Raw genomic sequence first — 59,886 nt, 5'->3', positions numbered from 1 at the left:
GTTCTCCCCGTGTTCCTCTTGTAATGTCGTGTTGTTTGGGGGATCTTGAATTGCCCGTCTCTTTCTCTAAAACCCCGAGACGGACGGAGAACTTCCCCAGGATGAGCTTCAGCTTCACGTCACATCAGTCTGGATGAAGGCCGCAGAGGACGGACGCCAGAGTCTTTTTATTTGAAGGGGGCCGCGCACAAATCTGATTTTGAGTTGGAAAATGAGAGGAGAAACAACTTCGAAGAAGTCTGATGAAGACACTCACATATACTCACAAGTCTGACAGGCTGAAGGAAAAACACATCTTCCATTATAGCGACTATTTTGTCTTTCAGTTTTATTCTGTTATGCGTTTTAAAGTTTACATGACTTTGTGCCTCTTTTGGCAAATCTGATGAAGGATCTGATCTTTGATGCTGAGATCTTGACTTGGCTCTCACTGGTACGTCAACTACCTTTTCTTAAAACTGTGCAGTCCTCAAAGAATAAATTGGAATCAACAGTTTTTTAGTGCTTACAAAATAAATGAAAGGTATTATATTGATTAAATGTAATCTTTGCCCGACTGGACTCTCCAACAAGCCGATTATACAGCATCAGTCTTTCACTAGTTGATGTTTCTTCTGCTCTCGATGTGCTTCATTACAGCTCCGTGTTATTTCTTTAAAAACTAGTTGGATTTGCTCGTTTTCTTTATCTATCATAGTGTTTCTGGGTGGAAGCGAGCGATGTGTGTGGGTCTCTCCAAAGATTTGCTCATTGAGTTCAGCTAAAACGACATCACGCGGCTAAAGAAATATGCTTTATAACATTAGTGCCCGGTTAAAGTTACTAATCACTTCATTGGAAAGTGGTGGATTTATTTGTAGTTCTCGGAAAAAACATTTTTTGATAAAAGGAGTTAAACAGAAAAAGAGCTGAACTTTCACTGAGTCCAGGGGCGTCAATCGAAAGGCCAAAACTGGCCACTAAACCACAGAGCAAGTTGTAAACATTTCAAAGGAAGCTTTGATTATTTAACAAGTTTTATAAGAGGAGCAGAAACAACACAACACCGAGACGCTGGTGATGCTGCCATGAACTGGCATGAGCCTCAAAACCATGCTGTCAGGGTGAATCTGTAAATAAACATGCGTCATCCAACAGATTTCACTGTATTTTGCGCCGGAAGGTATTAAAATTGGCTTTTATGTCGAGATTGTAGAAGTTTTTTGTTGTAATTGTTTGGTTTTGTGAAAAAATAGACATTTTCATCATGTTTACGCTGCACCACAAGGAAAAACTCTTATTTAAAGGTTATTATGTGTGTGTGTGTGTGTGTGTGTGTGTGTGTGTGTGTGTGTGTCCCCTGAAGTAAAATGTTGTTGACACGCCTGACTTAGTTGGAGGGAGACGCTCTATGAATCTGCACGTTAGAGGTTCTCAAAAGGAACAAATGTACAAACAACTTACCACTGATTTATGCTTAGGTTAATTCACCCAGTCACACACACACACACACACACACACACACACACACACACACACACACACACACACACACACACACACACACACACACACACACACACACACACACACACACACACACACACACACACACACACACACACACACACACACACACACACACACAGATGGAGGAGCTCGAATCCCATCCACCGGGATGCAATCTGAGGTTCAGTGTCTTGCTCAAGGACACACACGGACAAAGAGGGACAGGAGTTTGAACCTGCCACCGAGAAGCTAAAATGAACATCACGTTGACGTTTACCCAAATGCACTCTGACATCATCTCCCGTCCGCCGTCAGTAGTTTGAGGCCGAAACATCAACTTTGTTCACTTTCACGTGAAACGAGGCGAAGACGTCTCAGACTCCCTCTTCTGCTCCGGACGACTCCACCGGACTGGATCGGGGACGACGGTATGTAAATTGCCCAAGGATGAAATTACACCCTTCAAAATGTTTTCGTAGCACATCTAAACACAAATCAATGTTGTCAATAATTATCACTGCACTTAAGTTTTTTTGTTTTTTTTCCTCTTTAGTTTAATTGCATCAACTGTTGTTTAGTGCGAAACAAAGAACCTCCCGTGTCAGGCAGGTATGAATCAGCACAGGACAAAATGACTTGTCAGCACAGAGGGAGAAGCCGGACCCAGCCCTGGGTCGGGCGCAAAGGGGGCGGGGCCACTACGTTCTCAGCTTAAAAAAAAAAAAAAAAAGAATTTCTCTCTTGGTAAATCTGTCTGACCAAACCCCTTTGAGAAAATGATATAGGCGAAACCATTTTCCAAGCCCTGGCATAATTATTTAGTGCTGGTTCAACACCCAGCCCCGTCTCCACTACGCAAATAAGTCCCTCCCAATTTTGCCAGTTCGATTATCTATTAACATGTGAAAGCATCTGGTTTCACCCGGGGACAAAAAAATGAACTCTTCCTCTGCCACGACATCAAGTCCATCACTTCAGATTAACTTTCATTTTTTTTTTTTTTATTCTACATGACTTAACGACTCCCATTAGAATTAGAATGAAGGAGTATTTTCATGCAAGACTCTCCCTGTTTGCATCTCCTCTTTCTCCCGCACTAAAAAAAAAAAAAATAAATAAAAATGAGAGGTAGAAGTCAAATTCTCCGAAGTAGTCTTGAGTATGGAGCGCCGCCTCCCTCACCGCCTGCTGCAGGTCCTCCCTGTTCTGCGCACAGACGCAGAAGCACACAGTAGGTCAGCGGGGTCTTTTTAAAGCTGAACGACAGACATTAATCTGCCGGGGATAACGCCGCCGAGCTTGTTTAAGCTCATCCAGGAAACGCTACCAGGAATCCAGCGTGCCGGGTGTTCCTATTCTGGTTACGAGTCCGATTATTCAGAGGAAGCTCTCGAAAGAGATCTCGCACACGGTGGGAGAAAGTAGGCAAATACAAAACTCTCGAGTAAATTATATCGAAGGTGAAGGATGTCGTTTATCTGGCACGTTTATAATCTGCCTTGTTTGCATCTGCAGCCCGCCTGAGCCACCGCGACGGTGTTACTACATTTATCAATCCATCAGCGGTCGGAGCAGGAGATGTGTTTTTGTTGTGTAGCAAACGCAAATGAAATGGAAAACTACTTGAGGTATACTTTGTTTCTATAGTGGCATTTGTACTTGATAGATAAATTAGTTTTGGCAGGGACAAATGTATCTAATAATAATAGATATAAGAAAATCAAGAAGGAGTATTCACCATCTAAAGACGATTTATAATGGAGTACTTCTATTTATATTGAGGTGAACTGGAAAGTGGAAGGTCGCTGGTTTTGAATCCCAGAGGTGACGTGAAAGCCACCGCCGCCCTTGAGCAAGACATTAACCAAAAACCCTGAATTCTCCCCTGGAAAACTGCAGTAAAAAAAATAAAAATAAAAATCACACACGATGCGTAGAGAAAGAATGTGCTCCCTTTTTTTAAAACATACATAACTGGAACTATTGGACTTTCTTGGCGTCTGTAAATGTAAATCTATTTACTGGATTCACTCGGGACACACTTCCACTGATCCACAGGCAGCAACATGGACTCAACCACCTTCAAAGTCTCGAGCAAATGATCGCTTTAAGTTTTCTATATCAGCTTTAAAATATGAAGTTTCCTCTAATTATCCACTAGGACTTTTAATCATTGACTCTCCTGTAACATCAGATACAACTAGTGGGGTTTTGTTTTTAGCATTTTCCCTTGTTACTGTTATTATAAATAAAATCATGAACTATATATATTTTTTAGTTTTTATCAGAAATCCAAATTCTAATAAAAAAAGGGAAAATTCTTTAATCTCAAGATTTCTTTGAATAAATCTAAATGACCTAAAATGTGCAAAATGATTTATTATTAAATACCAGACCGAGATCTTTATAGATGAATCTCAATGACGTATATAAATAGGACAGCAGAGAATATAGATTCAATTACAGGATTATTTCATCTGACAGACTGAAGCAGGCCACACTATGTTAAATTAACAGGTAATCACCAAGTAGGTGGCTGGTTTTTTTTTTGTTTTCCACGTTTATTTTGTCAACTGCAGCATTCAGACATGATGCTGAACTCGACATACACCCGGCGTAATTACTGCCTTTACTTTACATTGAAGAGTAATCACCATTCACTAAGAGAAGTAGGTGTGTTGTCAAGTTTTAAAAAAAAAAAAAAGAAAAGAAAAGAAAAAACCCGAAACAAACTGGATTCCACAATGTGAAACACCACGATGAAACTCAAAATCACACAGGCTTTGTTCACATATATCATGAGGAATTTATTATTTATAGAGATGCATTGGTTTACAATAATGTTAATCTATAGTTTTCTACTTTTACAAGCTCAGTTGGAGCAAATTTCAGCAATGTCCATGAAAGGGGTGAAAAAAGACCGACAAGTATAAAGAAGCTACAGATTCTCTTCCATCAGTTGATTATACCTTTAAATACAAATATATCCGATCATGTTGGCAGTGAACATCTTCATTTTTAAAGCAACTCACGTCATTTCCTCCTCTAAGATTTTTTTTTTTTTAATATATATTATGACTACTAAAATAAAATTAGGTAGTGTGAACCCCCCGTGTCGCGCGAAGCAGCTGAAGAGGGGAGAAACTTCCATTGTGAAGTGCGAGCTATCAGTGTTCCCTTTGCTTTGGCTTCTCATCGTGGTCCTTTTGTGTAAGTTTATAGAAAAAAAATGATTATTTTCTTTTTTTTTAAAAATCACAAGCAGACATTTTCACGTATGTGTTCTGACTTTTTTTTGTGTGTGTGTGTGTGTGTGTGATTTCACGCAACTGTACAAAAAAAAAAAAAAAAAAAAAAGAATGGAGCGCTGGATTAATAACAGAAAAATAAGAAAGATGTTGATAAATACAAAAACAAAAACAAATCCCCAAGAACAGAGTGTTTGGTTACGTTAGATGAAGCTGTCGTTTTGGAATACGGAGTCACACGAGCTGCGGAGTGAGGCGGCGCGGTGCGGCGCCGCGCGGCGCCCGGGCGGTCAGAGGGAAGGCACGCGGTCGAGGTGAAGGCTGGGCCTCTCCGGGCTGCCCTGCTCGTCGTCGGGGTTCATGTCTGGACTGTGGCCGTGCTCGTCTGTGCTCTCCGGGGACTCGTAGGGGTAGTTTTCGCATATCTCCTCGTCCTCCTGCTCTTCTTTGATGCTGGAGAAGGAGAACGGGATTAGAAATGGATCGAACCAGAAACCCAGCACTGAGGTCTGTGGGGGTGGGGGGTGGGGGGTGGCGACTCACAAGGCCTGCGGGGGGGACTGCGTCGCACTGCTGTCACTCTGGTATCCGGATCCGTTGGCCAGAACTCCGTTCATCTGTTCTTGGAGGATATGAGGCAGGGAGTTCAGCGAGAAGCTGCCCATGGAGGCCGGGCTGAAGAAGGCGCTGCTGCAGTCGATGCCGCCACTCTGAAGAAGAGGAAGAGGAAGAGGAAGAAAAAGATTCTCCATATTTATCTTCAAAAGACTGAATTCGCGCTGAACACACGGAGGATTTTTATACCGCTGAATAAATCGTACAGGAAAGAGGTTTGTAACCTTTATGACCACAGCAGCCATTTTTTTTTTTTTTTTTTAAATCACTTTCCTATCAAATTGATCTTTAACCTTTAAAATGAATATTAAACTTTTGTGTACGTACTTTTTGGACAAACTCCAAAACTGAAGGATACTGTGCATTGCCTAAATTCAAGAACTACAATCAATAAAGTCTCACATTTTATTCCAATTTGTAATTATTCACCTTCCGATTATCTTTTGTTCTTCACTCATTTCTATCATGAAACACACATAAGCAGCACTGTTGTCAGTAAAAATCAAATAAGTTGCTCCAAAGAATCAAACTTTCAATCTATTTTTTTTTTTTTTTTTTTTTTTTTTAAATGTATTAATTATAGGGTTAGAAATTTAAAAAAGGAAAAAATATTTTGATTTTATTTTAATTGTCTACGCCACAATCAGATCCGAGACCGTTTATCGTTCATGGACGTTTCGTTATTTTCTACCTCGAGCTGACGCTTACCAGCAGCAGTGAAAGGTGCGGCGCCGGTGACTCATTATGATGTCACAAACATTTTTTAGTTGCACCGTCAAACAGGATTGAAAGTCCTCTCAAATTATTTTCTGCAGTGCAATCAAATATAATATAAAAAGTTTATGAAAAAAAAACAAACTAAGTGACTTTACATGTGATTTTCAAGCTGCAGGTTGCAGAATCCTGCAACAGTTCAATAGTGTAACGCAACACCTTTTCACCTTCTGTACGATTCTTTTTTTTTCTTACCTGAAGACCGGACCCCATTAAGCCCTGGCGGTTCTGAGAGTTCTTCAGCAGAGATCTGATGGTACACAAATACAACAGACTGTTGGTATCAGCATCTGAGAGAGAGTACAGTTAGACGTCTACCTTCACAACAGCAATTTAGCGTCTTTTTTTTTTTTTTTTTTAACCAAAAACAAGAGAAAACGTTACGCAATTCCACCATCCTGACCTCTAATTCATCACACACACTGATCTATAAAGCCTTTTCTGTTTGGCTGACAGAGCAGCAGTAACTAACAAAACAACTAACAAACCGGAAATGAAGCCGACGTGTTGGCCGTCGGCATAAATAAGTACATCGTGCTTTGTGAAGGGGAGCGGCTCCACCTGTGTGGAAGTGGCTTCGGAAGACTTCGCTCCCGCATGCCTGATCTCTTTTTTTTCACTGGGAATCAAATGTAGTGTGAAAGGTGAACCCGTGGTCATGTTTCCATTAATGCCCTGAAGCTTGTTACTGTGTTTTATCCTCGCGGGCGTGTATAAGGTGGAGCTGAATGAATTCCCCTGTACAAACAGACCGACTTTTCATTAATACGGCAGAAGAGTCGCCTCAATCGAATCCAGACCCTGGGTTTTGTTTGCCGTACGGGTGGAGCCGCGCGCGGCGTTCCGGCCTCGCCGTGAAAGAGCGTACATACCCGTTGCCGGCGGTTTTCTGGGGCCGCCGTCTGTGAAACTCAATCTCGTCTACAGTCCACACGGCTCCCTTTACGTTCTCCAGACGTACGAAGCATTTATGGAGGCTGAGGTTGTGTCTGACGGCGTTCTGGAAGAGCGAATAAAAGAAAAGCGAAGGCGCCAAGTCTGGTTAGAACACAACACAAACCTAAACATCTTTCAAAAAGGAGCTATTCTCTTTATTCATTGAATTATCGGCGGGGAATTGTGGGCAGACGGCAGTCATACCTTCCAAGTAGCTGCATTGCGTCTGAAATAGGCAAAGTTTCTTGTGAACCAGTTGTAGATTTCATTTAACGTCAGCTGATTGCGAGGCGACTCAAAGATGGCCTGGAAGAGACACAAAAAAAAAAAAGTGTAAAAAAAAAAAAAAAACTCTTCATCTTCACTGATCTTTTTCATAATTCATGACAGGTTACCTGTCTTATGAGAGAGGCATATGTGAATGGGGGTCTGACTTCAGTGCTCAGGTAGAACTCCTTATTATCGACTATATCTGTGGAAAAACAGAAATAAAATGATCATTTTACAACAAACAAGAAGAAACAGGATGAAGAGTTCAGGACAATAAAATTAGAGCCAGGCTGATTTAAAAAAAACAAATAAAGAAAAACACGTGAAGACTTCAGTACAAACAAGAAGCGGGTCCCAATCTGACGGTTACCTTGGCTCACGGAGCGGCTGTATCGCCTCCGTACGGGGGTTCCAGTGAACAGGCTATTGGGAGTGAGGACAGAGGGGGATTCAGACAGCGGCGTCAGGGGTGTGGATGGTGTTGTGGCGCTCTGAGAGAGGCTCATAGGAGGAGGGCCTTTGGGCAATGTCGTCTGGGAGAAAGACACATTCGACACCAGATTCACCTGGAAAACAAACAAACAAAACAAAAAAAAGAAACACACAGCGATTAAGTCAGCAGAATGTCAGCGCAACTGAAAAGCAAAACAATACTTATTGTAACTGAAGGGAAATAACTGACGGGCTGTGTGGCGGGCTTGGGTTCGGAGGACTTCAGGTGAGCCATCATAGCTTGCAGCCGCTCTTTGTCCTTCTTCAGCTGCGTTAAGACGGGAGGACAGAAATAGAAGGTGAGGCTCGGTGAACTCGCAGCTTCAGTGTGGGAACGTCTTTGTTTCTGGCATCGCGAGGAGTGTAATTATCTAAAAGGATCACTTCTGTTTCCAGGGTGTAAAAACTGCAAACATTCGAGCATGCACTTCTCCGGGTATTTCATAGGAACTCAACAAAGCACCCCGTCATTATTAGTTACGACGAATTAGTAGAGGCAGGGAATTGTTAGGTACACGTCTTCCCGCCGTGGATACTTGACTAAAATAGAAGAAATGTAAAAAGGCTCAAACTCGTACCTGCAGCTCCAACTGCTGAACCACTTGCATCTGCACACGGCACTGTGCTGTGCTCTTGTCATCCAGTGTATGTTCACTATTCAAATGTCTGCACACAAACACATTCAAGATCACGACGTCATCATCTTTAACATCATGGAATTATGAGAATCTGAGTTTATTATCATGCTAGATCATCACAGATTTCATGTTCTGGGACAAATATTCTTTAAAAGAATAAATATCAGGACACTACGTTCACTCCATCTGTGCATATTCATACTGATGTGAATGAGCGTCACGTCGGCCGCAGGACGACGGCGGGTTCCTGCACTCACTTGAGAAATGCCTGAAAGTCTCCAAAGACAGTCTCACATCCCGGCCATTTACACATGCCGTTTCCATACAGAGGGTGGCTGTTCTGTGTGTTCTCCTCTGCTGGTCCGCTGCACAGAGAGTCAAGATTTCTACTTTTAGAACTCGTTCTTACAAACATAGCCAAAATCTGGATAAACACAAAAAAAAAGTGCAGCAGTTTGGACAAAAGAGTAGAATTTGGGAGCACCTGTCTTTCCTTTTCAAAAGGGTTTGGTGGCCATTAGCACAGGATTGTTGACTGGAAGACTCTCTGGTGTCTCCACCAGTGGACAGGATGCTACCATTCTCACTGCCTGGAAGTGCACAGTCATAAACTGTCGGATAAAATAGATAAAAACAAACAAACAAACATTATCCAGCATACGTTTACTGACATTTGACTGAATGTCAAATGTAAGGGAGTGTACCTGGGGCTGCAGGTGGGCTGGTGGGCAGCACAGACAGGAGGCCCTGCCTCTGCAGGTTGAGGAGATGCTGCTGCTGCACTTGAAGGAGCTGCTGCTGGATGGCAATCTGCTGGGCTGTCAGCTGTGACGGAGACCATAACAAGACATCGGTCGATAAATCCATCTACCCCTTAACCAGTACATACTCTACTGCTCAAACACTGCCTCAGAAATATTTAGGCATCCCAATATCTGACACCCGCCACCTCATTCGAGCAAGCTCATCTGAAGTAGTAAAGCCGCTAGTAGACAAACAACATGCTTCGAGAGTGCAAATGGACGACTTGAGGACAAGTTTATAACGGCAGGATGTCACATAAATCCGTGGACATGACCAGCCGGGTGAGTTTCCTTCATTATAAGCGGGAAACACAGATTAGCTGAATGTGCACTGAGATCTATCGAGCTGCAGGAGCGGGTGCTGTGGTGAACTCAATACACCGAGACTGCGAAGACCCCCCCCCCCCCCCCCCCTTCCCTCAGTGTTTTTGTATCGCTCGCACAGTACCGTCTGTGCCATGTGAATCTTATGAATCTCATTGACAAACCTCCTGGCTGACCATCCCGGCATTCTTCTGTTGCAGCAGCTGCAGGTTTAGCTGCTCTTGCTGATTCTTGAAGACCTCTTGGATTTGTTGCTGCAGACGTGTTGGAGAAATCGATGTCAGGTTCGAGAGTCAAAGAAGAAAAAAAAAAAAAGAAGGTGGATTGTGAAGAAACATGAAACGTGCATCACCTGGTGTAACATGAGTGCTTTCTGTTGCTGGAACAGGGCTTGGATCTGCTGAGGGGTGAGGACCTGCTGCTGTTGTGTCTGCTGCAGCTGCTGCGGAGCCTCTGCTGGTGGGGTCATCATGGACAATGACACTGGGACCTTTACCACAGAAGAGAAGAAGAAAAAATTAAAACAAACGGAAGAGGAGAGCGGTGAGTTTAAGTCTGCACCAAGTCAGACAAAAAAAAAAAGAAAAAAAAGAAAAAGAAAACGCAAGGAGAGTGGAGTCTGTGACTGAACACTACAACACAGGGGAAATTTAATGAGGACAAACACTGCAGTGACAAGCAACAAAAATATACAGTGCACCGCGAGCGCAACGTAAAGGCAAAACAAAGCTTTGCAGCATCGTAAATAATTTTAATAAGCCAGATACTTGCATTTAAAATATGGCAGCCTTGGAAACAACAACAGTGGAGAAAGGCTGAAACTAAGGTCACTTGCTCGGCGCCGCAATAACAGCAAACAAGAAAACAACAAGCAAGACATGTGGGAAAATTTGCTCAATTTACAATCGCTTGTCATCGACTTTGTGTCCGATTTCGCAGGAAGTCTGTGCTTTCATCGCTCAGATCTCTCTACGCTTACGGCAGGTACCAGTCGCCGCAGAGCCGAGTCAGTTTGTGATCTGTGTTTTTTGGCCCCATCAGCTTGCTGATTGTTTGTGGTTTGCCATTTGTTGTTCTCTGAGCCGGTCTTTTCTCTTTTCTTTGCCCCCCCCCCCCGCCCCTAACCCCGACCGGTGGAAACAGATGGCCGGCCACTGCCGGGTCGGGTGGTGTCAGAGGTTTCTTCCTTTTCAAAAGGGACTTTCTCAAGACCGGTGGTTGAGGGAGAATTGTCTGGGTTTTTTTTCTTTTTCTTTTTTCCATTCAAAGTAATTATTTAAAAAAAAAAAAAAAGTCTCATTGCAATGCTTTTGTAAGTTTCAAGTCAAGGGTGACATTTGACGGTTTTTTAGGTACACGGAAGACACACAGTGTTCCTCATCAATTCAAAAATAACTGCAGTTAAAAAAAACTTAAACTGGAAATAATTATATGTACCTCCTCAAACAAAAACAAAACAGTTTCCCTAACCATAATAAATACATATTTATTATTAAAACCAAACGCTCTGCCACAAACTCACTTAAATGTAATTACATATCCCTACAACTTTACTATAGGAAGGGCAAAGAAAGAACACAGATTAAATCAAGAGGAGAAAAAGGTGAAACCTACTCAGTTTGCTCACAGAAAACGGATAAATAAATGTCTATTTTTTTTTTTTAGATTTAAAATTTAAATATTTCATCTTCAACTAATTAATGCAGCTGTACTTTCTGCCTCTTGCTCAAATTTCTTTTTTTTTTTTAAAAAAAAGAATGATTTGGAGCTACTCACGGAACTGATTATTATTCCCACTTCACTGGTCAGTCTGGGAAGCTGAACTGACTCAACTGCCATTTCAGCTAAAAATGAACCAAACAAAAACACCACCACCACCACTGGATGGCTTAGGGGAATTAGAGCTCCATCAAAACAACAACAACAGCCCATACCACAAAAACAACAACAACCTCCTCGGCTAGGCACGCAGCAAATTACCACACCCTCCCCCTCACTGTCAAGCCTCACAGCTCAGGGGATGTTTACAGTAAACATAAACAGAGTAATCAAAATTGCACGGAGATATAAATAATGAATAAAAAAGCATACAGAGCCTGTTTACGAAAACAGAACTTGAGATTCGTATTTTAATTAAGGTCTGAACCACAAACAAACATTACTCTCCAAGGCAGAGTCTGTTTTGAATCGGGTAAACAAACTGACAGTGAATTTCACACAGGCTTTGGGCTAACAATAACAGATGACGGCCTCCTAGTTTGTCCTTTCTTATGAAATTCAATGCAGCAGAGGTGGCCACCAAAGCAATGAAAACAGGTCTATCCCACAGACAGAGCCAGTTGGCCCCTCTATTTTTTTTCTGTGGACACCATCAACACAACAACAGCCTTTGCCTAATCCCCGTTGCCATGGCAGCCAGCAAGTCCAAACATCTTCTGTTGTTGTTATTGTTGAAAGTCATACCAGCGAGCAACTGAGTGTAAACACAGATCTGTTCCCGCAAGACTGGTCTTGTGAACTTCGAGATGACTGACAGCAAACAGAGATGCAGAAAACTTGCCGAAAAACAAACACAATGTGTTTCCTCGTACGTGATTTAATTCTCACTAATGTGCCCTTTAATGGGTGTGGCGCAAGAAAATAGCACATTTAGGAAAACGCATGTCCCTGGCAATAAACCCAAATAAAGTTGAGTTTATTGGATGAAATCTGAAATCACACAAACCACAATGATGTGACATCATTTCCATGCACAGACACACAAACACAGTTTAGAAAAAATAAATAAAAAGCCAGCAATTGAGGGGAAAACAAAAACAAAAAATCCTGCTACTATAACAGAACAATAAAAAAAAAAAAAAAGGGAAAGAAAGATCAAGTTGGACAAACCTGATAGTCTCCATTGAAAAGTCTGTCTGGGCACTGGAAGAGACAAATAGTTCTCAGCAACAATGTTCTCTGCCACAGCCTCACTAACCTACATGATGTGAGCATAAACAAAACTAACAATATAACACTGATCCCTCCGCCCAGCAGGAGCTGTGCTCTTCCTCCCCCTTCTGAACCTCGGCACCACCTCCTCCCCCCCCCCCCGCGCCTCTTTTTAGCAGAAACACAAGACCTTGTCGTTTGGAGAAACTGTGACAAACCCGAGTCAGAGCTTCTGCAACGCATTTACACAACAAGGTAACTCAAACTCAGTCTGTGTTACGTCCCTTATCATCACCCAGCTGACGTGTGCATGAATACTGACAAGAAAATCTGTGGCGCTCGCGTACCAGACGAGCTGCAAACAATTTCAGACGCAGGAAAACACTATTCACACTTTGGTGAACGGAAAAGCAGCCAGATCAGTTGCAACACATTTTTGTAGCGATGAGGACAAACCTTTACAGACGCACTCATACCGCCGCAAAATAGTGCAACACAGTAACTAAAATGTACTCGGTCTCGATTAGATTTTTCTAGAAAAGAAATGTCTATAAAAACGACACAATACGAAGCACAACAGGATAATTTTGAAAGGAACTTTTAAAACGCAGGCTTAAAATTCTCCTATTTGACAAATCTGATCGTCAGGGTTGTCTCGGGCCACCCCGGATCATTTTCTAGTGAAGCTGCTTTAGGTGTAGATCGCTGGTTGAAGTTCTCTACTTTTTCCACGCAGCCATTACATGTCACTAGTAATCTGTCACCTGGTTTATTTTCCTGTAAGATCTCGGACAAAGGAACTAAAAGCTTGTGATCTCTGCCTCCTTTCTGGTGTAGAATTGTATATCCGTCTCTTTCTCGCCCTACTGGTGGAGCGGAGGAACTGCCACCCCCTGACTTACTCTTTTTCCCACGCTGCTGCCTTTACTTGCGCATCTTAAAACACGCATGTTCTCTTTGGCTTTTAACCAGTGTTGAAGTTGACTTTTACTGCTCAAAGTGTATTCTGTGCTGCCACTGTATTGTTGTATTTACAATTGTATTTTTATATTGTTGTACAGCACTTTGGTCAACTGAGTTGTTTTTAATAGTGCTTTATAAATACATTGGATTGGATTGGATTGGATATGGAATTGTTTCTTATTCCTCTGTAAAAGTGCCATGTGCTGGCTGTGTTGTAATTGGTACTATGTAAATAAAACTGAACGTGATTTGAAAAGTCACTTTTAGGAATATTTCACAAACTTGTCCAAAATTCTAAGTCTTTGCTTTGACTCCTGATTGGTTGAGACGAGCACTGTTTTCAGCAAATGCCTCTAATGACAATGTCTATCATATGCGAAATATTTAACCAAAATTAAAACACATTTAAAGCAAAAAAAACAAAAAAAAACACTCCAGACTGCCTCAATTTGCAAATGTATTTTTCTTCTACATATAACCTGTATCACTGACTTTATTAAAAGTAACCAACCCACTACCTACAGATTCACAATTATATATATTTTATGTCGAATATCAAAGGAACGATTCTGTCAAAGTTGTACGTTTACAAAATGTTTGAGTGAATGTGGCTGAGAAAGACTGACCCTTGGTGCCTCTGAAGGAGGAGTCTGGCTCAGTCGACAGTCATTCTCAGCAGGATTTCCGTTCTCTGACTGACTCGCTTGAACGTTGTAGCTTGTTGGTTCTGACCGAGACTCATGCATCTGGACTTCACTGACCTGCAAAAGGAAATCAGGGTGAATCGAAACACAGAGGAGACAAGTAGAAGACCACAGGCGGGACGCTCTTACCAAGGCTAAAACTTCTCAAGGTTATAATTTAATAATAGATTCATTATGAAAACTTTTATAGTCTGAAATGACAGCTTCATACGAATGAATCTTGTGCTGTATAATTATGTGAAAACTGAAGCATTAAAAATGAACAACTACCTTGTAGCAGCACTACCCACCAGTGCAAACATGCTCCTCTACAAGTGAGAGAGGAAGATGTAAGGTCTATTTGTTGAATAACTGAGTGCTGCCATGACTACTGTAAACACAGGGGCCCTGGGTCCGTGTTTATGTGCAAACATATCTTCCTTCTGGAACAATTTACCATTAACCAGGTGGTGCGATAAACGGCTGTGGCAGGTAGTACAATGCACAAGTAGGCCTTTATGTATACAGCTTGGGAGTGTTTGAGTCGAAAGCTAAGGCAGCATAAACAAAGATAAATAAAGTAGGCAAACAAATAATATAAGCAGATGGAAAGCTGCACAGACAGCCTGAAAAGAAACAGACCATGTAGAGTCAAGGATGTCACTACTTTCAGTATTACTAAAAGTTACTTCTAAAAATCAATAAAAAAAAGAAATCAATCTTTCAATCAAATTAATCGGTTTACCACAACTGAGAGTAAGTTACGGACCATCTGATCACAGCCTACGCAAATGACTGAAAAAGGAACAGTTCACCAGCAGAAAGTAGAAAAAACAAAAGTCTTAAAGAAACACAAATAAAGGAACCAACTTATAAAGCTAGCTCATCGTGGTGTCATTAATAAGCATGTTATAACTTGCATGGTTGCAAATGAAGTAATTCTTACCACCAAAAAGAAATGAAAAACCATCTGATGAAAACTGGCAGTTGTTTGTGAGGTTTCCACTGTTTACTCTTGCATTAGAGAGAAGATTAGCACTGAAGACAAAGGGCAGTGTCTCCTGAAGACATTTGTGAAAAGGTTGGTGGTGATTCTGCTTCAAAAAAAAAAAAAACCCAGACCGACTACTGCTTCTTCTACTCCTCATCAATTTCATTATGCATACAACAAAACAGATATTATCCAACTGTGCTGCCATGTGACTGTTCTGGGGATGGACTGAATAATAGGGCCGTGATCATTTCTTTACTGCGTTTCAAAAATGCAGCAACAACAGGCAATGTCAAAAGAATGTTAAGTAGATGCAGCAGATGTCTTTAAATAGAAAAACAAAAATATACATTGTGAAAGATGATTTAACAATCACTAAAGTGCCAGGGGATCTTTCAAGGAATAAAGATCTTATAAGATGAAGAGTACTGATTAAAGCAACTTTATGCACTCTTTGATCAACTGTGCCTAAAAGCAAGTGATGAGACCACAAAACCTCCACAAGCTCTTAAAGTTACCCCAGCTGACATACGTAAATCTACAATGATGAATAGTGCCTACATTACTGAGATAGAGGGGCGCTTACTGCAATGTATATACACAGATCATCACTGTTATGTAAGAAAAACATCAAGTAAAACTAACTACCATCTATCAGTCTGTAATATCCCTCATTGAGCTGATGGCTGTTTTTAGCGTGAGGTGTCGGTCTGCGTTCATTCTGCCGTCGCAGTCTGAGCACTGCTCACATTAAGATGACGAAAGCGATGGCTCTATGGACATGTCCGCGTGTGATTTCAAATAACACAAAGTTACACCACATCAATCCCACTGCCATTCATATATAAAGTAGCACGCTTGTTTAGCCCGGATTCACGTTGACCCAAGTTAACTGGGTGTTAGACCGCATTACCTTCTTAGAGCTGGACTGAACCAACACCTCAAACGACACAAACACACTAACGAACGATCGCGTTACCGTGTTGAGTTAATTCATGGGAGAATAAGGGTGTTGCTTGTCAATAAGTTACCTTAACGCGATATGAGTGGATTCGATATCCGTTCACGCCGACCGTTGCGGTGGAAGGTTTCCGCTGAGCACGAAGCTAATGCATGTTTTTTTTTTTTTTTTTTTTAATTACCCGGAGACGACACGAGGGTTTAACAAGTCTCCGGAGTCAGACAGCTCGGTCTCTTTTATGTGGGGCTGTGGTAGATGTGGCTATTTTATCGACACGGGGGTAGAGAGCAGCAGTGGACCGACATCGCAGGGGGGGGGGAAACGTTTACCAGCAGCTACAACAAAAGCTAGCAGCGGTGCTTGGCGCTAGCATGAAAGAAATAATTGTATCTTCCTCTCGCCCCCTCTTCGTTACAACACACGGTGAATATGTCCACGGAATTCAACCCACAAGACCCGGAGACACGTTTAACGAGAGTCGGCGAGCTGTCGAGGTGTTCGCGGTTACTTACAGAGTTGTGCCGAGGCGGACAGGCTGGTGCTCGGGTGGTGTCTGAAGAGGATCCTCGGCGCTTGTGTGCCTTTCCTCGGTAGCGAGCTAGCCACAAGTTGCTAACGGAGGGGGCGGGGCTTATGTAAAAGTAAACAATGGTGACGTCATGATCACACGCGGACCGCTTGAGAGGGACTTGAATTTTGACGCATATCACGCCCAGAAAAAACTATTTTTTTAACATTATCAATCTGATAAAGATATCATTCATAAGCACATTAACCAGCGCGTTAGACATACATATACATTACGGTTTTTTTTCCTCTTCTAACTAAATATCCTGTAAACCCGTCATCTTCTATGCGCCTAAAGTTTTACTTCCTCCAACCTTTTTTCAGACGTGTTATGTGAGTATTTCTATGTGTATGTAAGTCTACATTGGGTATAGATTTATTTATTTTGAGTATATGTATATTCATACAAATATATTAATTTAGTAGTTTTATTTTCAAGGGGTTTCATATGTTTGTAGGCATGTAGGTCGGGGGCTGGATGGATGGATGGATTAGTGACATTTCTTTTTCTTTTTTGTACATGTTTGTATTTGTTTCATACCTTGGTTTTGACATGTCTAGAACGAATTAATAAAAAAATAGTAGTAGCTGATCATGCTGGTAACTCTAAAACATTTAATAAAAATCGTATTTTTAAGACACTTGTGGGAGAAAAACAAAACAAATTCACGCTCTCTTTCTCTCCCCCCCCCCCCCCCCCCCCCCCCCCCACACACACACACACACACGCACGCACGGTCTCTGTATAAAAAATTGTAACACCATTTTGTATTGTGCAGAACTGATACAATCTAACCAAACAACCGCTTCTAATCTTATCACATCACGATTAAATGACGTGACTTATGAGGGTTACTATCTCATTCAGGTCTGCTATCTATAACACATGTGCAACAAAAAGCCTCTAGTGTAAATATGTTACCAAGAAAATCTCCTTTTCAAAGTAAAGATGACGGGCTTATTACTATTAACGTAATACATGTATTTATTTATTTTGTTACAAGTGGTTGTGGGGATCTGTAGCAATAACGTTCAATACAAGATGCATTTTTTTTCTAAATGCAAGCTGTAATACAAAAATAATGATCTAAAAAACTGACTTACATTCATAGAATAGAGGTAGTTTGTAGAGATATATGCTCTCATTAAGAGAAGGATGTTTTGCCTCCTTCAATCAATGATTTAGAGCCGATTGCACAGGGTGATACTGCAAATAGTGGCTGCCACTGCAGAAAATCCTATTTTTCCTTTAAATCAGCAAACTAGACTATATCATTCGGTTTTCATTTGAGATAAAGTCCTGTCACATTTTCTAATATTGTGTAACCACAAGAGGGAGTCATTTTACTACTGACTGTCATGAAATGGTGGCTACCATAAACAATTAAAAAATACTTGAAAAGAAAATAATCCAGTGTCCAGAAGTCTAAATTACAAAAAAACAAATGGCAAGGTGTATTCTTTACAATAATCCCCTCCATTAAGAGTCCAAACCACACAGATAGTCTTATATGCTGGACAGCAAACGTCAGGATTTGTCTTTAAATATTGATATAGAAGGTAGTGTGCACTGAATACACAGTAGAGCTCCTTTACAAGAGGTTATAAAATCGAGAGATTCAAGTGCACTATGTGCACACACCTATAAAATTAGGCCCTATGCATTTCTTAAAAAACATCACCCTTCAATGTGGCCCTACCATTGAACACTATACCATGTATATTTAGTATTTACTACATACTTTTGTATATTATATATATATAGAGAGAGATATAATTATTTAAGGTGAAAATGAAATCATAAAACATAAAGTCCAAATCATCTAATTGTTATAAACTAAACTAATGAACACACAGGCAAAACCTCATTGAGTATAACGTCTACAAAAACAGCACCAAACACAATATTGCTATTTAATTTGATATCAGGTGAATTATGACATTAGTCTCAGTATTTAAAAAAAAAAGGAAAAGAAACAAAAGCGGAAGTTTAACTGGATTTAATCTTTTTATTTGTAGCACGTGTAAAACAAATGGAGAACTTGACTAAAAACAGTTTCATCATGCTGAACACAGAGGACGTTAACATTGTAAACTGCTGATAAAACCCAAGGCACCGTCCAAGATAACAATCAGTTACATGAGCTGAGATCTGAAGTCAGCAGCGTATGTGCGAGGGAACAGTGTTGGTATTCCATTATCTAACAGTATGTGCTTTCAACATTATTAAATAAACGGCCTCACAATACGGGAAGAAATGAAGCAAGTTTGGCAAAGTGTGTGGTGTGAAAGCTAACTCAAATTGATCGAAGCAGAGAAACCGAGCTGAGCATTTAACATCACAAACACAAAACATTTGATTCGACTGGGGGAAGAAAAAATAATAATAAATCACAGCAGTTGTTCTGTGGGTTTTAATGCATTCCTGGCAGCGCCTCAGAAATGACCTCAAGTGTTACAGTACTCATAGAAAGAAAGAAAACGACTATTTTCAGCCACAAACACCGAAACACATAGGAAAGGCGCCTTTGGTGAGGTTTAAATTACTAGTAAATATGATCTTATGTAAAACAAAGACAGCTAATCACATCAGATGATAGATACATTTAGAAAGTATAGATTCAATATTGGTGTAGCCGTACATTTTCTTTTTTTTTCTGAGGCTACGTTTTACATACGAAAAGGCATCACATAAATGAAAGCCAAGACAAATAGAGCGAAAACAGACAAAACATTTAAAAAACAAAAAACAAACAGCCTTACGTTTCATCAGAAAAGGTGACACCAAACCAAAATGGTTTCGGTTTCATGGGTCACAACTGCATCCCAGCCGGACTATCTAATGCTTTAGGCAAACAGTCAGAAACAAAGTGCTTTATTCATGGCGGAGGCTCAGACTAAACGACGACAACGACACAGCAAATTTGTCAGAAACTCAACAGAATAGAAATGATTGCATATATTTCTCAGCATCTACTCAAGGTGTTTTGTGCAGTGAGGTCATTTTATTGTAACAAGAAAATATATTTCTCCCACCTTTCACTCATATCCTACACAAGGAAAGAAAAAAAAAAAAAGAGAATGTGCAATTCGTTGCTCAAACATTACCCTTACAGCTTACTAAAAATTTCCACATTTCCAGTACAGGCAACAGTATATTGGCTGTAAATTACAAAAGAGAGAGAGAGAGAGAGACAGAATGGAGGCAACTATAAAAACACTACAATGTATTGTTGAGAAAATGTTTGATTATTCTTTTTTTCAAACTTGGCCTCCTCTTAAACCTTAAAATTAGATTTGTGTGGACTTGGTAAACTGCGACAGGTATGCTGTTATACGTCTAAAAAAATCTGACCGGACATGATCTACTGTTTTGGTTACAGTTGTGTGAAATAATGCAGTATAAAAACCTACAAACACAGCCAGAGATAAAATAAACAGCTTTTTTTTCCTTGCACTTTCGACTAAAACAATATTTGGTTATGAATGAGAGTAGCTCCTAGAAGATGTGACGTTTTATTGACTCTGAGTCATGATACCTAGGCTACGTTGAGGTAATCAATCAAGATTATACATGATACACAAAGCATCTAAACCTTTTCAAAAGTTGTCCCAGCATTAGCTCATAAACTAAAAAAACAAAACAAAAAGAAAACCCCAAAGTGTATATCAAGGGTTCTGAGTGCAGCGTGTGCTAATGTCTTGCCCGACCTCCTTCAAAAGCGTGGTGCTCCTCGTGGGCTGAAAGATAAGCGGACGGAATTTAAGTAATACTGACACGTTTTAAAGGTGTTACGACTGACATTTCATCGTGGGGAATGCAAGAGAAGGAAATACTCACGCTTATAAAACACTGCCTTGAACGGTATCTGTGGAAGAAGCTCATAGATTCTTGCTAAGATATTTGACTCATTAGCACAAGAGGCGTTTCCATTCCAGACCTGCACGATGTCTTCTCGGTCTCTTACGCTGACGCTGACCCCGACCACCTCATCGTCTGTCAGAGCAGCAACACACAATCACAGGGAGGCGTTTACGAACCAGAACATAGTGTTGATATGGCATCGTTGATGATTTATAAATGTATTCAAGAATAAGTACATGAAAGCTTAAGAATTAAAAAAATAAATAAAAAGATTACCTGACGGACAATAATCGCTGAACTGTTCACCGATAGTGGCCAATAGCAGCTCTTTCCAAACAGCAGACTGCCGGTTTAAAATGAACGTAGAAAATAGGAGACATATCAGTAAAAAGTAAATATGACAAATTAAAATTATTACAGATAATATTGCATGTGATGACAAATTTCGATGGAAAAAAAGAACGGCACATGTTGAGTAATTTGGTATGTCACTCACAGTGCACTCTTTAGGTACTTTCATTTTCCAAACGCCACCTTTAGCATTGCTTTCTTCCTCCCTGCACACAAGACGGAGGAAATATTACATATTTCGCACCAGGACTGCAACACGGAGACCGGAGAAATCACAGAAAGTGCAATATGACAAGTGTTGACAACAGATTATAGACATGTTATGTATATAGATTTGTTGTGTCAGATAGACAGACTCATCAGAAAGACACACATCCCATTCAGTGTATTCACTATTGACGAGGGAGGTCTTTATACTATCAAAATAATTAAAACTCTCTGAATTTTCAACCTATTTTCAGGAAAGCTAGTTTCATACCAGCATGTTTTTGCACATTAAAAATGAATTTTCAGTCCCCCTTTCTCAATAAAAGTGAATGGAGATGAAGTGTAGACCCATCCAAGATGGCGCCTGGGCTGACCCATCAGCTCCAGCTGTCTGTGTGTCCTGTAGCTCTCTTGATGGTAGTATCTGTTTGGCAGTTAATAGCAGTAATGTATAGTTTTTTCTGTGTTTTGTTTTTGCAAATAAACATCACTTCCACAAAAGGGAATGGTTAAACTTACTGTTTTTAGGTTTTATTAAGAAATGACTGAGTGAAGGCTTTTGTCTGTGTGTGTGTGTGTGTGTGTGTGTGTGTGTGTGTGTGTGTGTGTGTGTGTGTGTGTGTGTGTGTGTGTGTGTGTGTGTGTGTGTGTGTGTGTGTGTGTGTGTGTAAATGTACACGATAGGAAAGACAGAAAAGGCATCATATTCATCACAGCAAGTAGCTGTCATCACTAACTGCATTCCTCAACATGATTATCACTGACCTGAAGCGATGGTTGTTTCACTGGGGCATTTTGAAAAGTATCTAAGGTACTTCTTTTTTTTTTTTTTACCAGTTATTAGATATCCTCGCAGAGTATACAAGCAGCAACCTGTTGTTTGGGCTTTTTATTTGCCCTGTTAAAATCCAAATGGTTTATTTACTCATAAAGGAGTAGAAATTTTTAAAAAAGTATTCCAAAAAACAAATCTGATCAATCAATAAAAATAGTTATGTGCAGCCATATTACACACTTGGTACGATTACATAATAAGAAAACACACATTCTTATTCGTCATGATCAACTCACCAGAGTGGTTTTCTTTCTCCTCTCATCAGATGATAACTACATCTCAGGGGCAAGCTGGAGACGCCAGGTATGTTGTTATAAACTCTCCAAAAGTTCTATCCCAGTGCCAAGTTGAAGACAGGAAACACAGTGTTTTATTGAGCAATTTACCGGTACAGCGAGTGCAAACAGTTGACCTTGTTAATATTTCACATTTGTTACAGGGGCCAAAATGAGGTGTTATCTGCATTGCTTTTTAACTCCCCCTAGGCTGATGAATGTGCAAAAAAAAAAAAGAATAAAAAAATGTGGCCAGGCCTGTATAGAGTGCACACATAGCATGAATGAGTGGCGCCAGTTACAACAAAATCCGGCATGTAATTTCTAGTACAAAGTAGTCACACGTGGAAAAACACCAGACACAATGTCCTCGCAAAGAAGATCGTAAAACCACCGTACCTGTACGGTCTCCACGGTGTAAATCTTCTTCAGGTTGGACTCACATTCAGCCGCTGTCGTTCCTGGAAGTGATCTGAACAAACACATGAGAAATAGATTCAAAAAAAAGTTCATTCAACCGTATCTCATATTCTGACAACAGATATTTTCCCCGTGTCATGGTCAGCAGACATGGTCCGAGCTGTGTCCTGTGAGCAGACCAGGTTGGAGGGAGGGGGCTGTTGGATTGGAATCAGATGACAAACAAACCAGTAAACAGTAAACAACACTGACCCCATTTGAACACACCACCCTTGGATTTGCAACACACTGTGAATGACGCTTGTGTAACCCACTGCGACTCGAGAATCCCTCCGGTTTAATGACATCGCAGTTTTTTTTTTAATGAATAAATCTGCTACTTTCCATTAAGAGGAAGTTTGACCTACATTTGAGTGGAGAACTGAGAGCACCTCCACAATGCCGGCAAACACATGACTCAACAAGTTGAGAACCACAACACCTGTAAAACTTAATGCCGGTCTATATGTTGTTATTATATCGGACAATCGGTCATAATTAAGTGTCTTTGTGTTTATTTTAAGGTGAATCTGAGTAGAGGGCCAGTATGTAGGTCAGAGAGAAAACGCGCTCAAAGACGCAACCAATCCCCAACTGGCCTTGTTATGTGATTCTTTTTTTTTTTTTTGAGGGGTGGGGAGGAATTTGTTAAAGCTTGAAAATCACCCAAGTCTTCTTAATATAAATATTGGTTTCGTTCAGGATGTAAGCCTGAGTTATTTCGGGCCTCATCTCCTGTCTTTGTTCTCTCTTTACTGGGTTCGCGACAAAGAGTTCACCGACTTGTCACTGGCCGAGTGTCTCTAAAATAACTGCAGAGGGGCTTAAAACAAACACAAGTTTCTCACCTATCGAGCCAGAAAGTCCAGGGAGAATGTAAAGGCAGCGTGTCAGTGTCATTTTCAGTTGAAATCCGCTCCAGATCTGCGTCTGTGATGTGAATGTTGTGCTCCAGCAGACCCGGGCTGGATGCGGTGCTCAGCTGTAACGCAGGAACTGCCATTGTTACCGCTAAAAAAAAACTGAGGGAGGAATAAGGAAAAAAATAATAATACTCCAACTGAGCGGAGCTCTGGCGCAGACGTTTTATTGCCCCCCGCCGCTATCGTTACATATATATAGGTTGGTTAGGTGAAATTAACCCCGATCAGCTGCTGACTCATTGGTCGCTCCGCGGGTTTGCGCCGTCACAACAGAAAAAAACCCGATGACGCCCGCTCACTGCCCGCGGCGGCCACAGCGCGCACGCAGCTTCCACAGAGTCCCTGCCTGCAGCTCGCGCATGTTGCAAGTAAACATATGCATCTGCAACGGCTATAAAAAAAGAAACACCACCCGCGATTTATAATTAAAACGCTTGTTATTCAGCCAAGGGGACACTGGGCTGCTTTGTTGATCTCCGCTTCTTCCGCAGACGTGATGACGTCACAGCGGGCGTGCGCAGTGCGCGCTGCCACCAGCTTTGTTGGGTTAGCTAGCCGCTAACGACCCGCTAACTCGCCAGTATTTCCTGCCTGTGACTGGACACAGCGATGGACATCGACGCCTTATTGGAAGCGTTTCAAGGCAATGTTTACCCTCTTCTACACGAGTGACTCACTGTTGTTTTAATTGACGATTTTCCCAAGCGATTGGACGCGAGCGGGCAGAACATGCGATGTTTGCTAACTGCGATTCGAGCGTCATCCGTAACTTAGCTTACTAACAACAAGGAGCGTTCAGAAGAGATGCCCAGCGACTCTGTTCCCAGCCTCTGCAGGTTTTTTAGATAGTTTTAAGTGTTATTTTATACAAGAGACGAGTGCGCCTAGGTCCTTACCTGTAACGCTTTTATTCGTTTACCGAGACTTGGCGGGTTATGTAAACAGCTAGCGCGGTCATGTCGCACATACTGCTTACTATCAAACCCCAACTTACTCACTTAACTTCTGTGAAGTTTGCATATCGTTCATTGAAACTGAAGTTCAATGCGAGGTTTAATCTGTTGTTGTCCTTATCGAGTGTGTTTTCTCTCCGCACAGGTGATGGGCATTCATTTATAATGACCTAGTTGACTCTAAATTTGCCCGAAGTGTCATAAGTAATCTGATTTAAGTCCTTTTCCACAATGATCTGCTCCAAGTTTAGTCATTTATTATTTATACCCTCTTGGGTCATGCTTAACAATGTTTTTGATGCTTGCGTTTACGTTTTAATTCCCGCTTCGATCGGACTTGTCTCTGATCATATTCCCCAGATTATACAAACTTTTCCACCCTTCAGTGTGGACGTTTAGACTTTGAGGCCTGCTCTGTATGAAGTCAATGAGTTTGAGTTTAAAAAGTGTGAACAAGTTAGTGCAATGCTTTGATGCATACAAAATGAAGTGCAGGTGCACCAGTAATGTTTCAGGTGTATTTTCTTGCAGGCCTTTCAACAGTTGACATTTCAGTCTGCTGTGGACAAGAATCTCTTTTTGAAAATACAGGATATCAGCTCAGGGCTATTGCATGACTTTAATAATAATTTAATAATAATAATCAGAGGTGACTGCCTAACTTTTCTGTATTTTAAGATATTGTGAAGTGTTCTCTCATATCCTGATAGTGATAAATAAACGACGCAGCCCATCCAGCTCAGCAAACCGCACCCTGCCAAGTAGTAACAAGTTCAGTCAAATTATAACGTCAGCTGTTCTGTAAGCGAAGCTTTGTAACCAAAACACAAAATACTTCTACACAGTTTGAAAGTCGCAATAGTTGTACAGTTATCTATTTATTTTAATAAGCAAGTCATATGCAAAAAACTTTTATGTAAGCTTCACCTTGAATGTGGTTTGTATGCCAGTTAAGTTATTAACAGTTTTTTTTTTATGTGGCCATTAACAGATTTCGAGAAGAAAGGGAAGAAAGAGATGTGCCCTGTGTTGGAGCAATTTCTGTGTCATGTTGCCAAGACGGGACAACCAACGTGAGTAGAAACTTTCAGGAAGTGCTGCATCGTCAAAAACAGTTAAATAATAAACTTTGGAAATGCTGCTGGTGGGAGCTTCAGACATGGACTAAAACATTAGCATATACTTAAATTTTTGTTTATCGTAAGTCGTACCTTGGTTGCATTACTCACCATTATGATATATAGAATTTTTAACTACCGCAGTGCAGCCCTAATCATGAGCCACTCGTCTTCCTTCTAAAGTCATTTACATGTAAGTGACATGGAGAGACCTACTTGCACTTTGGATATTTCTGCAGGCTCTCGTGGTCACAGTTCAAAACCTACTTCCTGTTCAAGTTGGAACAAGTCATGGATGATTTCCAGGCATCGGCACCAGAGCAGAGGGCACTGCATAATCCCAACGTGGAGTATGTCCCTTTTGAAGAAATGAAGACGAGGATCTTAAAGATCGTAGATGGTTACAATGGGTGAGTGATGATGTCATAATATGTAATGTAGTGCGTTTTTATAACGACCCTGTAAATCATGTACAGGATACTGATTTTCTAGTGTCATCAGTGTTTGTATTTATTGAATAAAACGACTACAGAGAATGATGAAGACTTAAGTAATACGTGCCAAAAATAGTGTTTTTCTTCAGCTATTGTATTTTATTCATCGTTCACATTTTTTATACTCCAAATAAAAGTTTAGTCACACGAGACTGGCTGAAACCGAATCGATGCCAAAAAGCAGCCGCTGCTTGTTTAAAGTTGTTTTAAGGGTTTAGAATTGAAACACAAGTTATTTTTCACCTAGAGAATATGAAGAATGTTGTCTCTTGATGAGGATTATTCATTCATTTATTTGCTATTTATTTATATATTGAGATCAACATGCATTCGTAAACTTAGAATACATATGTCGATTGATCGTTTCAGAATCCCGTTCACCATCCAGCGTCTCTGTGAACTCCTGACGGACCCCAAACGAAACTACACAGGAACAGACAAGTTTCTCAGGGGTTTGGAGAAGGTCGGCACATCATTGCATTGACTTGTCATGCTGCTTATTATTCATGTATCAAATGGTTAATCTATGGGTGTAAACTGTATTTTTGTTAAAAAGTGTATTTGTTTATGTCTTCCAGAATGTAATGGTGGTCAGCTGTGTGTACGCCACATCAGAGTAAGTACAACTCTGCTACTTTTACCCTCTTTTCCTAATAGCTGTTGTTTTTGTAAAAACTGTAGTTTATACTATACATTACATCTAAAAATATAATTAACATCCTCTTGTTTGCATGCCTTTCTTTTTTTTTTTCCAAAGGAAAAATGGTGCATCGACTTTAAACAGAATGAATGGAGTGATGTTTCCTGGCAATTCTTCTCTATATTCAGACAGGTGGGAGCGACCTTTGGTCAGGGATTACTTTCTGTGCGTCGTCTATATTAGTGGTTCCCTCTAGTGTGTATCACCTTTCTCCCGCTACCACCATCAGGCTTACTCAATCAGCTATGGACAGTTCACATGTGTACTCCTAATATGAGGATTATTTATTGATCAGATTTCCCAGCCAGAAGGTACAAAGCAAGATAACAGGCACCTGAACTCATTCTACCAAAGTGCAGCTCCTTGTTATCGCTCATGATGCAGCACGCCAGAACATGCAGAATAACATCAGTAATTCACACGTACACAAAGCCGTTAAGTGTTCAGGTTCTTGGAAAGATATTCTTTTATGTTTTTAGAAACAAACATTAAAAGTGACTTTATAAAATCACCTTTTTGTTGTATAAACTTTTGGACAATCTTGGTAATGTTCAATACTAGTTTTCATTTATTTCTAACTAAATATAGTTTCTCAGTGTTGGTCCTTCACTTGGGGTCCAAGGCAGTGTTGTTTACATTATGATTAATCTGCATGTGAATTGTGGTGGTAACTTATTTTTTTTCCTGTTGTAGTCGAAATGTGAATGGACCAGGCCTACCAAAATCACTCACCAGACCAAAGCTGTCACTGGCGTCCTCACTCTCCACCAACGGGCTCCCCGACTGTCCGGTCAGCAAAGAGCCAGAGCCAACCACGGAAGAAGAGGAGGAGGATGACGAAGAGGAGGAGGAGGAGGATCAGCATCATATCAGGTAACTTAAGTTTGGTGTGAGTTACTATGTTGTTTTATCCTGAGTGTCATGTTAGGTCATACTTGACTGGATAAATCAGATTAATTGATTACATGTTTTTCTTCTAGTGAAACTACACTATCAGAAAATCAGACGGCAGCGAACAGTGGGATCAAAAACAAGCACTCTGAAGAAGAAGAGGAGGATTCTGACGCTGACAAGCAGGAGGTCAAGAGGCTAAAGTTTGATGAGGAGGAGGAGAAAACAAGTGAAGAGAAGGAGCCATCATGTCATAAAGAGCCGGAAAGCATGGCGGAGGAGCCGTCCAAAGACTCGAGTGGTCGAGACGATGACAGTGCGGCACCGTGCGACAGACCCGGTGTCTCAGACCATTGTGGTAAGTGGAAATTCATCCTCGGTTGACAGATACTGACGCGGTCAGTTAAAGTTAACACAGAAATGGTTGTATGGACACCAAGAAGAAGAACACAGGCGTTTCTTGTGCAGAATTCATGGCTGATTGGTTTTTGGGTTAAAGACACACCACTCATATGGCTGTGGGAATTCTGCCTCAGAGGCATCCTGTTGTAATGATACATAAAAGAATCCTAAAACCCAGTGAGGAATTTTAGTCTGAGCACTTTTGCTTGGATCATCTCAAAGTTAATGACGTTTCTTGAAATAGTGTGTTTTAAATACGACGACAAACAATCAGTAGATTATTTTCTGTGGTGTTTTCTAGATTTCTGCACTTTCTTTTTGCACAGGAAATATTTCCTGTGCAGAAGACATAATTAATTTGTCGGCGTGTACAGTAGTTGTTCGAAAGATGTTTTTTTTTTTTTTTTGGCTCACAACAAAACAGTGACTGAGGAGTTTTTAGAATTCAACTTTGAACTGATTCGTACCAAGACATTTGTGTGATTTAATAGTAAACCATGGCTTGTTTTATTCTTCAGAGTCCAGCAGCACAAAGACTGAATCCTCTGAAGAACAAGGAGACTCCTGTGACGCAGCGACCGCCCACAGCCTGAAGAGCGACAGCTCTGAGGACCAATCGGAGCAGCCTGTCTCGTCGGAGAAGAGGACGGGCTCCGAGCAGGACAATGGCGACAGCAGCAGCAGCAGCAGCAGCAGCAGCAGCAGCAGCAGCAGCAGTGATGGAGAAAGCCTCAGCAGTGACAAGCAAACCCCTTCGTCCAGTAATTCACCCGACTTGTCAACAGAGGGTGGTGCTGACACCTCAGACAGTGCAGGAACTGCAAAAGAGCCTGAGGAACATGACTGACCTGATTGGCCAACCCACAAACTGACTGTTTTGTTTATTTTACACTGTAAAATACCACAGCGGTGGTATATCTGTAGCACTGTGGACCTTCAGGCTTCAGGACCAGAGGCCATGTGGACCTCACAGTTCCTCAAAGAGGGAGCTTTGCGTCCCCTTCAGTTTCAGCGTCTCAAGGCCACAAGTCTTCGAACTGGAAGGAGACGATTATGGAGACTGCCTTTTTCACTGTCGACTAAAAAAATTTTTTTCTAATCATTTTTTTTTTTTCTTCTTTTTTAAAAAAAAATCTAATCATTGTAATTTAACCACGATAACTAATGTATTCAGCAATTTTGTCTTGTCATTTGGCATGCGTTCTCCAGAAAAGCTTAATTTGATGGTGTTTTGGCCTCGGCACGTTCATGTCGACGACCTTCCCGATGAATGTGTCTCTCTTCAGGTGAAGGACGAGATCCATCCGTCAGAACGTGAAGCAACATTTCACAATTTGTCTATTTTTCTTCTTGCTTTTACTGTAAAGCACACACCATGAAAATAATCTTATTAACATTCTCTTGCACTTGTAAGCCTTGATCTTGAAGGATGTGGAAAATGTTGTAGTTTTGCTTTATCACTGTATGAAGCCAATATAACACAATATTGCCGGTAGTATCACGTTTGGTTAGATTGAATATTGGTTTTGTGTAAAAGTAACCATTTCAACTGTGTAGACAACACACAAGGTACTTCTACATTTCCTCTATGTCATACCTTAGTTGTACAACCAGACACTTTTGATAATTAGGGTTTTTTACAGTTCATATCTGTAAATCAGTTTTTGTAGACTTGTTATACTTGTCCACTGCCTTTGTAAATCTGATAATTGCTGGAAAGTGAAGGCTTGAGCTTGTATCATAGTATTCATGGAAAGCAATAAATGCGAAAAAATCTGAAGTGTGACATCCATTGGTCTTTCACTCCCACGAGTAAAAGTAGATTTTTAACCAGATATTCAAATGGAGTCCAACCAAATTACTCAATTACTAACTGACTTTCAAGGAAAAAAATCCTTTCATTCGTGAATGTTTTATTAAAATTCAACTATAAATTACAATCATACCATACAAAATACATTCATTAATCGCTATAGATGTACTCAGAGTAGGGTCCTCTGGCTGTGAGGATTACCTTTTTGTGGCCTTCACAACAGTCCAAGTTGCTCCTCTCTATTATTAGAGGTTTTCTGGTACTCCTTGCTCAGCCGCACATTTCTAATTTGCATTTGGGAGTTGGTTGTGAGGGGTGAATGAAAAGTGATCTATACATTGAGAGTGACTGATTGATTCAGGGGACATCATGGACAGGTCAACGGCCCATCACAGGGTAACAATAAAGACGAGCGCTGTTAATCTAGAGTCGCCAAATAAAGGCAGCTGTACAATTTGACGTTTTGTCAATCCCAGACGAAAGGTGGACAATCACGGCGATATCCTTGGTCGTGGCTTAAAATCTTTGATGTTATGGCGTACGGTGGAAGGGGTTAGCGGACAGCTGTCCTGAGCATTACTGCTGCTATGGGCTAAAGCCACTAACGACCAGTGCATTAGGAAATAAAGCAATAGTGCAAGTGACACCAGTGAGAACTACGAGACGGACAGTTTGATTCTTGGTTTGTGCGTTTATTTGTGAAAGCTGAAATCATGCAGTCAAGCTTACCGCTGTGCAAGGTTTATAAAAGATCAACGTCACACAGTGCGGCTGCGAACAAACTGCTCAAATCAACTAAGAATAAGACAGCTTTGAAATTTGCCCCAGGAGACTGGTTTTGAACAAATCTGTATTTATGGATTGCAATAAATATCAGTTCAGTTTATAGAGGACGCCTTTGAAATGAAACGCTCTGGAGAGCACTAAGCTGTCCAGTTGCTTTCTTGATACCCACATACCTTGATCTGGATCACATGTGGGCACATGTGTTACTCTGACCACTATCTTTGCTGACTTGTCACTCACAAGTTGGAGTATTAACAGTTCATCTCTGGAACTGATTTCCGCTTTAGGGTAGTTGTGACGGGAACAACAATTATGAGCTGGATGGCAGGGGGACAAAACTGCATGCGATATTTAAAATATCTCTTGCATAAGAAACAGACTGTATGAATCATTTCAATGAGCGGATAACATACAGTGATTCCCCGATGGCCTTGAAAACCTCTAAGCTAAGATTATCGCTGTCCCTGCCGTCAGCACATATGGTGGAGTGGCTGGCGAGGTGTCGCACCAGGCCGAGCCCCCGTCTGTGAACAGTGGCAGAGCGATGCTCTTATTCCTTCAAAAACATCCAGTTGATGATGATGAAGACGATAAATTACACCAGACATGTTGATCAAAACAACTTTTACATATGTACATAGAAACACAATGATATATACAGTTCATAATGCGCCGATATAATTTACTATTCAATGTGTTCCTGCATCTTGTGAAGACAAAATATAACAAACCCATCGACCCTCTGTGCAATCTTGAAGCCTATCATTAGCAACAACACATTTATTATGGACTTAAGTGAGACCACAGGAAGCTTGCGAAGAGCAATCTGGGCTGCAGTTGATGACAGTAAATAACTCGGTACCTGAAGGTCAGGGCTTTGTGGGCTAACAGAACATTTGACCCGAATGAATCATCAGACTGGAACTTCCTATTATGGGAATGAATACATAAAGCAGTGCAGTCACCATATTGTTTACCACTTCTTTGTACGTTAGGGAATTTGTGGGTTTTCCTGAATCCCGTTCTTTGTTTCCCACAATGCATATTTTCATTCGGGCCTGTCGCATTGCAAGACTCCATCGTCGGTAAATTGTTCCCCGTGTGTAACATTGGCTGCGTTGCTACCTCTGCAGACGCTTACACTTGAGACCGACTTATTTTGACCTTTATAGCTCAAAGGTTAGTTGCGTGGAAGCCTTTATTATGGTCAGTCATTTAAGAAAGCTTTATCTAATTGTGCCAATAACTAGGGTTGGGACGACTAGTGATAATAGTCAACTATAACAATCAACAACCCTGTCTCATAACTATTCAGGCGATGTACGTTTGTGGTTTCCATGTTTGTTTTACAGAGAGAGGTTAAATGTATATAGTTCCATCATGGGGCTGATTTACAATTTATGCCTTTGGATAAATGTCTTGGCAAACCTCGCCTTACAGGTCGCCGTGTTAATACCATGTTCTCTTATTGGACGTGCAATTTTGCAGTTTTGTTCCTTAAGTAAAGTTAATTTTGGAGCTTTAGATTTGAACTTGATTTATTATCAGAATTAACGAACGACTAGTCGACGATTAAAGGCAGCGGACCATTTGACTAATGATTTTAATTAGTCATCCCAACCCTACTAATAACATCTCTATCCATGCAGATCATCTTCATCTTCATCTTTTACTCAAAAAACTCAAACTTGAGCTGGCTTGTGTCCACTTGACAGATTGGTGCTATAATGCTTTGTCTGTAATAATAATAATAATAATAATAATAATAATAATAATACTAATAATAATAATTGTTTCTAAATTGCCTGTAGGCGTGAATGTGTTTCTCTATTTGTTTTCCCTGTGATTGGCTAATAACTTGTACAGGATGTACTGTACCTTGCCTTCACACATGTCAGGTGGGATTGGCTCCAGCGTCCAATGACCCTGAGTTGTATAACCCGTGTAAGTGATAAATGGATGGAACAAATACGAAGAGATATTTCCTACTTTAGAGAGACCGGTTGATTTAAGTTCAAATACAGTCGATAACCTGAATATTGACATGGTTCTTAATTTGGTGCCGGTACAAGCATCAGCACAAGGTAACAGGGCCACGATCACTTCGCTGCTAATTGATTATGACAAGAGTTCAATTCTAATCCCTCATCATGTGATCCGCAGCAGTCTCAGGTTCATCCTCACATTCAGATGGGATTTTCTACAATAGAGCAGCCAAATTACAATCCAGTGTGTATGGACTTTCCAAAATTTTGTAATTTGGTTAATTTGCAAAAAAAACATTTCTAATTTCGAGGCTGTCCAACTGAGCCGTGACTGATATACATGTATATATTTATTTATTTATTTTTTAACATAGAGGAAAATCTTGAAAGTAGTTAACTGGGTCAAGCAGCCTCAGGTGATGTAAGAACATTTTTCATTGTTTCAGGAATTATACAAAAAAAAGAAAAGAAAAAAAAAGAATTCCACGATGGGTCAGCGCCTGAGTGAAGAAAGTGACCCAGACAAGGAAATCGACGTGGCAGAGCTGCAGGAATGGTACAAAAAGTTTGTGGTGGAGTGTCCGAGTGGAACTCTGTTCATGCACGAGTTCAAGAGCTTCTTTGGCGTCACCGACAACAAGGAGGCTGCAGACTACATTGAAAACATGTTTCGAGCCTTTGACAAGAACGGAGTAAGTACAATTTTTTTTTTAATTTGTAGGAATAATAAGTCTCGTCTCAAGTTATTTTATCTTTTGAAATGGCATTTACTGGATAGATTTAGTTATGAAACATATTTTTTTATTAATTGATGGGGAGGAAACTAGTCTGCTGCGGTTATGAATGTAGAGTTTTGTAAAAGGCAATAAAAAAAAAGAAGTAAAAGTAGTTTTCAGATTTAGAATGGTAGCAAAAGCTGTTTTTATTTTTATTTTTTATAGTGCACAGAGTCATGTCTGAATGTCAGTGCTGGATTTAATTGGTTTTTCAATAATTCAATACAGGTTCAATTCCAAGGACAAGTCAATAAATAACTAATGGCAATCTGATATTTACAATATTTGTCCAAAAGCTTTTCATTTTAAAATCCTGATTATGAAAGTAAAGGAACATTTATCTCTACATCGCATCAAGGTAACCCTACATTTCATTTGAACTCTTTTCCTTCTCACACGCAGGACAACACCATTGATTTCCTGGAGTACGTTGCAGCTTTGAACTTAGTCCTTCGGGGAAAATTGGAGCATAAGCTCAAATGGACATTCAAAATGTACGATAAGGACGGCAGCGGCTGCATCGATAAGACAGAGCTTCTTGAAATTGTGGAGGTAATATTCTCTGCTCTTCTTTTCTTTTCAAGAAAAGAAAAACAATAACCACATTGTATGTATCCTTATGACATTTTAAAGTGTATTCTGAGATAAATTGTTGGGAAATCATGAATTATAGACACTGCAACATCATTTCCTGTCACTCTCAGTCTATTTATCGGCTGAAGAAAGCCTGCCACGGAGAGCTGGACGAAGAATGCAACCTGCTGTCCCCAGACCAAGTGGTTGACCGGATATTTGAGCTGGTTGATGAAAATGGAGATGGTGAGTGCTCCTGGCAGGTTTCTGGCAGTTTAAAAGTTGATTTACAAGGTCTGTGAACGGCGGCGCTGAGGAGAGTGTTCGTGTGGCTTTTGTTGCTTGTGTGAATTGCAAGGTAAGGTTAACTCCATAATAGGTTTCCGCTCATTGAAATGAAGATTAGGAAATAGAGAGATACATGGTAAAATAATCCTGAAAAGTAACTGTGAGTCACCTCTTAGGGGAACTCTCGCTGGATGAGTTCATTGATGGGGCGCGGAGGGACAAGTGGGTGATGAAGATGCTGCAGATGGACGTGAACCCTGGGGATTGGATCAACGAACGACGGCGCAGCGGAGACATGGACTAACAATCTGTCAAACACAATACTCCCGTGGGATCTTTTTATCTGATTTATAATTATAATTTTTTTTTTTTAAATCTGTTGTAGTATACATGTACATAAAAGAAAACAACACTGCAGTCTATCTGGCATTGAGCTGCACGCTGTTGTATAAGGTGTAGATGTTTGTCCAGAACAAAATCTGCATTTTGCTTATAAAGGTTTTTTGCTTAAGATAAAATCATGCTATGGAGCGAATAAGCCCTAGATACTCCCAAACTATCTATTGCTATCTATGATGATGTAGCTTGATTTGTCGGTTCAGTTGGAAATACGAAACAATCATAACGCACTTGTTTCATCTTGTTCTGTTTTGTGTCAGAAGGATGTTCAATAAACACACAAACAAAAACTGAAGAGGTTTTTTATCTATTCAATCTTACACTCACGGTCACACCTCGAGGCAATTTAGGGTCCCCGGTTTAACCTCACATGCATGTATTTGGACCATGGGAGCAAACCGGAGTACCTGGAGGAAACCTATGCACACACGGAGAAAACATACAAACTCCACATGGAAAGTTCAGGCAAGTATTTGAACCAAAACCTTCTTACTGTGAGGCAAGAGCCTTTACATTATGGGCATGGACAGTAAGTACTTGTTCCTCTTCTTTCTTTATGGGACGTACAGTAGGTTGATGATATAACAAAAGTGATGAGCCTGAAATATAATAAAAAAAATTTTTTATATTAAAACCCAAGATGTAACAACTGCTCAAAGTAAGAATATTTGAATGTGATCTTAATATGTTTAATGTTATACATTATTTTTGTACTAATATTTAGAGAAATAGATTACAGATTATAGAGAACAGGAGACTATGAATGACTTGGACAACAGCAATCATACATGAATACCATAAACGATAGATATACGTATAAACAAATAGTCCAAACATTTAGAGCTCACTTTTTTATGTTATTCAAATTGAAGCAGTTCAAGTTCAAGTCCAAACCATAAATCACTGACTCACTTTATGATGTAGATAGCATTATTACAATAATAAGGGAAAAATATTTTTTCCTGCCTCATAATGTAATATTTAATGATCTTTTTTAGAGATTTTGGGCTCAGCTTCTCATTACATTATTGACTGTTTTACTATATATATATTTTTAAATTACATTTCGGGCTTGGCACTTTTGTTATGAACCAATTATTACATTTTGGGTTTTATCACATCATATTTTATTACAATTCCGGTCATTGTTACATGTTGGGTCGTTGTTACATATCAGGCTCTAACAGGCCCTCTTGTCCACTTATGGCTTCCTGTATGTGCAGGAAATAGATTGAATATATTTCAATTCTGACACATCTGAAAGGAGAGCACAGGTTGTATCATCACATTAGTTACTTAAACTAGTAAATTAATGTGAAAGCTGACCTCTGACTTCTAATGCGTGAGAATATACCAGTACAGTGATTTTTATGCATCTTGGGGCTTTACTCTGTTTACTGTGCATTTTTAAAAGAAATACTTTTTACTGTTTGAATTTTTAACACATTTATTACATTTTTTTTTAAAGTGCTAGATCTATCTATCTATCTATCTATCTATCTATCTATCTATCTATCTATCTATCTATCTATCTATCTATCTATCTATCTATCTATCTATCTATCTATCTATCTATCTATCTATCTATCTATCTATCTATCTATCTATCAAGTACATAACAACATACTTAAAAAAGCAGCTTTTATTTCGGAAAATATAACATGAGTAAAAACTTGTTAAATTGTTAATTAGGTAGATAACATCACTTGTTTGTGTAGTACAGAAACACTGGACTTTAAAAAGGTCTCATAGACGTAATACAGACGCCTAATTATGTGCCATATTGGATGGGGCATCTCACGCTTGAATATCACCAGAGCCACCCGGAATCAAAGCAAAGTGAATAACTATGACGGTATTTTGTAGACAAACATTTTAAGGAAAGCTGAAGAGAGCCTGCCAGTGGACCTTTCTCAGCATTTCCTCGAACGTGAACCTCAAACAAGTGATTAAAGCGTTTGTATTTTATGTCATGTGTCCCATACAGCTGTGGCCATCATGGGTCTGCTCTTATCAAAATCTCTCCCCCTGCTTTTTGCAACCCTTTTCACACATAATCACATAGACGTCTTTAAATGTTTAAAATAAATGAATAAATAAATACTCATACGCAACCCCTATCAACGACTCTCGCTCTCTCTCTCTCTTTCTCTTTCTCTCTCTCTCTCTCTCACACACGCACACGCACACACACGCACGTACAAATAAAACATATCCATTTATGAATAAGCCATACCATTTGTCTGTCTTTGTTAAATAGCATAATACAAACCATTTCAGCATGAGAGCATGTGTTTTTAATGTATGGGAATTCGGGAAGTTATGATTAGTCTACTTACTCAGTAGAAATAAGTACACTGGGGACGCAGGGTGCCTCATCCAATATGGCGGCCGCGTGGTATGTCACGAGGCATCCATGGATTTAAATGGTTTAAATGGGCTGGTCCCATTCTCGTTTGCTATCGCGAGATTACAAATAGCGTCCGCGTTCCTTCCTGATCTTGACATCGGCCACGAACACGGTCACAGGCCAAGCTGTTTGTAAGTAATACTTTCGTTTTTGTTCTGGCAATTTAAAGGAATAAATACGTTTCTAAAATAAATGCAAACAATAAGGCGTTGTTTACGGTTCTCGACTAAATCCAGAATACAAGTGGGCTTCTTTCTCTCAGCAATGTCGTCTCAAGTCCAGAAACCAATTGACTTCGTTAAGGTAAGGATACTATAGCTCATTCACTTATTAAGCTTCGTAGTTTGCAGCTATGAAGACGTAATCGGATGCATAGTGATAAAAAAGAGTTTGATGTGGTTTGTTTTTGTGTTGCCTCTGTCACTAGGCTCCGTCTCGCGGTCCAACGCCGCCCCCTGCTGGTCAAACTGCAGAAAGCGGATTTACTTTGCACTACGTCTCCGGGGATCTGTTTTCCTGTCCAGAAGTCGAGTCTCTGGCTCACTGCATCAGTGAGGACTGCCGCATGGGGGCAGGTATAGCAGTGATGTTCAGGAAGACGTTTAAAAGGGTGGATGATTTAAAGAAACAGGGTGCGTCAGCCTTTTATTAAATTTTTTTTATCATCAGTGACAAATGTGTCTCATTCCATCCAGCGCAGACGCACTGTACATCGTCTTTACAACTTTGCATATAAAAACTCCCCCCTCTGTCTTCACTGACAGTGCGGTACTGCAATCCCGTTTCACATTGCCTCCTAATTTATCTTATGTGCACCATTTTTCTGCTTTTTTACAATTTATATTGATGCACAAATTTGTCCACTTCTATATTGTTTCAACAAAGTGAGGAGCACTTATAATTTCAATATATGTGACATATACTTTATGATTTTTCTAGAGACAGTAAAGACCACTGCATCTATATTTAATTTTTAGGCAATACTGTATATCTTTCTCAAAGTGTTTAATTGACTTTCCTCATGAAAATTACTCTTTTTAGGACAGGCGTTTTATTGGCCAGATTCATGTAAAATCTTACTGCAATATGATTTGCCTGAAAGTACCCAAACTACTCTTTCTAGAGTAATTTGGCAAACTAGTTTTATATGGTCAAATGTGGTCTCACAACTTCTTTTTTTCCCCCACCTCACGCCTAAACTAAAAGCATCAATCAAGTGGTGCAATGCTATGCAGACTAGGAGGCCCTCCAACCTCCATCACAATACATGTAGCGTCAAATTATTTCAATGGAACTCTTGGATGCAAATATATGCTCTTTGATTTATGAACCACTTTGTGTTGCGTGTTGTTTCAATGCAAGTACCTTTCTTATTTTCCAACAGCGAAGAAACCCGGACAGTGTGCCGTACTGAAAAGCAATCAGCGTTTTATCTACTATCTGGTAAAGATTTAACAGGTTTTTTTTTTTTTCAACAAGTTTGAGAGCGCCAACATAAATGAAGATAAGTGAGTCAGTTTGTTAAAAATGGTTGCCTTCATTTTATTTTTTTGCAGGTCACAAAGAAAAAAGCCTACCAGAAGCCGACCTATTCCCACCTGGAGGAGAGCCTGGAGGACATGAAGGCACACTGTGTCAGCAACGGAGTCACGAGAATCTCGATGCCTCGGTTGGTGTCATTGCCTTTCGTTTTTTAGAAAATGTTTTTGCAAGTCACTGCGTGTTTTTGGCTTTATGAATGGTGTCCTCTTGACAGGATCGGCTGCGGCCTGGATCGACTAAAGTGGGACAAAGTGTCCGGCATCCTGGAAAAAGTGTTCGAGAACACCAACATCTCCATCACAGTCTACAGCCTCCCTGAGAAAGAACACACCAAGGTGATGAAGGAATTCATACGCAGATGAAATGACGCCGGGAATGTTCAGCGTTTATGCTCTTGATGCACTTTTCATATACACAGTTTGCCAATGTTGATCTTTTTATGGGGAAATGCTTTTGATTGAGTGTAAATAAATGTTTACTAAAACCAAAAGCCTCATGAACCTCTGCATTATCTCGCGGTTCCGAATTCATGACATCACAAGTTTAACCTACTACAGTGTGTCATCTATGTTAATATATACCTGGACACTGAGTCTGAAGAACCAGTTATTTCGTTTTGGTGGGGTTTTGTTTGCCCATTCATACACCAGCCACTCCCACTGTTGACTAAGTAAACGGTGTTATTTGCATTCGTCTGCGGCCGGCGTGTAACTTCTGGAGTGCTCATTGTAGCCCGTGCAGATGGCTGCGGGATCCATTATTGATCCGCTCTGGAGATGTACTTTAAAGCAGCGGGGACACAATGGACCAGATGTGAGTGAAAGGACGGAGGAGCGGGGAATCTGACACCACAGTCGATCCCACACATCCATTTTCTCAAGCGTGGGGAAAGCCTTTTAACGCGTCACAGAACTCATGTGGAGTGACAGAGAGGAGTCTTTACTCCACACAGTCTATTGGAGGAGGAAGATTAGGCAGTACAACTAAAGCACACTGTGCCTCAGGTATCGGTAATGATCATAACCCTCGGTAGCAGTGAGACTGTCTGGATATACTCAGTAGTTTGCCGCCTGCGACCCTCCCGTTCTCCTTTCGGGGCACCTTCAATAATTCATGAGTAAAAAGACATTAACCGCTGTGTACACTGCGGCGGGCTGCCCATTCCCCCCCCCCCCCCCCCCCATACATGCATGCAGACTGGCTGAAAGACTGTACTTCACCATCACTGCAACCAATCCCCACTCTCCTCCTCCTCTTTCTCCTCCCTCCTTCCCATCCCCCCTCATGCCTGGCAATTTCACTGCACACTGCAGCAGAGCCGCCTCGCCGTGTTGCAGCCAGTGCAGGGGAAGTCTCCCTCCATCTGACCCACTCTGCGGCTGGTGGACGGTGCATCCCAATCTGTCCTCGCCCTCCACCTGACACCCCTCGCGTCTCTTTGTTCCCCCCGCAGCTTGTGCCTGTCCCACTGCAGTCGACCATCCATCTCTGATGCGCCCACCCGCTCGTCTCACTCCTTTCCTCTCTCCCATCCCTCAGCCCCCCCACCCCCCTCCCCCTTGCTGTCCTCCATTCCCTGTTTTCTTGCACGATGCGTATGAAATTGCAGAGCTCAGCATTCTTCTCCACAGGCACTTAGGCAAAAAAAAAAAAGAAGGGAAAAAAAAAAAGAAGAGATGCAACTGGGCGGGAGGGTTTCTGGTGCACCACATAACTGGCCCCCTTCCAATTAAAGAGGAGAGCTTATGTTATTGAAGAGCAGCTTAGCCAATCAGGAGGCAGTGCAGGCAAAGACAGCAGGAAAAAAAAAAAAAAAGCAGCAGAGCGAGTGGGCAAGAGAAGGAAAAAAAAAACTGCAGTGTGTGAGTGTGTGTAGTTCTCATCCCTCCCCTGACTAGATCTTTATCAGTTTGGGTCCTTCAGTCTTGGGGTGCATTTGAATGGGTGTCTGTGTGTGTGTATATGTGGCAGAGTTTACAGAGGACAGAGTGAAGGTGTGTCTGCAGGGCTGTGTTAAGACTTGTTCATTCTGAAACTGGAAACAAGAGAAAGTAAGAGGAGATTGATTATTTTTCTCTCTATCTCAAAGTGTCTCGGAGCCTGTGGAGAAGGGAGAGAGCTCGTTGTCCACAAGAGAGCAACCTGCACAAAAGGTAAGCATCTTCATCTTCCTCCTCTTGAAATAATCATGCTGGGTTCCTCCACTTCTGAAGTAGTTTTTTTTTTTTTTTGTTTTTTTAAATGTGCTGTTTGTTGGTTGTGAATGATCCAGCTGTTCTTACAGTGTTTTATTATTGGAAATCATGCTGTGATTTCTACTTTTTTGGGGGGGGGGGATGATTTCATTTTCTTTACATAAGACTTGAGAGAAAAGCAGCGATAGGGAGAGGCAGAGGAAAGGATAGAGAGAGAGAGGGAGGGAGGGGGAAGGTTAGTGCGGGACTCCCTGATGCTCCCAGGCAAGTTTCTGTGCACACGGTTCTCTAGTGCTGCAGTATCCCATTACATCCCCGTGCGGAGCTTGCCTCAGCATCCAGGCAGTGCTGGGCTGAGGGATCCAAACCAGCTTCCTATCGGTGTAACACCCCCTATTGTTGTTGTTGTTCTTCTTCTTCTGTCCCTGCTTGGGACAATCAGAGTTTTGTTCCTTTTCCTGTTAAATTCACTGATGATCTCAGCAATTCTAAGCAGCCCACCGCAGCCTCTTTCAGTACGGTGCTCCACGCTCACGCTGTGTGTTCTGGGTGTCAGTGGAGCTCCTCAGATAACAAACTGAATTGGCTCCGGCAGCTTTTGAGCTCGGTGATTAGTTTTTGTTTGGTTTATCCAGTGTTCAGAGACTTCCTTCAGCCTGAGCCTGCAGCAAAAGTAGACTCTCTGATTGGTTGAACAGGGCTGACTTAATAATGTGTACTACATCATTGATGAATATATTGTTTTAATACAATATTTTGATCATTTTTGTGTATTTTGACCGTAAAATGTGTTTTTAAAAAACACTGATGGTACGGTTGATCAAATTTGTGAAATTAGGTCAAATACCAAAACTTCAGGTTTATGAGATAAATACGCCAGTCAGTTTTTATTTAAAATTGTGAATTCATTATCAGATTTCTCTTCACGTATTCACAGTTTATTTATTACCTCCCACTGTCTTTTCGTCTAAGTCTGACCTTCATCATTTGTGAATGAACATTTGATGCTGTCCAGCAGTGGGCACTGTGTGTTTTCTCTGTGAACACCCGCCTGCTGCAGACCAGCAAGAAATAACGGACTAGAGTTTTTGTGTGGGAACGACAAAAAAAAATAAAAAAATTTGAGTGTTTGACATGATTATCAAATTTTTATTGCAAAGATATTAGCCTCCGTTAGAAGTGAGGTTAATATCTTTCGCTGTTGGATTGTGGAAACAAGCACAGGATGTACTTGAACCTGAGCAGAATTGCTGATCCCAGTGAGTGGTTTTCAATTATGTGTCAATTATTCACGTTTTGGTTATTTGTGGCACTACAGAGAGGGCTGGGGAGAAGGGCTAATCCATTTCAGCACCATGGACAGAGCACAAAGCAGGAAGTGTTTATCCCAGCTTCCTACTCGCTGCCCGGGTCAAACCAACCCTCTTAAGAAGTACGCTTGCTGGATGTTTTGCTCTCTGGTTTCCATAAACAGATTGTTATACGAGTTTTGCAAACCTCTACCCGGTCATGTCAGCGGATGAACACACCCATTCCTCTGCTTTCTCAGCGAAGACAACTATCTTCATTATTCATGCTCCCCTCCTTTATAGAACACAGTCCGTCGCTGACAGAGCTACTCGTTTGGCAGAGATGCTGAAATCCTCGCTGTTCTCATTCTGAAAACCTCTGCACCGTCCTCGTCTTACCTGTCTTATCAGGTGGGAGTGTCACCGCTGTTGATTTGTTCTGCCTCTCTTTTTCACCGCAAAGCTCGGAATGACACATCAAACCGTGAGCCGAAACTCACTGCAGCAGCAGGATCGTTTGAGTTTTGACATGCATATGAGTAAATAAATCAAAAGAAAAAGTGTGTTGTAGAAACATCTTTTCTAGTAAATGAACGGCGTTAAGGACAGTTTCATCTTGGAATACCATAAAACCATCTAGTATCAAACCGCTTTATCGGACCTACATTGATTGCCTGCGAATTCGAGGTGTATTAATTTCTGAGTGGCTGAAGTCAGGAAAAGCTAAATGATTGATGCACATGATTGATTATGCCCTTGGAGTTGTAGGAGGAAAGATCGATTGAAAATGAAGACAGTGTGTTCAAGAATAACTGTGGAGTAAGTTGGAGGCAGCATTGTTGTGCTACATCTGTGTAAGAAAACATGTAATGATCCAGCTCTTAGAGCTCCGGCTCCTGCTGGGACGCGAAGCTTTGTTTCATGTCATGGTTGAGAGCAACCAGGAAAAGTGTCCCCACAGGATGCTGCTGGCATACCGAGAAACCCATTCAGACAGTGATAATCACAAACTTCAGCTTTTTAATGGCAAACAGAAATTGGACCCCTCGCCGTTTCATGAATTAGCCAGTATCCTCCTACAAGATGAACACAGCCCGTGGGAGGTGGAGGAGATTTAGCCTTTATTTCTGATTAGCTGACACATTGGCCGGGTTAAACTCACGGACCTTTTACTAAACTGATTCATCAAAATTGAATTATTCAGTGTTTGAGCAGCCAGTTCAAACGGGCTTGTCAGCGTCACAGCGTAAACAATTCTGGTCATGTTGAATTATCTCCTTCAGTGAATGCTTGGAAGGAGATTATTTGTGGCGCGCGGCCTGCTTTTCTTTGTGATCTTTGTCTTTATTGGTGCAGTAATTGGAAAAGTTTTGCGCTGTAAGTGTCTCTTCTTAAGGAGGTTTTTGGAAGAAGGGAGCAGCTGCTGTGCTTGTCATTGCTCATCCTTCCAGGCATGCCAACCGTGACACCCTCCGTCCCTTGCTGTGTGGCCTGGGCGTTTAGCATGCCCCTATGAATGATGGTGGAGGCACCATAGCAGAGCAGCAACGGCTGTCACTGACATACTGCAGTTGGCAACAACCCCCAAACTTTCTAATTCGAGATGAGAGGTGCTTTAAAAGCTGCGGATGATATAGGTTATAGTTTGTTAAGAACGTTTGAGAGTGACAATTAAATTAGTATAGTTTATGTTATGGCAAACCATGTTTGTTTGGACATTGCTTCCTTTTTGAGCCCAAAATATGTTCCCACACATTATTTGGTTTTTTCGAGGTCGGCACACAAGCTTGAAGCTTTAGAGTAAGGTTAAAGGACAGTTGAGGTTACTGTCAGTGTGCCAAGTAATGCTATGGCTGGGGTAAATCTGCAGGAAATAAGTAACTGAGCAAGTGTATCATCCTCTGAAGTGAGAAAGCCACGGCTGTGTGTTTGCACCTTCTCGATAACCATGCCGGGCAACTCTCCAGCTGAAGGTTATGGGTCCACTTACATGTGTGTTCGTGTTAATATGTTACCAAGTCTGCTTGTTAATGTGCACGTGAGTGAATCAGGGCATAGCAGTTTGTATGGAGAACATAAAAACAGCGTGGGACACATGGATTACACTCCCCATTAGCAGTACGGAGAGGAGCGGCCATGAAATGGACTAAAGCATCGAGAGGAAAGTGAAGAGGAGAGCAAGATAAACGACGCTCCCAAGGCCAGAGAAAGGTTGAGAGATGGAGTAAGAGATTGAGAGATTGTCAGAGCTGGAGCAAGAATGGGAGAGAGTGGGTGTGCATAGCGAGGCTTACGAGCACTGCAGTACATTGCAGTGCCCAGCCCCCGCTGTGTGCTCCGCTCACCATCCGGTTCCATGCACTGAAAAGACCCTTGCAGCAGCAGAGCTGCACTGCCTGCCGATGAACAACAACCCCGCAAAGAGCTTTTTTTGACCCTCCACGGTGCGTCCTGGACATCCGATGAATTCGAGAATGGTGGAGAAACGTGGCAAACACGAGCACACAGGCGACCTGCGCCTGCCAGCGCATTGTCATGTCGAGAGGGGGAGTACTCAATTCACGTTCCCCCTGGATTATGTAAGCGTATAACACATTCACTTTGCCACATACCAGCTGAACGATCCCCCTCCTTGCCTGGCCATGTTTTCCTCATTAGGAACATCTGCCTCGCTGTTTGCTTTTGTTCCAGAGGTAGCATCCTTGCAAACATAGGCGCGCACCTTATTGAACTTATTGAAACGGGAACAATGGGGGGGCAAACAGCATGTGCCTTTAAATATCTGATGTTTGCCTGCCTGCGGTTTGGCATTATGTTGATGGAGTCCTGTGTGCCAGATAAGAAATAATGATTCCACAAATAAGTGCTGAGAGGGTCTACAGTTTGTGTAGAAGAATAAACCGTCTTGCAGTTTATTCAGTATAAAAGTCAGGGAGTGCACGGTATGCATGAATGAGTCACACAGTGTAGCCGTAGACTTAAATTCTGCTGGATTAATTGTGCAGCTTTTGGCCACAATTGCAATAGTGTCCCTCTGTCACAGTAAAGCACATGCCACATAAACACATGCATGCAGATGTGAAATGAATCTTAATCATGTGAAAAGCTCTAGGAAAGGAAGGAGAAGGTTGTTTCTGCTCCTATAAACAGTTGCTACGTTTCCGTCCCACTGCCTGCCTGGGGGGTGGTTGGCTGAAGCGTGAGAGCTTCCCCCGTTGTATGTTCTCTGGTTTCCCCTCCTCTTTGCTGATGTGGCTTATTCAGAGCGTGTCGCGTGGTCTCTGTGCTTCCCGTGACATGGTCGGATTGTGTCTCTAGCTGTGCTCTGAAGTGGTCGACTCAATTACACCTTGCCAGACAGGTGTTTGATCTGCTAAGTGTGTTTGCCTCACCGCATCAGACTGTGTTTGCCTCTGATTTGCACTAAAATCGGCACCAGCCTGTGGAAGCGATACGACGAAAATATACACTGTTTGTGATTCATACGGCAGCTAATCATAGCAGGCAGCTCATTTTTGTTGGGAGTGTATTAATTCAGATTCATGCTCTTTAACATTATGTTTACTACATTGCTTGGGTTATTGACTTTGTCGGGGGGCAGATGCATCAGATGGAAAACACTCGTGTGCAAACTGAATAGATATTTCATCAGGAGGTGACTGTTTAACCTTGCAAAATGTGAAAAGATAAGCCACAATATCGTAAGTCACGCTCTCACTCTTGGCAAAGGGACACGATTCACAACGGTGAGGCAAAAGGAAAAGGCTTTCTGTGGCGATGGATGGATGGTTGAGAGAGACGACGTGGTCGTGTGTGTGACAGAGACGGAGAGAGCATTGTAGTGTGGGTGAGCTGCAGTCAGGATTCGGAGTGCTGCATTGAGCTGCATAATTAATGTTAAGAAGGTGGAGCTAAAGGCGGAGATAACTTTCTCTGAAGAGCAAGCCGCTGCAATTCTGACAGAAAGGAGAGAGCTCTTTTTTTTTATTTTTTTTTATGTGGATTTGCTTCCTCGGAGGCAGACTGAACACAGACATGGGCGGAAGTGATATTGTGATGCAAAACCAAGGAGGCACACTCGGTTGTTTGGTCCAGCTCTCTGTGCCCGTCCCATCTGCTCCCTTGGCCCCTCAAAGCCAGTCGTTCTCTACTGAGCCGCACGCCACTGCCAAATGTCTCCATGCTGGCTCCCCTGCTTTGTTAATCCTCCAATTTGTAGCAAAACACCTTCCTATATGACACATCTGGTGTAACGCTCATCTCGTCGGTCTGCGTTGGACCACGAGGCAAAGAGAAGGAGCTGCTTTGATCTGCAGGGCTGAGTTATATTTAGTCATCTTTTTTTGCCCGTTTCCTACAAATACTGCTGTTTTCTCTTTTAAATGGTGAGACTGTGTTCTCTGCAAATAAAAGGAAGCATTGCTACAGGAAGCCTACTGTTTTAAGGCTCTCTGTATTCAGAGAGATTCTTCTCGCTGCAGATTTTATTTTTAAACACAGTTTCCCTGCCTCACAGACCTCTGCCTGCACGACCGATCATTCAGTCCACACGTTCAAGCAATTTACATTTACATTTATATATATACACACACACACACTGACAAACAGGCTGTCAGACGTCTGCTGATCACTCTTGGGTGTGAATAAATATTTATGGCGTTGTGCATTGAATGCATTCAGGCTTTAGTGTGTGTATAAGCATGTAAGTCTTCGCTGCTGTCAGAGCTCAGGAACATGCATAGCTCTTCTGTCTCCAGGGTGATATTGTGTGGCTCCTAACCACATCTATATCACATTGCTCCACTTGCACCCCTGTCACGAAACCTCATCATCATCACCAACGCTGTTCCGGGGTCCTGGCAACTATTGCTGCTACAACACTCTCAAACCTACACAGGAAATCTTTAAGGGAAATAAAACCGAAGCGGTCGGTCTCAATGTTCTTCTTATGCTTGTGTTATCTTTTGCGTTTGGACTTAAAACAGAGGTGTAGGCCTGAAGCTCCTGTGGAGATCTGTCCCTGTCGAACCGGTGGAAGGATTGCACGAAGGGATTTGAAATGCAGCGTGTGCTGGTGCCAAACCGTCCTTTGCACAGCTAAGAACTTGGTACGAACTACAGTTTCATCCTGGTCCCAACGGTGCCACATCAAAATCAGTTTTTATATGGTCTCTGTGCACTCTCTGTTGGCACCGATGCCCCAAGGGACTCAAACTGGGCGTGGTGGCAACAAATAAACTCTAATAAAACAGATGACACCACATCAGTACAGTTGTTTCACAGAGCAGAGAAAATGACAAAAAAAAAATCTGACAGCTATTTTAGTCAAGAAGAAGAAAAATCCCAATAGAGCTCATAATACAGCCACAACCATAACAGTTCCTCATGAATCACAAATTTGCCCTCCACGGTCCCAAATACTTAATTCTCCAGCAAATTCACACAAAACTCCAGAATTTACTCATATTTGTCAGCTTTGTTGTGGTATGAATCTCACCATGTTGATTCACAATTACAGCAGTCTCTTATGACTCATCAGGCAATCCTTCATAGTCCAAAATCTGACAGATTACAGCAGAAAACCACAAATATCAATTAATCTCCCATAGTCTCAAATATTTCACTTTGTCATACAGCAGATTATCCAGACAAAAACTGACTCTCAAATATAAACAACATGATTTTTCAGGGAACATCAAAAATCTACAAAGACCAAGTGGTTCGCCATAGTCCCAAATAAGCCCTTTTATTGTCTTGCAGAAAAACCCTATTTGAAAAAAAACATTGCTTATAGTTGTCTGTTTTGCAATATGATGAGGAGAAAGTATCCTGAGTGAGTTTGTAGTCATGATGGTTTGTGGGATAAAGCTGCTGGAGAGTCAGAAAGCCACAAATATCACACCCTCCAGTCCTCCATACTCCCAAATAATCCACTTTTTTGTTCACAAAAGCTCCAGTGGGATGGTTTCCACACCTGGTCTGTTATGCTTGTAGTTTGTAATCCAGCATCGACTACTTGATTTTTTTGTAGCTCTGGCTTTTCTCACAATGTTAACACGACTTCCTCTTCTCGTCTGAAGATTCATGCAAAGCTGCAAGCCTGGTTGCAGCTCTGTTGCTTTAACCTGTTTGTGTAATTTATGTTACAAAGGGAGTCTGTGTGTGACCACTGTGTTTGTTTGCATATTTAAATGACTACGGACTAATACTTACATGTATGCTTAACAACACTGACAGATAAATGGAGCTGGAACTGGATACTGCAACTCGGTATGTAGCCTTGTTGGTCATAAAAGTGACACTAATACAGCCTTGAGATTATTCTGTGAATATAGAGCTTGGTGAAACTGAATGAGGTGGTTGTTTAGGAGCAGTGTTTTAAATGGTCTCAATGGATTTAATGATTGCCTGCAAACAGTTGTTCTTAAGAAACTTATTTTCGGGTTTTTAAAAAATTGCTTAATGGGGTTTTTTTTTTTTTTTTTGTTCTCTTTTTTTATTTTACTTACCTCATCTTCTCCAAAAACTATTTGGACCTTTTTTTTTTTCTTTCTCTTATTGCTCCAAGAAGCAACACAAGGCCTCATTAAGTATATTTTTCAGACCCCTGAAATCTTGGAAATGAAGAGACATGTTTTCTTTCCCTCTTCATTCCCATGGGGTTTTGCAGTGAGAAGGCAGAGTTGCCACATGACATGCTGAATGCTTGGAGCAGGGCAAATGTCAACAGAAAACCCAGATTTATTTATTTTTTTACTTTACTTATTTAAAATAAACCCAAGCTTTTAGATTCCTTTTTTTTTTTTAATTTTGTGGAATTTGTTCAAATCTGTTTAAAATTCAGGGCGCTCTTGTGAGGAGTCTTATCTTTGTGCTGCTGCAGGTAGTAACCTTTGAGATTCAGTAATTTTGTGGCTTTCATGCTTGCTTACAAATCAGATATACAAGAGTCCACATTTTTCATTAGAGGCGAGTGCTGTGCAATGTTTTCACCGGGAGGTAGAAATAAGGATAAGGAATGGATGAGAGGGAGAAGAATACTTTAGATGTGCAAGTAGGTGCTCAGCGTGATAGCGGCTTCTTTTTTTTTCTTCTTCTTCTTCTTTGAGATTTTGTAGGCCACCTTGCAGACGGAAGCAGCATGCTGAATCTGAAATCCCTGTGAGTTCTAACAGCAGTGCGACCACATTCCCCTCTGGTTGGACTTACAGATAAGAAAGCACAACATATTCAAAGTAGAAGCAAGAGCATGTTTGTGCTTGTCAAATTATGAAGTACATTGTGCGAGGAGATGTAAATGTAGTTCATTTAGTGTCGAGCGGTATGTTGATTTATTTAAAGATTAGATCCATTCATATTCTATACCCACGTTATTGAACTCATGATAAAAGGGTGGAGCCGCACAGCTGGTAAGTAGTTAGTGCTTTTGCTCCCCAGCAAAAATATTCTCGGTCTTTCTGGATGGATTTTCTTTTTCTGATTTTCTCTTTGGTCTCCAGTTTCCTCCCACAGTTTGAAAAGAACACGTTTGAGCTCAGCTGGTGACGCTGCGAGTGTGTCTGTTTCTCTGTGTTTGCCCTGTGATGGACTGATGATCCACCCAGAATGTCCTGCCCTCGTCCATAGTCACCTGGAATCAGCTCCAGCCCATCCTCACCATCAGTTGGATGAAGCACTTTAGAAGATGGATGGATGGATGGATGGATGGATGGATGGATGGATGGATGGATGGATGGATGGATGGATGGATGGATGGATGGATGGATGGATGGATGGATGGATGGATGGATGGTCAAGTGGAAGCCTGTCTTAACTGAATGAGTTACCCCTGGACAGGTCATCAGTCCACCACAGGGCCAAAACAAAGAGATAATCACTCCTGCACATACTCACACTTGTGGGTAAAAGCTTGGACAACATTGTATAACGTGAAACAGGAAAACTTTTGTTGTGTTTAGTGTGTCTGTTTACACAGAAACGGGGCTCGGTGCCACTGAAAATGCAACTTTTTGAAAAAGTGCTGCTACGTGCACCACAGTCGTAGTGAATAGTTCTTCTGCACATGCGTGAGTCGATGGACAATAACAGCAATGGCAAACTCCCGAGTGTCATGACCCCCGGTCCATATTCTCCTGGTTTTGATAGTTTTGTAGTTAAGGGTCACCCGTAATAGCATAAGCATTGTACTCTCCATTGTTAATATTTATAGCGTATTGTTCTCTGTGCACATGTGGGTGCATGGTTTCATTAGAAAAACAGATAACAGCACCAACTAGTGGCCTGACATGAAAACGACATCGTTTTCAGCATTTCTGCCATTTTCGTCGAAACCAACACCGTTTTCAAAACACTGCTGTGTAAATGTGAATCTTTCTTGAAATAGAAGCAAGAAAAACTAAACATTTTCACTTGAATCTTTGTCGCGTCAGCGGGTTCTGAGAATCAAACCTAAGTCTTTCTGCTAAAAGGTGAAAGTCATAGCCACTAAACCAGGAAAACTCAGTAATAAAGTAATATGGAATAATTTTATTTGACACCTTGTTCAAATGTAGCCTTACATAAAATTGCCTGTTTCCCACCGTTATTAATATCTTTTAGAAACTGGATCATGGGCCACATGTGGCCTATGGACATCCAGTTGGTCATATAGCCGCTAAGATTAAAGATCATCGCCGTACGTTTAGAAAAACCAAAGTGTAGTATGTCTTAATTCTGAATATTCATTATGCAAAGAAGTTGTATCCCCTGGGTTTTCTCCCTGGAGGTTTGACCTCCGCGGTGCCACAGTAGCTTTTTTGTGAATTAACAACTCAAGTCGCGTGAGTGGCAGGTCACTTATTGAGCTTTGTGAGGCTGAAGGTGCTCCACCGAGTGTTGAACCATCCTCCCCCCTCATTCCCCTCTCAGGTCATTGTGCTGCTGACGCTCTCGGAATAATAGATTTACTGCTGTTCATTAGCATTCAGCGAACATGTGGCGAATCAGAAGCTTTTCGGAGAGGTTTCAGAAACCAGCACAAACAACTGCCTGCTAATCGGACTTCGCTAAGATTTCAAAAAAAATAAAAAATGTAGAAGTTCGAGTACTTTAATGTTCCAGACAAGTTTTTGGAGATTCATTCTCTCCCAAAGATATTATTAACTTGACAGCAAATTGGTTGGCGCCTCCATGAGTGTGATGGAGGGCTGCAAAAATCCATTTCCTCCCATGATAAGGCTGGTAATAGTTGATTCTTGCTAGAAGGACACGCCACTCGTTGTACCATATTGATCAAAATAATTGCTCCCATTCTTCTGTAAAACCTCTCTCGCAGCATCGTGATATGGAGAGCTATTTGTGAATGCATTTTACACTATCTTCTCACTCATCTGGAGAATTTTCCTGACTCATTTGTTTGAACCCCCCTCCCCCCCCCCAAAAAAAACATGCAGTGATCCACATTGTGCACCATCTTACCAACCGTGTCCCTCTTGAGTTGTGAGTTGTAGCTTCGCTGTGTTATTCGCCAGGAGCTTGAGTGTGGTTATATAATATCTGACAGCTCAGGAGGAGAGTTAGGTAAACCAAGACGGTAAACATCAAGGGGCTGCTGTAGGAGTCAGATTTTGTCAAGTTTCATTTTATGACTCACAACGGCATTTATTTATATCTATTTACATATCTGTGTCTCCAAACAGCACTTTTCTGTGAAATTCAGTAAGAAACCCGACAAACAAGGAACAGACGTTTGTGCATTGTCCATCTTCATCTCTGTGAGGGTAGAGCGCAGTGTTCACCTTTACTCTCGGCTGTCATTCTTCCCAATCGAGGCTTGACCCTCTCAAATATTCGTCTTTTGTGCCTGTCAGCTACAAGCAGCGGTCATACAGTGTTTGACTGTTCGGGCCGAGCTGGGGACACAAACACTCCCAAGTCAACAGTCTCAACATGACAACAATATTCACGACAGGGAAATCACCATTTCACCGAATAAATAAGCTTGTTCTCAATCCACAAACGGCTTCTAGTCTCCAGCCCAGTCTGTTTACCCGACATGAAACACAGCAGGTTTTTTTTATTTTATTTGAAAAACCATCTTTTTCTGATCTGCTATGATTGTTGTGGACGGAAAAAATTGCAAACCAGAAATGATTCGAAACACATTTTCCCCACAATTGTTGTTCAAATTGCAGGAGATTAACGGTTCTTTGTTGCCACTATTTACTTTTTCCGTAGCTGAGTTAATTCAATACTTGCTGGAAAAAGTAAGTAGCACTTGAAAGAATAACTTTTAACAACTTTACATGCTCTCTTTTTGAAGTAAGATGTATTTTTGTGTGTTATTAATGTTAACTTTAAAGTAAGATCAATTGCCAATGATCTTCACTGTCTCACATTTTGTACATATAATCTGAAAATGAAAATATGAAGTGAACAATCAAAACATTGAATTCTTCATGTTTGTCCTATGTAAACCCTCTCAAAAAAATGGAGAAACTAACTTTTGTTGTTGTTGTATTCCTTCCATCAATGGAAGAAGATGCTCTGTAAGAAAGGAAGAAATGTATTTATCGGCAAACGGAAAATGTGAAGAAGTAGCAACACGCTTGTCTGATAAAGGCTAACTAATGTTTAATGTGATGCAAAAGGTTTAGTGAAATAGTAACTATACAGGCTACAGATTCGGGTGATGCGAAAGGTAATAGGTTAGTTAACAGGACAGTGAGACATACCATCACTCCAGCTTTACAACTACTTTCATGGAGGACAAACATATTGAGCAACAAGCCCATTGAAACATTAATTTTATATAATTAATCAATCATTAATCATTAAATCAGTCCTGATATGTTCAGCATTTTTACGGTCACTGCTCTCCACAAAAGGAAAATCTATCACACTCCACTCCACCCGTCCACATTATATATTCCACAAAGTGATTCTCTTACACATATTTTTCTGAGTCATCACGAAGATTATTTTTGGAAAAGAAACTCATCGACAGGCTTTTCAGCTTGTATTTTTATTTTATTTTTTTATTCATCTGGAGCTCTGGGAGTGATGTGCATCCCGGTGCATTGTCTGGCGTTATGTAAACCTGACTGCCATAGAGAGTCTTCCAATGCAGCGCAGGCTACTGTTTATCTAGGACATGGCTGGCTTGGGTCCCCTCATTGGAATGCGTCTCAAAGACTGTGAAAGAAAGTATTATATTTTTCAAATTGTCGTGTTTTTATTCCCACATTTACTCCTTCATTAGAATGTCCTTGACACGTTGGACAGTTTATTTAGTTTGCTGTTCAACCTGAAGAAATACAGAAATACCTGCAGTTACAGCCTGGTTCATTGGTAGCATGCAGGGATGGGGGGCATGGGGGGGGGGGTGTAACAAAGGATGTACATGTTTTTTTCCCTGCTGTGATTTAGAAAAAGAAGTGATCACGCTATTGTTGAGTGTAGGGATTGCTCATCGATAGCTGTTATCAGTAGCAAAGGGGGTAAGGATTAAGATTAGACATGTCCAGAGTGGATCATGGAGATCACTATCGTGACTGATTCAGGTCTAATTTAATGAATTGGTATCATCTTGAAACTGATGTAGATCTACTTTTTTTTTTTTTTCCCCTCTCTCGCTTGTTATTCTTCAAGGTCTTCTAACTCTGCTTGCAAATGTTCCTCTCTTTTATAACCGTCTACCTTTTGACACTGCAGCCCTCACTGCATTCATCACACTTGAAGGCCTTTGGAGAAGTTATGCAGAAAAACACCCCCACTTCTTACTGACATCCTTCTGTACCGAGCTGTCGCTGTGTTTTTCTGTGGAGTTGTCAGGCTGTACACCGACTATCTTGGCATCAATTTGTCCATGAAGTATTTTATTTGTTCTCTTTACATGAGTTTGAGTGCGTGCTGCACCAGAATGCGATCATCAATCTGCATTGTTTTTTTGGGGATTTCACACACCTTGCGTATGCACTGTGTCTGAAATGTTAACACAATCTGCAACAATGCCCAAGATGTTGGGATATTAGATGAAAGGTAAATAAAATCCAGGATGCGATGATATCAAAATGTCCAAAAGAGATGTTTTTTTTCACAATAAAACACAAAGGACACATCACATGATAAAAATAGCACATTTATTAATTATAATGTGAGACACGTTTCAAAAAAACTTCAACTCAGGTCTCAGTGTTGTGTCCAATACGCTTAAGAAAATCACTAGTTTCTTTGAAATGTTATCATTTACTTGATGGTGAGAGGGGCCGGACTGGAGCCTCTTACAGGTTGGCTTTGGCACACGGGCCTTATATTTGACACACGCAGTGTCTTATACATCAGCCGCTTTTAAACACCTGTGTAATTGTTGAACATTGTAATTAAAGACCTCAAATACACACAATAAACTCCGGGGACAATGTTTAAGATAATTAAGATAATGGTGGCGCAATCATTTTTTTTTTTTTCTTTTTTAAGCTTTAACCAAATGCACACAGCAGGAGTTTCTGGATTTAACCCCATATTTTCTGAGTTTTGGACACACATAAAACACATTAATGCAGTTTGGTGTTTGTTGATATCATTGTAATGATAAGGGGAAAAAAAACATTTACAGAGACAGGCTCTCATTAGGCTCAGTGGTTGTCTATGTGTGAGGTGAGCCTCTTGAGGCTCACGGGGATTCCTTTTTCCTCTGGAAATTGTTTCTGAGAAGAAATTCTGGGAAAAAAAAAAGGTCAATTGGACAGTTAAACTTTAAATAACTTCAATAGAACAGTGTTATTCATGAGAATGTGCTGCATTAATATCTTGTAATTGACATTCTCACGGCTCAAAGTTGCAGTTTCAGACTGTAAAAGGCGTAAATAAACTTTGAACTCTGTTCATTTGTCACTTTCTGGACTGATTATTTGTTTTTAAAAGGGAATCAGCTTGGAAAACGAGAAACTGTGTAAATGTGTTTGTGGTAAGCGATTAGTGGACGACTTCTCAGCTTGGCTCCGTCTCAGCTGGCGAGCTCGCAGTCTGACCCCACGCTGGCCGGGTTTCCCCGGTGCCTCGGCTCGACGCGAAATGAATGGACCTCTGGTGACGAGCTGATTGCGCCGCCCTCGGCCTGAATGCATGCGGCAAAACTGTGAATTACTGAGTAATTCCTACATGCATTGAGATTGACATTTTCTCCTTATCGAGTTCCCGGCATGCAGCTGAAAAGTCTCAGGATCCTTTTTAACAAACGCCCTTTTTTATTTTTGCAGCCTCACCATTTTGATATTATAAGATGAAGAAATGAGTCCAAATTGGAAAGTTAAGCAGCCGTAGAAGTTAAACTGTGCATTATGTGCTGGTGCACTTTTTTTTTTTTTTAAACTGCTGGTGCTGCCGGCTAAGCTTTTTGCTCCCAGTGGGATTTTTAAGACATAATGTTGGTCGTATGTGCAAAACTGAGCCTTTGATACTTGAAGCTTTTTTTTTTTTTTTTGGTAGTTTCCAGAAAACGACAGAAGTCAGTTCAATACAGCTTGCGTCAACTCTTTAATTTAAATGTTCTCGCTTTACCGTCCTCCTGAAAGCCACGCTTTGTGAAATTATAGCTGTTGTTGCCCGTGTTGTGACACACACATTAACACCCACAGATCAGACGGGTGTGACAGACTAAGAGCGCACTGGCTGGAATTATGGCTCCTCTGACTCTCCGACGCCAGAATCGTTCGCAAGATATCAGTATTTAACGACAATATTGGAAGACATTAAAACCCTGCCAGCGGCGCTTTTTGTGATGATGCAATGCGTTAAATGTGGCGGAGCTGATAATTGAGTGCTGCTGTCGGAAGTACACTGCTGTTCTGAGGGACACTGCTTATTAAATTGCTGTTACTGTTACCAAATGAGACGTAAATTCCCGTCTTGGTCTCAGTGACTGCAGACCAAAGCCTTATTAGTTTGTTTGACTGTTAAAGGGCCAATGCGGCTCAAAGAGTGGAAACAATGTATGGCTGTGACTCATCGCGAAGCCCGCTTCATTTTGAAAGTGCAAGGATGTGGTAATTATTCTTATTCTATTATAGCTCCATTATTATGTTATTAAATTATCGTTGCATCTCCTCAGATGAAACAGTCTCTACTTTTGGTGTTGCTGTTGTTTCAGCACTGCACACGTGTGTTAATTCGATCCCAGGGGTGGAAATTTGTAAATTAAAAAGTTTCTCCAGAGCAATGCTTTGGTGTTCCAATAATGGACAATTATCTCTTTTCTAAGGAAGCAGTGGTCCAAAAACCCCTTGTTCACTCAGAATTAAGTGCCTATTATGGATTTAAAATGGGAATTAAGCATATGACTCGACTTAAAGGCATTTGTCTTTCGTCAAAGACCAAATAAGATTCAATAAACAAGATTGGTCCATTAGAGGGGATGGAACCAGAAGACATGTAGACAATAAGTAATGTAGATAATCATTATGGCTTCCAGTTAAAAATAAAATAGAATAACATCTAATGTTATGAAGTTTATTTTAATAGCATAATATATATGTTTAACATATATTATATATATATAATTTAATCAATTTGGAAATATCTTCATTCTTGTTTATAATGATGTAAAGTGTCTTTGAGTGTTTATTAAAGTGCTATACAAATTTTCTTTTTAATTTATTACTATATTAGACAAATCTGAAATACATAGAAGTTCTACATTTAAAGTGAACATAAATTAAAAAAATTCCATTGTAATCCCATTTCTTTCCAGATGCATTTATATCTTTGCATTTCACAGCTTGGAAACTCATTGGTACCATTCCTCCCCAAAACAGGGTTTTCAGAGTCACTGTGAAGTGGAGTTTTTCACCCGATGGGGTGAATTTGTGTGGATCGTATCTTGGTGAACAGAAACTGAGTTCTCTGCTCCTATTTTTCCCCGAAAGTTTATTTAAGCTCACCTGACAGCGGAGGGTAAAGAGTGGAGAGACAGTGCAGTATTTCCAAAAGTGGAGACTCGATCTAGTTAAATATACATCAAACAGCCATTCCATTATAACAACGTGTCTAATATTGTGGTGGTGGATCTTTTGTTTCTCAGATAGCCTTGACCTGTCCGGGTATGGACTCCGCTGGACCTCCCTGATAATGTAAAACCTGCCCATATCAAAATATTTGATGTAATATAGCCAATAATGTCATGACTTGCCAGTATTCTAATACAATTGAGGCAATGATTTCACAAGTTGTTGGACTCTTTGCTGATTATTCCATGATTGAGTTATCATTAAAAACATTTTTTAGAATCTAACAATAATGTAATAATACATTAATAAGTCATCATTTCTTGGAAATGAAATATTTTATTGCAGTTTTTGTGTAGTTAGTTTAAAAAAAGGTATAGTTGACAGAGGATACTTTACCACCCTTTCAATTGTTGGAAGCTTGTTTTTCTATTTCATTACATTATTGACATTTTAATACATTATTGGCTTTGGCAGTTAATACATTTTGGGTAATTATTACATTACTATTCACTACACCTATGAAGGAGTGCCGTGTTATCTGGCACTAAGTCAGCAGTGTCATTTTGTCGGCGCTTCAGCAAGACTCCATATATCATATATGAGCTTTGGCTTCCAGTTCACTGTTTTTCCTCCAAAAAGCTTTGATAGATACTGATCACTGCAGACCGGGAACAGACACACATCAAAAAACCACCCCGATAAAACTCGAATCCCTCTGCACATCAGCTGGGAGGACAAAATGTTCACTTTTTGATTAATATAACCCAACCACTACCAGCTAATCAGTGTTATCAGTCATCACAACGTTATGGCGGACCTGTGTCTGATCACAGATTATAGATATTTGAGTGTTGGAGGAGGGAGACGTGCTGCGAAGCTCTAACCAGGTAACCAAACTCACACCGTAATTATCATTCTAAAGAGAACATTTTTTCTTTATGTCCACGCTTGCCTGTGGGGGATCTCCGAGTTAACATTTCGACGGAGAGCGAGTGTAAATATAGAGCGGGCACAATGCGATGGAGACATCAGGAAACACAAACACAGCAAATAATGAAATCAGCCACTGTTTGACCGGGTGAATGACAAAACACAGTATTGACTTTGACATGCAGAATAACTGATAATCAGCAGCATAATAGGGAACGCAGCGATTCGGTTCTCACCGGGACATAATGCAGCCGACTGAGAGCTGGAGGGAGAGTATTGTATATGCTCCAACACATTTGTTAAGTTGACGAGTCCTTTAAATGGCTCCGTTATTTTGGGACTGAGCCATTGTCCATTGACAGATAGTAAATGAGGTGATTCTATTTTTACTTTACAGCCGAATAAAAAAAAAAAAAAAAAGGAGGAGGAAATTGTGTTCACCAGAGAAATTCTGTTCACATTGAAAGGTTTTCGGAGGCACGCTTAAAGATGTGTTTATTCGATGTAACTTGCATATTAACTGAGGGGGGAAATAAAATACAGTGGGTAATTCTGCTGTTTGCCCAGAAATAGTCAAAGCACAGCAATCTGTAAACTAAAGCCGTGGTTTTGTCAGCGATTAGTCAGATGTCAGACAAACCAGCCTTGAGCCTGGAGAACGAAGGCGTTGCATTATTGAAGCCTGAATACGGGACATTTCGTCTCTGGAGGAGGTTAAGCATTGGAACACCAATGGGGGTGAAGGAGCCAAAGACGAGAGGACGAATCATCCTTACATCCCATCTTGCTGACGCTTAATATTTAATGACAGACTTTTTTTCTTCTTTTTCTTTTAATACGACTGTAACAGCCAGAGGAATGTTACCTCCCCCGTAGCTCAGGTGAAACCCGCTCACTCTGTGCATGTTGAGAAATCACCTCTTAACTTACGGCTTTAAAGATTAAACAAAGGTATGAAAAAATATCCAGGGAATGAGGCATATTTTCTTCACACACACACACACACACACACACACACACACACACACACACACACACACACACACACACACACACACACACACACACACACACACACACACACACACACACACACACACACACACACACACACACACACACACACATACACACACACACACACACACACACACACACAGTTCCGTCCGCACGTTCCAATTTATCATCGACAATGGAAATCAGCCCGGACTTGAGGATCAATGTTGTACTACACTCCTGTGCACGCAGCTACCGTTGGCTTTGACAGGCAGCAGATGGTGTGCTGTACAGTGATTTACTGCTGCATAGCCGCGGGTGCACTACTTTTTGTGAGCCTTTTTTTTTTCCTCCTGAATAATTGATAGAATACTGTCAGTTGGCCGTGCTCGATTTCACGTATTGTCGATTGGGAGAAAGGATTGGTATGTGTTATGTGCGACTTCAAGGCTTTCTGAGTTTTAATCGTCGGGGCCTCGGATCACATCTGTTTGTGAGGCCGTAAACTTTGAAATTATGGCTTTGTTTTGTTTTTCTAAAGGGAAACATGATTTAATGCAGTGTGGTAGTAAATTTATGTGAACCGGGCATTGTTCAGTAAGCTGATTAAAGACAAGAATTAACTACATCATAAGTCACTGCAGCACCCAATTATCGACATGGTTCAGTGGCATGAAAGCAGTTTGCAGCATTGTTCCTTCCAGGTTGGAATAACTACGTCAGTTGTTGTTTGCATCTCCAGAAGTGACATTTAATGCCCCCC

The 59,886-nt window shown here is 41.0% G+C and overlaps 5 protein-coding genes across 11 annotated transcripts; 3 read left to right on the top strand and 2 right to left on the bottom strand.

The window, feature by feature from the left end:
• Positions 1–4,276: 4,276 nt before the first annotated feature.
• Positions 4,277–16,717, bottom strand: LOC308113052 (forkhead box protein P1-B-like). 2 transcript variants are annotated; one of them, XM_080468959.1, is made up of 17 exons: positions 16,630–16,717; positions 14,109–14,243; positions 12,478–12,510; positions 9,941–10,078; positions 9,753–9,842; positions 9,166–9,286; positions 8,946–9,072; positions 8,719–8,826; positions 8,402–8,489; positions 8,014–8,091; positions 7,702–7,897; positions 7,457–7,533; positions 7,266–7,367; positions 6,998–7,125; positions 6,321–6,375; positions 5,280–5,446; positions 4,277–5,189 (listed from the first exon to the last, which is right to left on the bottom strand). In XM_080468959.1, exons 2-17 carry the CDS (start codon positions 14,226–14,228, stop codon positions 5,027–5,029), a joined length of 1,791 nt encoding a protein of 596 aa, XP_080325085.1. In that variant the 5' UTR covers positions 14,229–14,243; positions 16,630–16,717; the 3' UTR covers positions 4,277–5,026. The 2 variants fall into 2 exon arrangements, with proteins under 2 accessions (XP_080325085.1, XP_080325086.1); XM_080468960.1 differs by lacking the exon at positions 12,478–12,510 and having other exon boundaries at positions 16,630–16,690.
• A 1,952-nt stretch (positions 16,718–18,669) lies between these two features.
• On the bottom strand, positions 18,670–24,175 carry LOC308113057 (eukaryotic translation initiation factor 4E type 3-like). Its single transcript, XM_080468968.1, has 7 exons — positions 23,525–24,175; positions 22,617–22,689; positions 22,179–22,273; positions 21,046–21,106; positions 20,826–20,892; positions 20,526–20,681; positions 18,670–20,425 (listed from the first exon to the last, which is right to left on the bottom strand). Exons 1-7 carry the CDS (start codon positions 23,677–23,679, stop codon positions 20,379–20,381), a joined length of 654 nt encoding a protein of 217 aa, XP_080325094.1. The 5' UTR covers positions 23,680–24,175; the 3' UTR covers positions 18,670–20,378.
• On the top strand, positions 23,897–29,935 carry LOC308113056 (serine/threonine-protein phosphatase 4 regulatory subunit 2-like). Of its 2 annotated transcripts, none has more exons than XM_080468966.1 (9): positions 23,897–24,242; positions 25,544–25,625; positions 25,910–26,080; positions 26,534–26,627; positions 26,743–26,780; positions 26,922–26,996; positions 27,558–27,737; positions 27,845–28,113; positions 28,676–29,935. In XM_080468966.1, the coding sequence occupies exons 1-9, from the start codon at positions 24,209–24,211 to the stop codon at positions 29,002–29,004; spliced, it is 1,272 nt and encodes a 423-aa protein (XP_080325092.1). In that variant the 5' UTR covers positions 23,897–24,208; the 3' UTR covers positions 29,005–29,935. The 2 variants fall into 2 exon arrangements, with proteins under 2 accessions (XP_080325092.1, XP_080325093.1); XM_080468967.1 differs by lacking the exon at positions 23,897–24,242 and adding an exon at positions 24,340–24,435.
• A 3,002-nt stretch (positions 29,936–32,937) lies between these two features.
• On the top strand, positions 32,938–35,070 carry guca1b (guanylate cyclase activator 1B). Of its 4 annotated transcripts, none has more exons than XM_080468973.1 (5): positions 32,938–33,083; positions 33,188–33,433; positions 33,920–34,069; positions 34,222–34,336; positions 34,555–35,070. In XM_080468973.1, exons 2-5 carry the CDS (start codon positions 33,230–33,232, stop codon positions 34,680–34,682), a joined length of 597 nt encoding a protein of 198 aa, XP_080325099.1. In that variant the 5' UTR covers positions 32,938–33,083; positions 33,188–33,229; the 3' UTR covers positions 34,683–35,070. The 4 variants fall into 4 exon arrangements, 2 of the variants coding, with proteins under 2 accessions (XP_080325099.1, XP_080325098.1); XR_013935526.1 differs by having other exon boundaries at positions 32,939–33,083; positions 34,222–34,448; positions 34,555–35,058; XM_080468972.1 differs by having other exon boundaries at positions 32,938–33,433.
• A 2,191-nt stretch (positions 35,071–37,261) lies between these two features.
• Positions 37,262–39,216, top strand: oard1 (O-acyl-ADP-ribose deacylase 1). Of its 2 annotated transcripts, XM_080468970.1 has the most exons (6): positions 37,262–37,318; positions 37,424–37,490; positions 37,615–37,819; positions 38,572–38,630; positions 38,744–38,856; positions 38,944–39,216. In XM_080468970.1, exons 2-6 carry the CDS (start codon positions 37,452–37,454, stop codon positions 39,089–39,091), a joined length of 564 nt encoding a protein of 187 aa, XP_080325096.1. In that variant the 5' UTR covers positions 37,262–37,318; positions 37,424–37,451; the 3' UTR covers positions 39,092–39,216. The 2 variants fall into 2 exon arrangements, with proteins under 2 accessions (XP_080325096.1, XP_080325095.1); XM_080468969.1 differs by lacking the exon at positions 37,262–37,318 and having other exon boundaries at positions 37,332–37,490.
• Positions 39,217–59,886: the final 20,670 nt, after the last annotated feature.

The sequence above is a fragment of the Lipophrys pholis genome (genome assembly GCF_963383615.2).
Source record: "Lipophrys pholis genome assembly, chromosome: 8".
Classification (NCBI taxonomy): domain Eukaryota; kingdom Metazoa; phylum Chordata; class Actinopteri; order Blenniiformes; family Blenniidae; genus Lipophrys; species Lipophrys pholis.
Note: the sequence above shows the minus strand (reverse complement) of the source record. Positions and strands in the feature narration are given on the sequence as shown.

Excerpts from the sequence above, each read along its gene's own strand:
- LOC308113052 (XM_080468959.1), bottom strand. The coding sequence starts at position 14,228 with ATGCATGAGTCTCGGTCAGAACCAACAAGCTACAACGTTCAAGCGAGT. Across the intron at positions 8,092-8,401 it reads TTCAGCAGTTGGAGCTGCAG|CTGAAGAAGGACAAAGAGCG; the intron begins GTACGAGTTTGA and ends GTCTTAACGCAG. Across the intron at positions 5,190-5,279 it reads CAGTCCCCCCCGCAGGCCTT|CATCAAAGAAGAGCAGGAGG; the intron begins GTGAGTCGCCAC and ends CTCCTTCTCCAG.
- LOC308113057 (XM_080468968.1), bottom strand. The coding sequence starts at position 23,679 with ATGGCAGTTCCTGCGTTACAGCTGAGCACCGCATCCAGCCCGGGTCTG. Across the intron at positions 22,690-23,524 it reads TGGACTTTCTGGCTCGATAG|ATCACTTCCAGGAACGACAG; the intron begins GTGAGAAACTTG and ends GTGTTTGTTCAG. Across the intron at positions 20,893-21,045 it reads AAGTACCTAAAGAGTGCACT|TCTGCTGTTTGGAAAGAGCT; the intron begins GTGAGTGACATA and ends TTAAACCGGCAG.
- oard1 (XM_080468969.1), top strand. The coding sequence starts at position 37,380 with ATGCAAACAATAAGGCGTTGTTTACGGTTCTCGACTAAATCCAGAATA. Across the intron at positions 37,491-37,614 it reads AACCAATTGACTTCGTTAAG|GCTCCGTCTCGCGGTCCAAC; the intron begins GTAAGGATACTA and ends CTCTGTCACTAG. Across the intron at positions 38,857-38,943 it reads ACGAGAATCTCGATGCCTCG|GATCGGCTGCGGCCTGGATC; the intron begins GTTGGTGTCATT and ends TCCTCTTGACAG.
- guca1b (XM_080468973.1), top strand. The coding sequence starts at position 33,230 with ATGGGTCAGCGCCTGAGTGAAGAAAGTGACCCAGACAAGGAAATCGAC. Across the intron at positions 34,070-34,221 it reads AGCTTCTTGAAATTGTGGAG|TCTATTTATCGGCTGAAGAA; the intron begins GTAATATTCTCT and ends TGTCACTCTCAG. Across the intron at positions 34,337-34,554 it reads GGTTGATGAAAATGGAGATG|GGGAACTCTCGCTGGATGAG; the intron begins GTGAGTGCTCCT and ends GTCACCTCTTAG.
- LOC308113056 (XM_080468966.1), top strand. The coding sequence starts at position 24,209 with ATGGACATCGACGCCTTATTGGAAGCGTTTCAAG. Across the intron at positions 26,628-26,742 it reads TTCTCAGGGGTTTGGAGAAG|AATGTAATGGTGGTCAGCTG; the intron begins GTCGGCACATCA and ends TATGTCTTCCAG. Across the intron at positions 27,738-27,844 it reads GAGGATCAGCATCATATCAG|TGAAACTACACTATCAGAAA; the intron begins GTAACTTAAGTT and ends TTTTTCTTCTAG.